Source organism: Anomaloglossus baeobatrachus, chromosome 7 (assembly GCF_048569485.1).
Source record: "Anomaloglossus baeobatrachus isolate aAnoBae1 chromosome 7, aAnoBae1.hap1, whole genome shotgun sequence".
NCBI lineage: Eukaryota > Metazoa > Chordata > Amphibia > Anura > Aromobatidae > Anomaloglossus > Anomaloglossus baeobatrachus.
The window spans coordinates 98,208,997-98,279,848 of record NC_134359.1 but is presented as its reverse complement, the minus strand read 5'-3'; the positions used below and the strand labels follow the sequence as shown (position 1 = coordinate 98,279,848).

Sequence of the window (70,852 nt, the reverse complement as noted above, 5' to 3'; positions counted from 1 at the left end):
TGTGACACATATTGATATCAATTAGAAAAATATGTTTTCCATCTTTTCATATGCAGTTATGTTTATGTTGTTGACAGCATGTTTTATCTGTTTAAAAACTCCTGTTTTGAAGCCAAGGATTGCTGAGAACAGGTTGAGCATATGATTTGATGAAAGCTCATTCTGCCCTCCCTATGATATGGATTTGCTTTTCCAATTTTCTTTGATATTATTTTTCTTATTGTAAAATTTCTTCTGAAGAAGTGTGCCAATAAGGTTAGTTAAATATACAATGGGAAAAATAAGTATTTGATACTCACCATCATCACGTCAATTTTGCAAGTTTTCCCACCTACAAAGAATGGAGAGATCTGTAATTTGTATCCTAGGCACACTTCAACTGTTATAGACAGAATTAAATTAAAATCCAGAAACTCACATTGTATGATTTTTAAATAATGAATTAGGATTCTATTTCTTGAAATAAGTATATGATCACCTACCAACTAGCAAGGATTTTTTTTTCACATATCTGTTATTTTTTTTAAGAAGCCTTTCTAGTCTGCATTCATTACGTGTATTAATTGCACCTGTTTGAACTTGTTACCTGTATAAAAGACACCTGTCCACACACTCAATCACAATCCAACCTCTCTACCATGGCCAAGACCAAAGAACTATCTAAGGACACCAGGGACAAAATTGTAGACCTGCACAAATCTGGGATGTGCTACAGGACAGTAGACAAGCAGCTTGGTGAGAAGGCAACAACTGTTGGCACAATTATTAGAAAATGGAAGACATACAAGATGACAGTTAGTCTTATTCAGTCTAGGGCTCTATGCAAAATCTCGCCTCGTGGGGTAAGGATAATTTTGAGAAAGGTCAGGAATCAGCCCAAAACTACATGGGATGACCTGGTCAATGAGCTGAAGGGAGCTGGGACTACATTCTCAAAGATTACTGTTAGTAACATACTATGCTGCCATGGATTAAAATTTTCAAGGGCCCGCAAGGTGCCCCTGTTCACGCCAGCACATGTCTAGGCCCGTTTGAAGTTCACCAATGACCACCTGGATAATCCAGAGGAAACATGAGGAAGATTATGTAGTCAGATGAGACCAAAATAGAAATATTTGGTATTACTCCACTCGCCGTGTTTGGAGGAAGAAGGATGAGTACAACCCCATGGGGATGTAAATATAATACTTTGGGGGTGCTTTTCTGCAAAAGGGACAAGACGACTGCACCGTATTGTAGGGAGCATGGATGGGGTTATGTATTGTGAGATTTTGACCAATAACATTCTCCTTTCGGTAACAGCATTGAAGATGGGTCGTGGCTAGGTCCCAGTGCTCACCAGGAAAAAAGGTATTCAACTCAGGAGCAAGAATCCTCCTCTCTGCACTGATGAGGGGCAAGTACATAGACACAGTTGTCTGCAGATTGAGGTAATTTTGATTGGAGAAGACTGGTTTGGCTGAAAATCCAGTCATGCAGCAAGGATTATTATAAGGTTACTATTAACTTATAGATTGTTTTCCATAAGTGGTATCAGAGACACAGATTTTTTTTTCCCTAGGAAGAGACTAGTTTGTATATCCTATCTTAGATATAAATTGTTATTACTATCTTAGAACAAATGTACACTACACCATGTGTGGTGTTAAACTGTCGCTGACCAACAACATGTTTTCTGGTTGGCATCTGTTTAATATCTAGTTCTCTGAGGCACACCATGCTTCAGATTCACACAGAAAGATCAGTGATAGATCATTCTGTGCTCGTAGGCTGGCATTATTTTCAGTACTACAAGTCCTAAAGGTGATGTGCTGCTGAGAATAAGGATCTTTTGGTAAAACCACAGGAGCAGATCACATGATGAATGAGCATTTGGAGATTTCATCAGGTGGTTAGCAGCACATTTACAGTGCATGATTTTTGAGAAATGAGCATCTGAGGAATGCTCAATCACCAAAGTCAAGCAATGTAAATGCACTTTTAGTAACGATTCACACCATTGGTCTGTCACGCTCCCCGGGTCCTCGGCTCCCCTCCCCGGGTCCTCTGCCCCGCTCCCCGGGTCCTCAGCCCCGCTCCCCGGGTCACCTGCCACGCTCCCCGCTCTCCAGCCTCCGGTGCCCGTCCTTCCCAGGTTCCCTGGCCTCCGATCCCGGCGTCCGACGGCTTCCCAGGCCCTGGCCGGCTCCCCTGCGTCCTCCTCTCAGCTTCCTTCCCTGGCTTCTGGCACCCGGGCGGCGCGCATGCGCATTAGGGCGCGCGCGCGGTCACTGACCCTTTCTTAAAGGGCCAGCGTCCATTAACAGGAAATGAAGCTAAACAGGTACAGGGTATATAAGGGGTTATTGTCCAAGGGGGCGGGGCCTGATCTTCGTGTTTTCCAAGCTAGGAGTCAGGTCTCCTTGTGTCTCCTTGCCATACTCACGTATCTCTCTTCTAGAGCTGATCCTGCCTCGGCATCCGGTCCTGCTGAATCCTGAACCCAGCACGCTGTCCGTCTGCCATCTGACAGTCCGTACCATCTCGGATCCCTGCGGTGACCCGTCATCTCGCTCCAAAGGTTTCGGACCCCGCCTGACATCATCTCGGCTTCCGAACCTGAGCTACGTCACCCGGACTACCATCTGTGACTCCGTGGTCCCAGGGACTTCTCCGTTACACTCACTTGCACGGACTGCTCGGCTGCCCATAGTGCTTCAGCTACCGGACTCCTTACCACCATCTTAGAGTTCGGCCCAGTGGATCCACCTCCTGGGTCTGCCCGACCGCCTGACCCTGACAGTAAGATCAGGCCATGGATCCCGCTGCAGCACTAGCGGCCTTGCAAGAGGAACTCCAACGCCAGCGTGAAGTCCAGACCCGCATGCTGAACTTTATGACGTCCGTGGACACCCGCCTGTACACGTTACAAGCGGCAGTTACGCCTTCAACATTCCGGGCCTCCACTAGTCAATCCACGGCTCCCGCACCCGTGGCAGCCTCTTCGGATGCTTCCCGACTCCGTTTGGCTTCACCACCTCATTATGCCGGAGATCCCAAGACCTGCAGGGGCTTCATAAACCAATGCTCCCTTCATTTCACGCAGCTGCCACATTTGTTTGCCTCCGACCAAGCCAAGGTCGCCTTCATCATGTCTCACCTAGAGGGCGAGGCACTGGCGTGGATGAATCCCTTGTGGGAGAAGGAGGACCCTATGACCAAGGACCTTCAAGAGTTCCTGCAGGCCTTTCGCAGCACCTTCGACGAGCCGGGACGCGCCTCTGCGTCTGCTTCATCCCTTCTCCGCTTACGTCAAGGAACACTGACGGTAGGCCAATATGCCATCCGTTTCCGCACTTTGGCTTCAGAACTCGGGTGGAATAACGAGGCCCTAACAGCCGCCTTCTGGGAAGGACTCTCGAGTCGCATCAAAGACGAGTTGGCGGGTCGTGACATGCCCTCCACCCTAGATGCCCTGATTGCCCTAGCAACTCGAGTGGACATTCGCTTTCAGGAGCGCTCCAAAGAGCTATCTCGTGAGAGACGTCCGGTACGGCATTCCTCTCCTCCACAGAAGCCCTCCGTATCTCAGTCATCAACAGCTGGGATTCCCATCCACGAGCCCATGCAGGTCGACCGAGTACGGCGGTCTGAACAACGTCGAGCAGAGCGGCTCGCCAAAGGTCTCTGCTTTTACTGCGGAGAGGGTACACATCTCCTACGCTCCTGTCCGGAAAGGCCGGGAAACTCCAAAGCCTAGGGTTGGTAGGAGAGGCCACCCTAGGTGCTGGGACTCTCTCAGACCCGGTTATGTGGACCGTGCAAGTGTCAGCGGGAGAGACGAGCTTCACGGCTGAGGCATACCTCGACTCTGGAGCAGCAGGCAATTTCATCCAGCAGGCCACGGTGGACAAGTACCAGTTGCCTGTTACTCTACTCGATAAGCCCCTAGTGATAGCCTCGGTGGATGGGAGACCCCTCGCTGATACCATCTCCTGGGTCACCAGGCCGGTCGAACTGCGTATCGGTGCCCTGCACACCGAGAACATTGCTCTCTACGTCCTTCCACACATGTCCCATCAAATCCTGCTGGGCCTCCCATGGTTGCGGACACACGAACCATCAGTCAGCTGGGGTACTGGCGAAATCACCCGATGGGGCTCTGCCTGTCATGAGAGGTGTCTGAAGTCCATACAACCCATCCGACGACCTCCGGTTCCAGAGAACCTACCGGAACTGCCCTCGGCCTATTGGTCCTTCGCAGACGTTTTTGACAAGAAGGAGTCTGAGGTACTTCCGCCACACCGTCCCTACGATTGCGCCATCGACCTGCTCCCAGGAACAACACCACCTCGAGGACGGATATATCCGTTGTCTCCAGCCGAAACCAGGGCCATGTCTACCTACATCACAGAAAGCCTGGCAAAGGGATTCATCCGGAGATCCTCCTCTCCTGCGGGAGCAGGCTTCTTCTTCGTTAAGAAGAAAGAGGGTGACCTACGCCCCTGCATTGACTACCGGGGTTTGAATCAGATCACCATAAAAAACAAGTACCCTCTGCCGCTCATCCCCGAATTGTTCGACCGGCTCAGAGGAGCCCGTGTGTTCACCAAACTGGATCTTCGGGGTGCCTACAACCTAGTTCGTATCCGCTCTGGGGACGAATGGAAGACCGCGTTTAATACTCGCGATGGGCACTATGAATACTGCGTAATGCCCTTCGGTCTGTGTAACGCTCCTGCCGTATTCCAAGAATTGGTGAACGACATTTTCCGGGACCTCCTCTACATCTGTGTAGTAGTTTATCTGGATGACATCCTTGTCTTCTCTCCGGACCTCCAGACCCACAGAGAGAACGTACAGCTGGTTCTACAAAGACTGAGAGAGAATCGTCTCTACGCCAAATATGAGAAGTGTGTCTTTGAGCAGTCTTCTCTCCCTTTCCTGGGATACATCATCTCGGGTACAGGGCTGCAGATGGATCCAAAGAAGGTCTCCTCCATTCTCAACTGGCCTCCCCCTTCTGGACTGAAGGCAATCCAACGGTTCCTGGGATTCGCCAACTACTACCGCCAGTTTATCCCTCACTTCTCTGCCCTGACTGCTCCTCTCTCCGCCTTGACCAAGAAGGAGGCTAATCCAAAGGACTGGTTACCTGCGGCCGACGCCGCGTTTTGCGCTCTGAAGCGAGCATTTGCCTCCTCTCCTGTACTTCACCGACCGGAGTTAAACCGCCAGTTCACCTTGGAGGTGGATGCCTCCTCCTCAGGAGCCGGAGCAGTGCTCATGCAGAAGTCCTCCTCCGGGAAGATGGTGACTTGCGGTTTCTTCTCCAAGAGCTTCTCAGCGCCTGAACGTAATTACACCATCGGTGACCGAGAACTATTGGCGGTCAAACTGGCTCTGGAGGAGTGGCGCTACCTCCTGGAAGGAGCAGTGTACCCCGTGATTATCTACACGGACCACAAGAACCTGGAATACCTTCGGTCCGCTCAGCGACTGAACCCACGACAAGCCAGGTGGTCCTTATTCTTTGCCAGGTTTGATTTCCAGCTCCATTTCCGACCCGCGGACAAGAATGTACGCGCTGATGCCCTGTCTAGGTCTCTCATGCCCATGGAGCGGGAGGAGGAGAGTACCCAACCTATCATCCCTCCTAGCAAGATTATTCCGGTGGCTCCTGTCACCCTGGCCCAGATACCGCCCGGGAAGACCTATGTCTCTGAGACCGACAGGCAAAAAGTCTTACACTGGGGTCATGCCTCAAAAACCGCCGGTCATGCAGGTCAGAAGAGAACATGGGGTGCGATTGTACGCCATTACTGGTGGCCATCCCTTCGCACGGACGTCGCTGCTTTTGTCTCTGCCTGCTCCTCTTGTGCCAGGAACAAGACGCCCAAGCACCTGCCATATGGCCGTCTTCTGCCTCTGCCTATACCCTCAGTTCCATGGCAACACATAGCGATGGACTTTATTACGGACTTGCCATTATCCTCCGGGCACACAGTCATATGGGTCGTGGTGGATCGGTTCTCCAAAATGGCTCACTTCGTCCCTATGGCCGGACTGCCCTCTGCTCAGGAACTCGCGGACGCCTATATACAACACATCTTCCGCTTGCATGGCTTTCCATCCCACATCGTGTCCGACAGGGGAACTCAGTTCACCTCCCGCTTCTGGAGGGCGCTCTGCAAACATCTGGGAGTGACTCTGGACTTTTCATCTGCGTACCATCCTCAGTCTAATGGCCAAGTGGAGAGGGTCAATCAAATCTTGACCTCCTTCTTACGTCACTATGTCAACGCCCATCACGACGACTGGTCCACGCTTCTGCCTTGGGCTGAATTCTCCCATAACCACCACATCAGTGAGTCGTCCTCCAAATCTCCCTTCCATGTCGTTTACGGACTTCAGCCCTCCGTCCCGTTGCCTATATCCCCTTCTTCGGATGTCCCTGCCGCTGATACTGTAGCCCGTGACTTCGCTACCATTTGGGATTCTGTCAAGGCGTCCCTTGGGCGCGCTTCCCAGCGGATGAAGAAACACGCCGACAAGAGGCGCCTGGACCCTCCGTGTTTCTCTCCTGGTGACCTGGTCTGGCTTGCTTCCCAATACATCCGTTTGAAGATACCTTCCTACAAGCTGGGTCCTCGCTACATCGGGCCGTTTAAGGTCCTCAGCAAGATCAATGAGGTCTCCTACAAACTGAGGCTTCCGGCCACGATGCGGATTCCCAACTCCTTCCACGTCTCTCTGCTCAAGCCGGTTTTCCTTGGTCCCTTCTCCGCTGCTGCCAGTCCGGCTCCTCCTCCTATTGCTGAGGACGACATCTATGCGGTAAGGGATATCGTGGCCATGAAGACTGTTCGAGGCCGACAGTTCTTCCTGGTGGACTGGGAGGGGTATGGTCCTGAGGATAGGTCCTGGGAGCCCAGGGAGAACGTGGGCACTCCTCTGATCCGTGCCTTCATGTCCCGGTTGCGGGGAGGGGGGCGTGGGGGGGGGTACTGTCACGCTCCCCGGGTCGTCGGCTCCCCTCCCCGGGTCCTCTGCCCCGCTCCCCGGGTCCTCAGCCCCGCTCCCCGGGTCACCTGCCACGCTCCCCGCTCTCCAGCCTCCGGTGCCCGTCCTTCCCAGGTTCCCTGGCCTCCGATCCCGGCGTCCGACGGCTTCCCAGGCCCTTGCCGGCTCCCCTGCGTCCTCCTCTCAGCTTCCTTCCCTGGCTTCTGGCACCCGGGCGGCGCGCATGCGCATTAGGGCGCGCGCGCGGTCACTGACCCTTTCTTAAAGGGCCAGCGTCCATTAACAGGAAATGAAGCTAAACAGGTACAGGGTATATAAGGGGTTATTGTCCAAGGGGGCGGGGCCTGATCTTCGTGTTTTCCAAGCTAGGAGTCAGGTCTCCTTGTGTCTCCTTGCCATACTCACGTATCTCTCTTCTAGAGCTGATCCTGCCTCGGCATCCGGTCCTGCTGAATCCTGAACCCAGCACGCTGTCCGTCTGCCATCTGACAGTCCGTACCATCTCGGATCCCTGCGGTGACCCGTCATCTCGCTCCAAAGGTTCCGGACCCCGCCTGACATCATCTCGGCTTCCGAACCTGAGCTACGTCACCCGGACTACCATCTGTGACTCCGTGGTCCCAGGGACTTCTCCGTTACACTCACTTGCACGGACTGCTCGGCTGCCCATAGTGCTTCAGCTACCGGACTCCTTACCACCATCTTAGAGTTCGGCCCAGTGGATCCACCTCCTGGGTCTGCCCGACCGCCTGACCCTGACATGGTCCCATCGGATCTCCAGCACCTCTGCTGCCCATTAGGTTTTGGAACATCAGTCTGAGCTTCATATCTGCATCAAGTCATGATATCATGAGGTTGTGAAGCCCAGTGGTGGTGCTGGAGGTGTCAAAGAACTGACAAGACCCATTCAGTAAAGAAGATCAGAAGCCTGTGAATGAAGACAAGACTGGAATGACCAAGCAGGGAGGTGAGCAGAGAGTGAAAGACTAGAAGAGTTGAGTATTCATTTTCCTTTTTAACGTCTTCACTGTCCTTTTAAATCCTACAAAATGGCAGCCAGCATATTTCTGAAGTCTCAAATTAAAAGTGAATATGGCTTTGCCTTGAAGCCATTTGCTCATTACTACATTTCAGCATTTTATTGCCTGAGATAGGAATAACTCTGTCCAGAAGACGACCACCGGAAGTTGGATTACAATACCAGATGACAGTGACTGGACTATACTATGCAAAAACAGAGTAGGTCTGTAGGAGGGTAGGGTAGCCAGAGGAAGATACTCAAATTCGGTGCTCCATGGCATTTGTGCACCAACATCGCCATCTGCTGGAGGATCAGGGCCACCAGGAATCTATCTGCAAGGAGTTTGTTTCCTCGAGGGAAGAGTTAGAAGGAGACGTTGAGACAGGTAAAGGCTGTGGTGCAGTTACAATATATAAAAGGCTGGGCCATCAGCAAAAAGGCGGAGCTGACAACAAGGTCATCTGGGGAATGGATGTGTGCATGGTAGAGCAGGCTTATGTCGTCTATAAGGAAATCATCTAAAAGACCACTGAGTCCAAAGAAACACAAAGCTTATTTTCCACTGCCAGAGGAACCTGAAGACTGCATACCATCGCCAGAGGAACCCGAAAACCGAATATCGTCGCCAGAGGAACCTAAAGACCGAATATCATCAACAAAGGAACCCAAAGGCCAAATATCATAACCAGAGCAACCGGAAGATGGAATACTATTGCTAGAGGAACCCAAAGGCCGAACATCGTCACCGGAGAAAAATATCAACCTATGCAGTCAAGCACCAAAGACTGGACAACAAGAACCAGAGACTGAGAAATGGACATTTGTTCCAGAGCAGCATCCAAGTGAGCTGGTCCATTACTTCCCGCCTTGCGTATGGTACTGAGAGATAATTGTTTATTGATAGAAATTAACTGGTGGTATAGTGCATTGCCATGCTACTGTGCCATGTTTAGTGAACCACTGACATAAGTGACTTTATGAAAGTCTAAAGGGTGCTTTACACGTTGCGACATCGCTAGTGATTGCTAGTGATGTCGCGTGCGATAGCACCCGCCCCCGTCCGTGGCACGATATGTGGTGATCGCTGCTGTAGCGAACATTTTCGCTACGGCAGCGTCACACGCACATACCTGTGCAGCGGCGTCGCTGTGACGGCCAAACAATCCCTCCCTCAATCACTAAGCAGCCGGCAAATAGAAGTGGAGGGGCGGAGATGAGCGGAACGTAACATCCCGCCCACCTTCTTCCTTCCGCATTGCTGGTGGAGGCAGGTAAGGAGATGTTCGTCGTTCCTGCGGTGTCACACACAGCGATATGTGGTGCTGCAGGAGCGCCGAACAACATCGTACCCGCTGCAGCAACGATATTAAGGAAATGAGCGTCGTGTCAATGAGCAACGATTTTTCACGTTTTTGTGCTCGTTGATCGTCGCTCATTTGTGTTACACGCTGCGATGTCGGTAACGGAGCCGGATGTGCGTCACTACCGACGTGACCCCGACGATATATCATTACCGATATCGCAGCATAGAAAACCCCCTTAAGTCTAAGTATTTTCTGTTTATTGTATAATTGTGACCTTATTAGGGTGACCCTGACGTTCCCCTGATGTAAGGACTGGGGTCGGCTTATTGCTAATTGAATTTGTTATTAGTAATCTACAGTGATTGCACATACTCACTCAGTCAAGTGTAACTCAATCGTGCTAACGGTCATTTACATTTCTTTTACTTTGTACCACTTACTTGCCTGTTGTGTACTCTACACTCTTCGATCTCCTTGTTCCCATCTAATAACCCATTGAAGTCACCAATGAGTCATCCTTACTGCGTGTTGCGTTCCTGACCTCTGTGTAACAGAACAGTCACTCTCAGATGTTTAATTAGCTCCACCTCTTGTTGTCGTTGACAGGACAGAAGTTCTTCCTATCTTAACCATTATAGATTGAGATGGAAATAACTCTGAAATGCATTTGTTGTTGTAAATGCACAATCTGTCATTTCCCATTTTAGAAGGTGCAGTGGTATGGACACTTTAAAAACAAAAAACCAGCAACAGACAGTAAATATTAGTAATGGGAAGAGAAGAGGGTCTGTTTTAGCCAATAGTCGTGTGGTCAATGTACGTTCTTGTGAAGTTCCGTCAAATCAGGATGTAACAGAGGTCATATATCTCTGTGCCAATAATGAGGTTGCACGGTTCTCTCGATTGGTAAACTTTATTTGGCTTATTTTTTTTTCCATAGATAAAACATTTTATGTTCCTGGATACAAGAGTAATATGTCAGACACTGGCAGCTATTCAGGTAGCGGGGTGGGTGAGTGGGTGTATCCCTGCTCTGGAAAGTGCATTACAAGCTCCTTCATTATGACTGTGGAGAAGTTAGTTTTTCTAAATTAGTTTACTTATTTGATGTGATTTATGAGTTCACAAAGTTCTCAACCTTTTTTATAAATCATTTTCCATAGTAAAATCATTTTACATAGTTACAGCTATGTCAAATATCAGGAGCACAGTACCACACTATGAAAAAATACTCTATAGTCATCCAACACCCGTATTATGCTGGAGTTACCAGTATTGCATTATCATACATAGACCAACATAGATATAAAAATGTAATGAGGAATACATCTCATATTAAATTGTATATAACATTTTTGAGAATGAGGAAATGATCTCAACCAAAATGTGCAATTCCAGGTGAGACAAAAAAGGTATTTTTAGTATGTTCTTTCAAAAATCAACGGGGACATCAGTCAGACAACCACAAACCACCATGTTCAGACCTCCTGCTTCCAGTAAATTCATTCATTCCGAGTGCATGGCTATAGAGATACTGAGCCACTTTACTGGCTGTTAAAGGGAACCTGTCAGGTGCAATATGCACCCAGAACGACCAGCAGTTCTGGGTGCATATTACTAATCCCTGCTTACCCGTCCCTGTATCTAGTAGCATACATAAAGAGATCTTTAGAAAATGATTTTAAAGATCCTTTTGATATGCTAATGAGCACAGGGACTAGTCGGAAGGGCGTTAGTTCCTGCACTCATTCCACCCTCTTATAATGTTAGCACACCCACAGGAGCGTGCTAACATGCTCTTTCATGCCCAGCGTCATCAGGGGTGACGTGTGTACCTGTTTCCATTGTCACCGCATCAGACGCCGAGCACTGCACATAATCAGAATGCCTCGCACTTCCAGTCATGTGCACTATGAAGCTGGGTGCACGCGTTCCGGTTTCAGAGAGGACTAGTACGCTTGACCGGAAGTACTGGGCATTCTGATCATGCACATTGCCTGGTGTCTGATGCGGTTACAACAGACACAGATACATACGTTACCATTGATGACGCTGGGCAATAGGCATTGAATAGCATGCCACAGTGAGCGTGCTAACATGCTAAGAGGACGGAATGAGCACAAGAACTAACACCCTGCAACTAGTCCCTACACTCATTAACATATCATAGAGGATCTTTAGAAATACTTTTTCTAATGATCTCTTTATCTATGCCACTAGATACAGGGATGGTTAGGTTGGGATTAGCAATATACACCCAGAACTGCTCGTGATTCTGAGTACATATTGTATTTGACAGATTCCCTTTAATGATGTATCTTCACTATTAGTGATGAACTTGATATGAGGAAACATTGGGAGATATATTAAGAGTGACCTTTGGAATAAATTTAATTTACAGGCAGCAGTAGTTATAAGCAGGGTGGTTTGTGGATGTCTGACTGATGTCTCTCGTGATTTTTCAAAGATCAATATAAAAAAATAAAACAAATTTCTTCCCCTTCTCTTTTATGATAGTCCATAAAACTGGGCTGCACTCGAGTATGATTTATTAATGAACCCATAGACTTACATTGCTGATTTTGACCCACGGATCAACATCGGACATGTCTCCGCAATTTTCTGCAGACAGGTGAATGACCCCGCAGACCGTCACATGCACGTGTGCTAGCCTTGAAAACCACGGATAAGACTCATATGCAAAAATCGGACTTTGAATGAGTCCTTAGGGAACCATTGTAAAAACATATACTGCAGGCTAAGTACACAGATGTAGTGTGCACCCAGCCTAGTTTATAGAACATGACTGGTGGATTAGTGAATTGCACTCCTGGTAACCTAATAAAATAAGACACCACACACTGCGTGACATGGATTAAAAATTTTGGCCACAGCTGTCCTTTATTTTATAAGAAAAACATCAACAACTAAAACAAGATTATCGGCCCAGAGATGTGGTTGTTATAAGTCCCAGCCCCATATCCCCCTCCGCCGTGTACACCTAGCTCAAAGGGGGAATCTGGGTATACCCCTTGATCAATTTTCCTTGTGTCCGCTGAGCTCCTCCCCAGGGACCCATATTCCACTGTCCACTGAGCTCCGGCCCAGGGACCCCATTAAACACATAATTCTCCAACCAACAAAGAGGGGGTTTAAACAACCACATCCCGCCGCCAACTGCTGCTGTAACATACAATATTAATATGTTGATATAACACTGACAATTTGGATACATTACTGATAATGGTGATAAGTACTGATAATATTGATACAATACTTATAATGTGGATAAAATACTGATGATGTTGAATACCAATAACATTGTTAGAATATTGACAGTGTTGCTAAATCCTTATATTGATACGTTTCCCTTTATTATAGGGTGGGTGGGCGGGACAACTTCTAGTTGAGTCTTGGAGTCCAGAACAAAGAGAAGACCCCTTCACATGGGACCCTTTCTTTATATGACCCCTGCCCCCATCTTTCCTTCTGCTCACTCACCCCCACCACCTTTCTTAGGTAAAAGGCCACCCCTTACTCATTAACCCTTTCCTGGATCTATCACTACCTCAGTCATGTACGTTACGGATATTTGCCTTCACTCTGCTAGATGTTGAATTTCTAATTCCATTCTCTCTAAATCCCTTTCCTTTGGTATCCTGTGTTCTCTTCTACCCATGTAATTCCCCTTGCATTATAGGAGTGATATTTGTGACCAAGAGCGAAGAAGAGTAACGTAATTAGTGAAGGGAGAAGTATGATGGAGTTATACAGGGTTTTTAAAGCAGCGCAGTAGGCTGAACTGACATGGCTTGTGGAGCTCAAGTTGTACTTGACCTAAGAAGTCATCCAAGTCAGTAAGAAGTTCAGCTGCCTAGTGCCAGGAGCGTTGTAAGCTGTTTGTCATGGCAGACAACTTAGTTGGCCTCCTATGATGTTGGGTGGCTAATATACTTGTGAGCATTTGTTTTAATAAAAAGTGATGGTCCATTTTGCCAGAGGGGAAAGCATTGTGTGTGGTCTGCCATGTGCGTTCCTTATGTTTACAATCTTCCATAATTCAGTTATTCGTTCCTCTAGAAATACAATAAATAATTACTATGAAGGAATACAACACTGGCTCAAAAACACCACACTTACAGTAAATGTAATACCAGTAGGAATTGGGAATGGTGGAAATGTGGGAATGTGGCCACTGGGTTGGCTTTATGGACCTTATTTCCCTCAGTCACAAGGAGCTGACACAGGATAAGCGCAGGGCATTCATGACAGGATAGGGCAGGAAGGGGTTAAGTTCTTGGAATGAGGTGTAAGTGAATGGAGGCTTAATTTGAGTGGGAAAAGAGTAAAGGGGAATGGGGGCGTATGAGAGCCTTCGTGGGCGTGGTTTAGAGATAAGGGGTTGATATAGATGTTTTTGGCGTTTGAGACACCATTTTACATTAAGGACTTTTGGTTTCCCGCCCTCCCTATTTTTTTGTTAAACATGTATATTGTTTTGTGAGTAGCTATGAGGTTGTGCAGAGTTTGGTTTCTATGCTATCAAAGGGTTATAATTACGTTTAGTGCTGGCTAGAGCTATCTACCATGGCAGGCCCTTGGTAACAAGAAGGGGGCTCCATTGTAAACCTATTGACAATTACCAACTTGGATGTTGAATTAAAATATGATTATCTCCTCTAAGGGGCAGACCCTGGGGAATGAGGTTTAATGATTTATTGGCCATGTGTCACGGAGTATGTAATGACAGAACAGGGGCCCCTAGGCTGGCCCTCAGACTCAAGACCCTGCTCTTTACCTCAGAGGTAGGCTTGATGGTAGCCAAGTCCGAGCCCCCAGCATGACCCTGACTACTGTCTGGGCCTCGATCTTACTCCCCCTCTCCTCTACCCTTGGGATGGGCCGGAAAACACAATAACAAACCCCACAAAAATGACACCGATAAGGGAGAACGGAAACTTGAACACTCTGCATCAAACACATAGGAGAGACAAAATGTGTACAGGGGAACAATGAAAAAGGGAAGAAAGTAATGCACAATAGGGGAATGTCCACACCACTCAATATCACAAGGTAGATCACCAAAAATAGGATCACCACCAAAACTGGGATCGCTGGAACTAAAGTTGAAGCTATCATTGGCTCATACTAGAAGAAAACCGTGCCTTAAATAGGAAGTGAAAAGGTTTTGGTACCGTGTTAGCCAGTTGAAAAATTATAATTTCAGCCATGTTCAGCCAGAGCTGGGCGTCGGCTGATTCAGGTTTACTAGAATTCAGCTCTGCAGGAGTTAATTCCTGCAGACTGGTGAGCAGGAGCTAGAAGCTCAGATTGCTAATTGCCACAAGTAGCTGTCTTCTTCCTATTTAAATTATTGAATGTTCTCAGTGAGAGGAACAAAATTATAATCTTGTGATACCTTTTAATGGCTAACTAAAATAAAATAAAGTGATGTTACAAAGCAAGCTTTCAAGACATCTCAGGTCCCTTTATCAGGCATGGTATTACAAGAAGGGACCTGAGATGTCTCGAAAGCTTGCTTTGTAACATCACTTTATTTTATTTTAGTTAGCCATTAAAAGGTATCACAAGATTATAATTTTGTTCCTCTCACTGAGAACATTCAATAATTTAAATAGGAAGAAGACAGCTACTTGCGGCAATTAGCAATCTGAGCTTCTAGCTCCTGCTCACCAGTCTGCAGGAATTAACTCCTGCAGGGCTGAATTCTAGTAAACCTGAATCAGCCGACGCCCAGCCCTGGCTGAACAATTCAGAAGCTTCAGATTGCTTGTAAGACTATGTAGTGTTAATAGAGTCTGACGCCACTGTGCCACCAGGCGCATTTAGAGCTGAACATCACATGACACCATGGTAGCGGGAACCGTTGTACACCACTGTAGCTGGTCGGAGGTTTTAGCGGCTAGTCGTGGATTCTAACGCAGCATGTATATGTGTTCATTAGCATATTCGTGAAGACGTATACATAATTCTGTGATTTATTATTTGATGTTGGAGCCAACGTTGCCAAGGACTTGCCTTACAGATTATGCATATATTACAATGTTATGTTATGAATTTGCACTTTATATTTTACAGATATGTGTTCTTCAATAAAAGCTGTGACCAGTCACCTCCCAACTGATAAATTATGTCTGACTGTTTAATTTTGGGGGAAGGTGGTTGGTTGGGTTCCATTAATTAACCACCCCTTTGGGCTCTGCACTTATAATGTCAGGGATTGTCAATGCTTCTATTCACTAGCAGCACACAGTTGTTTTGGATTTATTTTTTATCTAACTTTCATTTATCAAAAAGTAGTCAATACATAGTCAATTAATTATACTTCTCACTTGCCCGACTGTTGTGAATGTCATCCAAGTGGGTGCTGGTGTGGAGTTCCCTCTGGTGGCCAGGAATGGTAATGAAGCTGAGTCTGAATCTGTCACTCAAACAGGTGTTGGTATTAATTGGGAATCCAGGAAGTCCTATTGCTGAGCAGCCTGGTATATATAGGAGAGCAGTTTCTGCTTAGCTGCTGCCGATGATAAATGTTCCTTCTGCCTCTGAAGATGGCTTGCAGTTTGTCCTTCAGTTTCCTCTATTTATGCTGCGCCAGAATTCACTCTAGAAAAACGGGGATGAAAGAAGACGGGTTTTCCAGCCGCGCTATGAACCACACCGTTGAAGATTCCTTAAGATATTTTTATTGAGTCAATTCCAACGCGTTTCAAAGGCATAACTGCCTTCTTCCTCAGGGAATAAAAATATATTTTTATAAATATATATATAAAATATAAGATATTTTTATTCCCTGAGGAAGAAGGCAGTTATGCCTTTGAAACGCGTTGGAATTGACTCAATAAAAATATCTTAAGGAATCTTCAACGGTGTGGTTCATAGCGCGGCTGGAAAACCCGTCTTCTTTCATCCCCGTTTTTACAGCAACCACTTCTGACGGGGCCGCAGCTGGAACCAGCTCAGCACTACCATACGCTGTCATAGGGGTTGTGACTATCACAACCAGACCAGGTGAGTGCATCTCTTCTTTTTTCTTATACCCTAAATATCGGGTAAGACCCTATTGCGCCCTTGTTTCCCCCACCACAGAATTCACTCTAGATAAGTCTGCAGGTTTTCTTTACCTAATTGCTGGTTTTGCACCTATGGGTGTTTGTGTTTTTTTTTCTATTTTATTCTGTCTTTGGCTCTGGCTCTTTGCTATTTTTGAGAGGGCAGTTTCTTCAGCAAGAAAGGGAGTTTCTCCCTGTTCTGATTTTGATTATTTGCACTTTTAATTATTATTTGTTCTGTGATTTTGTTTCTTCCCATTATATCTGCAGTTCTGTTTAAAGTGTCTGGCATAAGACTACCTGATATAGTGGGGGAAGACCATGTGGTCTTAGGTCTTTTTTCTATCATGAGTTTGGTATTTTTTGCTGGCCGCAATCAGTTATCTTTCCTGTCCTGTTGTATCTAGTAAGTTGGGCCTTACCTTTGCTAATCTATATTTTCTATCTGTGTATTGTGTTTTCTTACATCACCATCGTTACATGTTGGGGACTGCTCTGAGGCAAGTTAGGATTCCTCATATCTATCTTTGAGGTGTAGCAAGTTTCTCTGGCAAGTGTCTAGGTGTGTTAGGAACATCCCACTGCTACTTCTAGTGTTGTCCGATAGATAGGGGATTGTGGTCAGCTTAGTTTCCAACTTCTCTTGTGGTTTTTGTTTTTTCCTGATTAATGGGATTTTTTGTGATTGTCCACAGTTACCAGTGCATAACAGTATCACTGGCCACACAAAAAAAAGGTACTCAAAAGAAGGATTTTTTTTTTATTCTGTATATTTTTCCTCTTATTATTTGGGTTCTGTGGAAGATCTTTTGCTGGCATGAATATTAACCAGTTGTCTGATCGTGTTGAGCATCTTGCTTCTGAGGTTCAGTGTATATAAGCTTATCTTAGACAGACTCCTGTTGTAGAACCTAAAATTCCCGTTCCTGAATTGTTTTTGGGGATAGGTCGAAATTCCTGAACTTTAAAAATAATTGTAAAATATTTTTTGCCTTAAGACCTAAGTCCTCAGGGAGTCCCGTGTAGCAGGTTAGGATTGTCATCTCCTTGTTGGGTGATCCGATTCTTGCTGATTTGAATTCCTTCTTTCAGGCCCTGGGATTGTTATAAGATGAACCTACTGTTGTGGATCAATCTTAGAAGGCCTTGTTAGCATTGGTCCTGGGTCAGGATTCTGCTGAAATTTTTTGCCAGAGATTCAGAAGGTGGGCGGTCTTTACCAAATGGAATGATGATGCTTTTGCGGCACTTTTTTGGAAAGGTCTTGCAGATACTGTGAAATAAGTTATGGTGAAATTCACTATCCCTTTGGGTCTCAATGCCTCTATCACGTTAGCCATTCAGATTGATAGACGTGTACGCGAGCGCAAAACGATACGTGCAGATGTATTGCTTGCGGAACAGTCTTCGGAGCCTATGCAGTGTGATAGGTTTCATTCTAATGCTGAATGGCAGAGTTTTAGATGGAGAAACAAATTGTGTTTCTATTGTGGAGACACTTCTCACACTATATCTGTCTGCCCTAAACAAGAAAAGAGATTTGCTCGTTCATTTACATTGGGTACTGTGCAACCTAAATTTCTTTTGTCAGTCTTTTAAATTTGCTCGTTATCCTCGTTTTCTGCTATGGCTTTTCTTGATTCAGGGGCCACCCTGAACTTAATGTATTTTGGGTTTGCTAAAAGTTGTGGCTTTCCCATGGTACCTTTGCAAACTCCTATTCCTTTAAGGGGCATTGATGCTACGCCCTTAGCTGAGAATAAACCCCTATTTTGGACCCAGGTGACTATGAGGGTTGCACCAGCTCATCAGGATAATTGTAAATTTTTGGTATTACACACCTTGCATGATATTTTGGTACTGGTATTCCCTTGGCTGCAGACCCATAATCCAGTTCTAGATTGGAGATCTGCCATGATTTACTCCTGGCTCAGCTGCAGCTGAGCCTTTTTTTTAGTTTCACTTCTGATACAGGTCACGTTAGGGGTTAATCCTTCCTGCTTCTTTCTGGAGGTCACTATGGGGAGATAAGGTATGCACACCAGTGACTATGTAAGGGGAATACATGGAATAGCAGAAACTGCTGTGTGAATACTGACTTGAAAAATCCAATAGCTATATGCAAGAGTGAAAATGTGAAAAATGGAATCTGCATTACTGCCATGAACATATGAATCAAGAGAAATTTAGCTACTGAATTGATCAATGCAATACTACGCCAAAGTATTTGTCTACGTTGGGGTCCCTAGCTTGTGTGTGTCCTCTCATGCAGTTAAAAAACTTACCGTGTATGGGAAGCTGAGACCCAGGCTATTTATGCGTATGATATGGATTGGCAATAGGTGTGGTTGGGGAGGGTTCACAAACGAAAAACAACTAACAAATAAGGAATAACGTTTGGAACACCATTCTAAGTCTAAACTGGGTGCAAAAACCTAAAAAAACATCACTATGGGGAGATAAGGTATGCACACCAGTGACTATGTAAGGGGAATACATGGAATAGCAGAAACTGCTGTGTGAATACTGACTTGAAAAATCCAATAGCTATATGTAAGAGTGAAAATGTGAAAAATGGAATCTGCATTACTGCCATGAACATATGAATCAAGAGAGATTTAGCTACTGAATTGATCAATGCAATAGAGCCCCAACACTACGCCAAAGTATTTCTCTACGTTGGGGTCCCTAGCTTGTGTGTGTCCTCTCATGCAGTTAAAAAACTTACCGTGTATGGGAAGCTGAGACCCAGGCTATTTATGCGTATGATATGGATTGGCAATAGGTGTGGTTGGGGAGGGTTCACAAACGAAAAACAACTAACAAATATATTTTATAAAAAATAAAATATAAAAATTATATAGTTATATGGCATAACTGCCATGAACATATGAATCAAGAGAGCCTGGGTCTCAGCTTCCCATACACGGTAAGTTTTTTAACTGCATGAGAGGACACACACAAGCTAGGGACCCCAACGTAGAGAAATACTTTGGCGTAGTGTTGGGGCTCTATTGCATTGATCAATTCAGTAGCTAAATTTCTCTTGATTCATATGTTCATGGCAGTAATGCAGATTCCATTTTTCACATTTTCACTCTTACATATAGCTATTGGATTTTTCAAGTCAGTATTCACACAGCAGTTTCTGCTATTCCATGTATTCCTCTTACATAGTCACTGGTGTGCATACCTTATCTCCCCATAGTGATGTTTTTTTAGGTTTTTGCACCCAGTTCAGACTTAGAATAGTGTTCCAAACGTTATTCCTTATTCATTCTGGAGGTCAGGCTACTTTATTAGGGCACTGTCTCTCTGGACTACGCCAGTGATATTTCTGGCTCTGCTGTGTTCTGCATGTGAGTGACCTGTTGTCTGCCCTGCCCTCTCCTTACCTCCGTGTTCACCTGACCTGTTGTTAACCTCCCCTGTTCTCTGTTTCCGTTGAGTCTCTCCCACTGTCTTCCTTCAGCTCCCTGCTCGTCTGTCTCCCTGATCGTTCCTCATTTGTTTACTTTGATTCCATTCGTGTCTTTCCCCTTGCTTCTGAGTTGTGATTTCCCGGCTACTGACTGCTTCCCTCTTATTATGTTTAGACTTTGCCCCTGTGTATTTACAAGGCCTCATGTTGTGACACGGCTTTCTGAGGATTCTACTGCCATCTGGTGGGCTTGACTAGTATTACCTCTGCTAGGGAATTCTCTGCTCATACGTTTTCTCCACTCTAATGTCCCCTAGTGGTTTACCAGCTAACTACCTTCTCAGGTAAGGCCCTGTTACACGCGTTGATTTATTGTGCGATATGTCGACGGGGTCACAGATTCCGTGACGCACATCCAGCATCGTTTGTGACGTCATTGCGTGTGACACCTATGAGCGACTCTGAACGATCGCAAATAAGATGAAAATCGTGGATCGTTGACACGTCGTTCATTTTTAAAAAATTGTTCAATTTTGGGGATGCAGCCGACATATTGTTACGTTTGACACCCTGCCAACGTTGAACAACACTCAAATGACCGCCTGGGTCCAACAATATATCGTTGATCGCTGATGCGTCGATATTGAGATCGTAACGTGTGACAGCAAATAAGCGACCTATAAGCGATACCGTCAAATCATAAATACGATCTGGGTGTGTCACATCGCACATGCGATCGTACGATAAATCGACGCGTGTAACGGGGCCTGTAGTTTCAGGAATCCTCTCTGTCCCACATTACTGTGCTGTACTGCTATTGTACATCTTAGAGTACAGCGGGACAAGATCCTTGTCTGTGGTTAGTTGGGGTTGTCAATGTGTGCATATTAACTTTTCTTTGTTGTCTATTTCTGCTGAGACACATGATGTACCTGAATATTTGTCGGACTTCCTTCATGTGTTTAATGAGACTGGATCTGATTCCTTGCCTCCCCATAGGGAGTGTGATTGTGCCATTGACTTAGGCGGGCTTTGCACACTGCGACATCGCAGCCCGATGCTGCGATGCCGAGTGCGATAGTGCCCGCCCCCGTCGCAGCAGCGATATGTGGTGATAGCTGGCGTAGCGAAAGTTATCGCTACGCCAGCTTCACACACACACTCACCTGCCGTGCGACGTCCCTGTGGCCGGCGGCCCGCCTCCTTGTTAAGGGGGCGGGTCGTGCGGCGTCACTGTGACGTCACACGGCAGGCGGCCAATCGGAGAGGAGGGGCGGAGATGAGCAGGATGTAAACATCCTGCCCATCTCTTTCCTTCCGCATATCCTACGGAAGCCGCAGTGAGGCCGGTAGGAGATGTTCCTCGCTCCTGCGACTTCACACACAGTGATGTGTGCTGCCGCAGGAGCGAGGAACAACATCGGACCGTCGCGTCAGCGTAATCATGGATTACGCCGACGCTGCACCGATGATACGATAACGACGCTTTTGCGCTCGTTAATCGTATCATCCAGCCTTTACACACTGCGATGTCGCATGCGATGCCGGAAGTGCGTCATTTTCAATTTGACCCCACCGACATCGCACCTGCGATGTCGCAGTGTGCAAAGCCCGCCTTAGTGCCAGGTTGCAAATTTCCTAAGGGACGGAATTTCAATTTGTCTGTGCCCAAACATTATGCCATGCGAACTCATATTAAGGAGTCATTGGAAAAAGGTCATATTAGACCCTGGGTGCCATTTTTTTTCTTTGTGTCCAAGAAGGATGGGTCATTGAGACCTTGTTTTGACTATTGCCTCTTTAATAAAATCACTGTTAAATATCAGTATCCTTTGCCCCTGATGTCAGATCTGTTTCCAGAGTTAAGGGGGCTAAATGGTTTTCTAAACTTGATCTTAAGGGGGCATACAATTTTATTCGAGTTAAGGAGGGGGAGGAATGGATGACGGATTTTAATACTCCTGAGGGGTATTTTGAGTATCTAGTGATGCCTTTTGGGCTCACTAATGCCCCCTCCGTCTTTCAGTCATTTATGAATGACATTTTCCGGGAACTAATTGGTAAATTTCTGATCGTCTATTTGGATGATATTTTGATTTTTTCTGATAATTGGGACTCTCATATTGAGAAAGTTCGGACTGTTTTTCAGGTTCTTAAGAACAATGCATTGTACGTTAAGGGGTCAAAATGTCTCTTTGGCGTACAAAAAATGTCCTTTTTGGAGGTTTTTTTGCCACCGTCTTCTATTGAAATGGATACGGTCAAGGTTCAGGCCATTTATGACTGGGTTTAACCTACTTCTTTGAAATCCCTTCAGAAATTTTTGGGTTTTGCAAATTTCTACCGTAAATTAATAGCCAATTCCTCTAGTATTGTTAAGCCTTTGACGGATTTGTCCAAAAAGGGAGCTGAAGTTGAAAATTGGACCCCAGAGGCCATTATAGCCTTCTAGGAGCTTAAAAAGAGGTTCACTTCTGAACCAGTCCTGCAGCAACCTGATGTTTCTCTTCCGTTGGTCTCAGATCTTTTTTCCTATCAGGAGATTGGTATTTTGTGCAGGGTTTTTTGCTGGATGCAATCAGTTATCTGTCCTGTCCTGTTCTATCTAGTAAGTCGGGCCTCACCTTTGCTGATCTATATTTTGTATCTGTGTATTGTGTTTTCTTACATCACCGTCGGTTCATCATATCTATCTTTGAAGTGTAGCTAGTTTCTGCGCCAGTGACGAGGTGTCTAGGTGTGTTAGGAACATCCCACAGCTACTTCTAGTGTTTTCCGATAGATAGGGGATTGAGGTCAGCATAGTTTCCAACTACTCTTGTGGTTTTTGTTTTTTCCTGATTAATGGGATTTTTTTGATCGTCCATGATTACCAGTTCATAACACCCGACACTGTCACATCCAATGGCTAAATACATGGGAGAGGAATATTTATGTACAAACAATTAATTTTACTAAAGATATGACTGTTCTGTTTAGAGTTCTGTCATTCCCTATATACACAGAAGTATTCTTGTCACCTTTGATCTTTTGGTTGAATGTTACCAGTAACTGCTGTGTGTAAAGTTATGTTTTCCGGTGACTTCTTTAGTCTCATTCACACATTTTTCTTGTGTCTCCTCAGGCTTTCATCAAAATGTCATCAAAGTTTCATCAACGTTTGGTCAAAGTTCATAGTTTGTTTTTTTTACATTCATGAGAAAAAAAAGTTTCTCTACCTCCTCCCATCAGTCAGTGAAAAATGGGCAGCAAAGTGTCACATTGGTGACCATGATGTGAATGAATAGGGACCCCTAAGCTGCCCCTCAGCCTAGATAGGACCCTGAGCTGACCCTCAACCCAGAGGTACACTCGATAGTAGTGAGGTTTGGGCCCTCAGCGTGTCCCTATCTCCTGTGCAAGACCCTAATGTAACACCCTCCACACCCACCACCCAAGGGTTGCGCCGGGACAGTAGTCACAAAACCCCACCGACAAACAACACAAACAATGGGGACAACAAAACGCACACACCCCAAAAATAAACACAAGGGGAACTACAGGGAGGTCTATGGGGGGGTAAATAAGGTTAGGGGAAGGTAACAAAACAACAGTGTACATCCACACCAAACAACTGAAGATAACAGTAGCAGAAAACACCTCCTTTCAGCTCAAGACCAAGCTCTAGAATGAATTTTGAATAACCGACACCCTCTGCTTGGAGCAGATGGTATTTATCCAGGTTTGGAATGGTAATCAGCAGAATCAACTGAGCAGGGGTAATGAGATTGCTGCTAGCAACAAAACTGACATTAACCCCTGTAACGTCCTGGAGGTGGATCCACAGGACCGAGCACTGGACTCCCCCAGAGAGGCAACCAGGAGTGAACCCCTATACAGGGACTGTCCGATCACGAATCCAGAGGGCCTAGATGCTCGGTAGCCGGAACACGAGGGGTTCGGATTACGGGTCCTTCAGAAGGCTGTACGGGATAGGACTATTAGTCCAACGGGAACCGTATGCAGGACGGGTGACTGGAACCGGGTACGGGTGCCAAGTGGTAACAGCAGACGGGGTCCGGGTCCAGCGAGACGTGCAGACTGAAGTAACCAGGTGGAATCCAGGATCGGTGACGGGTTCAGGCTGCTGGAAGATGGTGAGATCCTCAGCAGATAGTCACCGGGGCAACTCCTGGGGCACCGGTAAGCTGGGCACACTCAGGACGGCAGACGGGCACTGCGGAAAAGACAGGGTTAACCTGGGTACAAAGCACAGAGGGACCTAAATACCTAGCTACAGGAACACGTTGAACAGGCACCGCCCACATGGAAAATGAAGTCTTATATACCCAGTACCTGTAATCAGCCATATCCTGTTCCAGTGACGCTGGCCCTTTAAGAAGAGCTGAGTGAGCGCGTCCGCGCCCTAATGCGCATACGTGAGGCCCGAGTGCCGGAGACCAGAGCAAGAAGCAAAGAGGGAGGTGGAGGAGATGCAAGGGAGCCAGGCACAGAGTCCCGGGTCGCAGCGGGATGCCGGGACCAGCGGACGGGAGGCATGGAGGACGCACAGGAGGGGGAGTGAGAGAAGCAGCCGCGGACAGGGGGACCGGGGACCGGAGCGGTGAGTAACAGGCTTCGCCAGGATCCCGGGAGCATGACAACCCTATGCATGCTAAAAGGAAAAATAACATTTAATGTGAAGAGTCTCAGATGGTAATAAGATGCTCTGAGCCTGAGCTTGTCAAAGGGACATGAACGTGACACAAAGTAATGGCAACTGAGTGGTGTCTGATATTTTCACAGACCCATTAGACTTTCATTGCCAAGTTTGATCTGACATTCAGATTAATATTGGACATGTCTCTACAATTTTGCATTAACCACACAGTCCGCAAAAAATCACGGACATGTGAATAGCTCTACAGATTGTAATAGGTACAAGTGCTATACAGGGAGAAAATGGATAGCACTTGTAAGTGAAAAACTGACATGTGAATGAGGCCTTAAATGTGGCTGTGTGGAGCTGTGACGCCCTGGACTAGCCAGGTAGTCACAGACATAACAACATACACACCCCCTTCCCTAGACAGTCAGAACAGTCAAACAAAAACCCTTGTTGCCTCCCTTCAGGGTCTGATGTCCACACCAGGTGGGGCGGAGCCAGGCGGTTGGCTCCACCCACCGAGGAGTTCACAGGTCTGGAGGCGGGAAAACAGACAGACTAGTTTTGGAGGTGAAAGTGAGGAGACGAAAATTGTCGGTGTCTGGGTAGGGGCCCAGACACAAACAGCAAGGTTGGCAGACGGTGGTGGCCGTCTGCAGGAGTTAGTGAATTTCTGCAGAGCCGTAGGACCGGGGTCGGGCGTTGGCCCGCCGGTACCGAACCGGGGAGCGGAGTGAAGCTAAGCACACAGGCAGGGCCATTGGACCCTGACCAGGCTTGGAGCCACCGACAACAGTCAAATCCGAGTGTGACAGGAACCCCAGGGGTTTCCCAACAACCAAGACCCGACAGAAGGCAACAGTCCACACCGAGAGGATATACAGCCACCGCCACAGGCTAGAGATTCAAGGGCCAGCACCTGCGGGCAAAACGGGCTCCTATGGCACCCATACACCGGGGAGCGGACTACTGGTGGGCAACCACAGGAGTCAGAACATTCTAACAGGTGCAGGGAAAGACAGCCACCATCAGCCGTCCGGGGAGAGCACAACACTGCAGCCGGCTGCGGGACCCGTCCATTCAGCCGTTTGGTTTACCAGAGACTCTGTCATTGACTGCCTAAGTGAGTACACCAGTGCCATCCGGCACCGCGCCGCGCTGCCCCTGCAACCCTGCATCCCAGCCATCCAGCCTCCCCGTTACATCACCGGGCCCCGGGATCACCAACCCCTACCCACGGAGGGGACAACATCCTAGCTGCTCCCTACCATCGCTCCCGGGATCCCCGTCACCAGCAGCGGTGGTGCTAATAATCACCACAACCCATGGGTGGCGTCACGAACTATCTCCCTAAAGATACCACGCCCTTTTCACTCATGGACGAGGAGCACTGCTCGAGTCCCCGGGTCCGGTCCACCGCTCGAGCCACCGAGCAGCAGCAAAAGCCCCGAACCCGAGCATGGCGAGCGCGTCCCCTCCGCCCGTGACAGAGCCACAAACTGAAAGCAGAAGCTTGGATGGGTAAGGTATATAAAACATTTTAAAATTCTGAAAACCTTTGGTGCTGAGGGGAGACATAGACTTTTTAGACACAGGGGACCCAAATCATTATCATGTTTATGAATGTAAAGTTGCACAAACATATTGCGACATTTATCATTTACATGATGGTCTTGCTCAACTGCTTCAATGTGGGTGTAACATGAGTAGAATATTGGTGGAATGTGGGGTGGTTACACCAATCCATCAAATTAATGAAAAGTTATGCCATTTTAGTGGTGTATCTTATTTCAGAAATGTACTGCAGACCCTAACTAGAGTACAGTTCTGGTGGCACCATACATCAGTTAATAGACACACCTAATTTATTAAAAAGGACAAACCACCAGGATTTTCATATATAAACTAAAGCCAGAGCTATACTGGTGCATTCATGCTGACTCTAAACATATCTTTAGTTGTGAGGTCAAAGTTATTCTTTCTGAAATACAGGCAAGTAAAGTTTGAGAAATACAAAGTTATTTGATGAGAGGTGCAACGAAAAATCTAATAGGTGGGTCATATTTTGCTAGTTATTCCCACCCCTGTCTGCCTGCCAGTCCTCCTCCCTTCTACCTCCCCCTGTAATAACAGAGACAGAGGAGGAAGGACAGGCAGGCAGACAGGGTCGGGAATAGAGTTGAGCGCGGTTCGTGGTTCGTGGTTCTCCAGTTCGCGGCTCGAGTGATTTTGGGGCATGTTCTAGATCGAACTAGAACTCGAGCTTTTTGCAAAAGCTCGATAGTTCTAGAAACGTTCGAGAACGGTTCTAGCAGCCAAAAAACAGCAAAATCCTAGCTTGGTTTCTGCTGTAATAGTGTAAGTCACTCTGTGAATCAAACTATTATCACATTTCAGTGTATAGTGTGCGTGAACAGCGCCTTCAGATCACTGCTGTTTCTATAATGGCGATCGCCATTTTTTTTTTTTTTTCTTGTCTTCCTTCCCTAAGCGCGCGCGTCTTGTGGGGCGGGCCAGCATGTCAGCCAATCACAGACACACACACACCTAAGTGGACTTTGAGCCAGAGAAGCAACGGCATGTGTGATAGGATCTGCATGTCACATGTCCCTGCATTATAAAACCGGACATTTTCTTCACGAACGCCATTATCTGCCTTCTGCGTCTTTGGTGTCAGACATCAGTGTCGCAGCTCCGTCCTCCTGAGTCCTATAGCCGATACAGCTGTATGCGCTGCATACACAGCGTTAGACAGCTTAGGTGAGAGCACATTCTAGCAGTCCTTTTAAGGGCTCAAAGCGGCAGGGTCAGAGAGCCATAAGTGACAGGTCCTGCAAACAGCAACAGCGTCTGTGTAGCCCAGGTCAGGGATTTCCTCCCTGCATTTCACCATTAGGAGGGAATAGAAAGGCAGGCTTCCATTCCTCTACCCAGAGCACCACAATCCTGCCACTGTACCCTCTTGTCCTCTGCACACTCCAACTCATTCTAAGTAAGCCATTATACTAGCAAACATTCAGTGTACCTAGTGGCATCCTATACGTGGCTATTGGACTTTGCTATAGTCCCACTAGTGCAAAGACATTAGCAGAGCACATCTGCCTGCATTGCACACTCCAACTTTTTTAAACTAAGCAATTTTACTAGCAAACACTCAGTGTACCTAGTGGCATCCTATACGTGGCTATTGGACTTTGCTATAGTCCCACTAGTGCAAAGACATTTGCAGAGCACGTCTGCCTGCATTGCACACTACAACTTTTTTAAACTAAGCAATTTTACTAGCAAACACTCAGTGTACCTAGTGGCATCCTATACGTGGCTATTGGACTTTGCTATAGTCCCACTAGTGCAAAGACATTTGCAGAGCACGTCTGCCTGCATTGCACACTACAACTTTTTTAAACTAAGAAATTTTACTAGCAAACACTCAGTGTACCTAGTGGCATCCTATACGTGGCTATTGGACTTTGCTATAGTCCCACTAGTGCCAAGACATTTGCAGAGCGCATCTGCCTGCGTTGCACACTCCAACTAATTATAACGAAGCCATTATACTAGCAAACACTCAGTGTACCTAGTGGCATCCTATACGTGGCTATTGGACTTTTGTCAATTCACAGTATTGGAACGTTATTTGCAGGACGTCTGCCTGCATTGCACACTCTAACTTTTTTAAACTCAGCCATTATACTAGCAAACACTCACTGTACCTAGTTGTATCCTAAACGTGGCTATTGTACTTTTGTCAATTCACAGTATTGGAACGTTATTTGCAGGACATCTGCCTGCATTGCACACTCAAACTTTTTTAAACTCAGCCATTATACTAGCAAACACTCACTGTACCTAGTTGTATCCTAAACGTGGCTATTGTACTTTTGTCAATTCACAGTATTGGAACGTTATTTGCAGGACATCTGCCTGCATTGCACACTCAAACTTTTTTAAACTCAGCCATTATACTAGCAAACACTCACTGTACCTAGTTGTATCCTAAACGTGGCTATTGTACTTTTGTCAATTCACAGTATTGGAACGTTATTTGCAGCACGTCTGCCTGCATTGCACACTCAAACTTTTTTAAACTCAGCCATTATACTAGCAAACACTCACTGTACCTAGTTGTATCCTAAACGTGGCTATTGTACTTTTGTCAATTCACAGTATTGGAACGTTATTTGCAGCACGTCTGCCTGCATTGCACACTCAAACTTTTTTAAACTCAGCCATTATACTAGCAAACACTCACTGTACCTAGTTGTATCCTAAACGTGGCTATTGTACTTTTGTCAATTCACAGTATTGGAACGTTATTTGCAGGACATCTGCCTGCATTGCACACTCAAACTTTTTTAAACTCAGCCATTATACTAGCAAACACTCACTGTACCTAGTTGTATCCTAAACGTGGCTATTGTACTTTTGTCAATTCACAGTATTGGAACGTTATTTGCAGGACATCTGCCTGCATTGCACACTCAAACTTTTTTAAACTCAGCCATTATACTAGCAAACACTCACTGTACCTAGTTGTATCCTAAACGTGGCTATTGTACTTTTGTCAACTCACAGTATTGGAACGTTATTTGCAGCACGTCTGCCTGCATTGCACACTCAAACTTTTTTAAACTCAGCCATTATACTAGCAAACACTCACTGTACCTAGTTGTATCCTAAACGTGGCTATTGTACTTTTGTCAATTCACAGTATTAGAACGTTATTTGCAGCACGTCTGCCTGCATTGCACACTCAAACTTTTTTAAACTCAGCCATTATACTAGCAAACACTCACTGTACCTAGTTGTATCCTAAACGTGGCTATTGTACTTTTGTCAATTCACAGTATTGGAACGTTATTTGCAGGACATCTGCCTGCATTGCACACTCAAACTTTTTTAAACTCAGCCATTATACTAGCAAACACTCACTGTACCTAGTTGTATCCTAAACGTGGCTATTGTACTTTTGTCAATTCACAGTATTGGAACGTTATTTGCAGGACATCTGCCTGCATTGCACACTCAAACTTTTTTAAACTCAGCCATTATACTAGCAAACACTCACTGTACCTAGTTGTATCCTAAACGTGGCTATTGTACTTTTGTCAATTCACAGTATTGGAACGTTATTTGCAGCACGTCTGCCTGCATTGCACACTCAAACTTTTTTAAACTCAGCCATTATACTACCAAACAGTCAGTGTACCTAGTTGTATCCTAAACGTGGCTATTGTACTTTTGCCAATTCACAGTATTGGAACGTTATTTGCAGGACATCTGCCTGCATTGCACACTCAAACTTTTTTAAACTCAGCCATTATACTAGCAAACACTCACTGTACCTAGTTGTATCCTAAACGTGGCTATTGTACTTTTGTCAATTCACAGTATTGGAACGTTATTTGCAGGACATCTGCCTGCATTGCACACTCAAACTTTTTTAAACTCAGCCATTATACTAGCAAACACTCACTGTACCTAGTTGCATCCTAAACGTGGCTATTGTACTTTTGTCAATTCACAGTATTGGAACGTTATTTGCAGCACGTCTGCCTGCATTGCACACTCAAACTTTTTTAAACTCAGCCATTATACTAGCAAACACTCACTGTACCTAATTGTATCCTAAACGTGGCTATTGTACTTTTGTCAATTCACAGTATTAGAACGTTATTTGCAGCACGTCTGCCTGCATTGCACACTCAAACTTTTTTAAACTCAGCCATTATACTAGCAAACACTCACTGTACCTAGTTGTATCCTAAACGTGGCTATTGTACTTTTGTCAATTCACAGTATTGGAACGTTATTTGCAGGACGTCTGCCTGCATTGCACACTCAAACTTTTTTAAACTCAGCCATTATACTAGCAAACACTCACTGTACCTAGTTGTATCCTAAACGTGGCTATTGTACTTTTGTCAATTCACAGTATTGGAACGTTATTTGCAGAACATCTGCCTGCATTGCACACTCAAACTTTTTTAAACTCAGCCATTATACTAGCAAACACTCACTGTACCTAGTTGTATCCTAAACGTGGCTATTGGACTTTTGTCAATTCACAGTATTGGAACGTTATTTGCAGCACGTCTGCCTGCATTGCACACTCAAACTTTTTTAAACTCAGCCATTATACTAGCAAACACTCACTGTACCTAGTTGTATCCTAAACGTGGCTATTGTACTTTTGTCAATTCACAGTATTAGAACGTTATTTGCAGCACGTCTGCCTGCATTGCACACTCAAACTTTTTTAAACTCAGCCATTATACTAGCAAACACTCACTGTACCTAGTTGTATCCTAAACGTGGCTATTGTACTTTTGTCAATTCACAGTATTGGAACGTTATTTGCAGGACATCTGCCTGCATTGCACACTCAAACTTTTTTAAACTCAGCCATTATACTAGCAAACACTCACTGTACCTAGTTGTATCCTAAACGTGGCTATTGTACTTTTGTCAATTCACAGTATTGGAACGTTATTTGCAGGACATCTGCCTGCATTGCACACTCAAACTTTTTTAAACTCAGCCATTATACTAGCAAACACTCACTGTACCTAGTTGTATCCTAAACGTGGCTATTGTACTTTTGTCAATTCACAGTATTGGAACGTTATTTGCAGCACGTCTGCCTGCATTGCACACTCAAACTTTTTTAAACTCAGCCATTATACTAGCAAACACTCACTGTACCTAGTTGTATCCTAAACGTGGCTATTGTACTTTTGTCAATTCACAGTATTGGAACGTTATTTGCAGGACATCTGCCTGCATTGCACACTCAAACTTTTTTAAACTCAGCCATTATACTAGCAAACACTCACTGTACCTAGTTGTATCCTAAACGTGGCTATTGTACTTTTGTCAATTCACAGTATTGGAACGTTATTTGCAGCACGTCTGCCTGCATTGCACACTCAAACTTTTTTAAACTCAGCCATTATACTAGCAAACACTCACTGTACCTAGTTGTATCCTAAACGTGGCTATTGTACTTTTGTTAATTCACAGTATTGGAACGTTATTTGCAGGACATCTGCCTGCATTGCACACTCAAACTTTTTTAAACTCAGCCATTATACTAGCAAACACTCACTGTACCTAGTTGTATCCTAAACGTGGCTATTGTACTTTTGTCAATTCACAGTATTGGAACGTTATTTGCAGCACGTCTGCCTGCATTGCACACTCAAACTTTTTTAAACTCAGCCATTATACTCGCAAACACTCACTGTACCTAGTTGTATCCTAAACGTGGCTATTGTACTTTTGTCAATTCACAGTATTAGAACGTTATTTGCAGCACGTCTGCCTGCATTGCACACTCAAACTTTTTTAAACTCAGCCATTATACTAGCAAACACTCACTGTACCTAGTTGTATCCTAAACGTGGCTATTGTACTTTTGTCAATTCACAGTATTGGAACGTTATTTGCAGGACATCTGCCTGCATTGCACACTCAAACTTTTTTAAACTCAGCCATTATACTAGCAAACACTCACTGTACCTAGTTGTATCCTAAACGTGGCTATTGTACTTTTGTCAATTCACAGTATTGGAACGTTATTTGCAGGACATCTGCCTGCATTGCACACTCAAACTTTTTTAAACTCAGCCATTATACTAGCAAACACTCACTGTACCTAGTTGTATCCTAAACGTGGCTATTGTACTTTTGTCAATTCACAGTATTGGAACGTTATTTGCAGCACGTCTGCCTGCATTGCACACTCAAACTTTTTTAAACTCAGCCATTATACTAGCAAACACTCACTGTACCTAGTTGTATCCTAAACGTGGCTATTGTACTTTTGTCAATTCACAGTATTGGAACGTTATTTGCAGGACATCTGCCTGCATTGCACACTCAAACTTTTTTAAACTCAGCCATTATACTAGCAAACACTCACTGTACCTAGTTGTATCCTAAACGTGGCTATTGTACTTTTGTCAATTCACAGTATTGGAACGTTATTTGCAGCACGTCTGCCTGCATTGCACACTCAAACTTTTTTAAACTCAGCCATTATACTAGCAAACACTCACTGTACCTAGTTGTATCCTAAACGTGGCTATTGTACTTTTGTTAATTCACAGTATTGGAACGTTATTTGCAGGACATCTGCCTGCATTGCACACTCAAACTTTTTTAAACTCAGCCATTATACTAGCAAACACTCACTGTACCTAGTTGTATCCTAAACGTGGCTATTGTACTTTTGTCAATTCACAGTATTAGAACGTTATTTGCAGGACATCTGCCTGCATTGCACACTCAAACTTTTTTAAACTCAGCCATTATACTAGCAAACACTCACTGTACCTAGTTGTATCCTAAACGTGGCTATTGTACTTTTGTCAATTCACAGTATTGGAACGTTATTTGCAGCACGTCTGCCTGCATTGCACACTCAAACTTTTTTAAACTCAGCCATTATACTAGCAAACACTCACTGTACCTAGTTGTATCCTAAACGTGGCTATTGTACTTTTGTCAATTCACAGTATTGGAACGTTATTTGCAGGACATCTGCCTGCATTGCACACTCAAACTTTTTTAAACTCAGCCATTATACTAGCAAACACTCACTGTACCTAGTTGTATCCTAAACGTGGCTATTGTACTTTTGTCAATTCACAGTATTGGAACGTTATTTGCAGGACATCTGCCTGCATTGCACACTCAAACTTTTTTAAACTCAGCCATTATACTAGCAAACACTCACTGTACCTAGTTGTATCCTAAACGTGGCTATTGTACTTTTGTCAATTCACAGTATTGGAACGTTATTTGCAGGACATCTGCCTGCATTGCACACTCAAACTTTTTTAAACTCAGCCATTATACTAGCAAACACTCACTGTACCTAGTTGTATCCTAAACGTGGCTATTGTACTTTTGTCAATTCACAGTATTGGAACGTTATTTGCAGCACGTCTGCCTGCATTGCACACTCAAACTTTTTTAAACTCAGCCATTATACTAGCAAACACTCACTGTACCTAGTTGTATCCTAAACGTGGCTATTGTACTTTTGTCAATTCACAGTATTGGAGCGTTATTTGCAGCACGTCTGCCTGCATTGCACACTCAAACTTTTTTAAACTCAGCCATTATACTAGCAAACACTCACTGTACCTAGTTGTATCCTAAACGTGGCTATTGTACTTTTGTCAATTCACAGTATTGGAACGTTATTTGCAGGACATCTGCCTGCATTGCACACTCAAACTTTTTTAAACTCAGCCATTATACTAGCAAACACTCACTGTACCTAGTTGTATCCTAAACGTGGCTATTGTACTTTTGTCAATTCACAGTATTGGAACGTTATTTGCAGCACGTCTGCCTGCATTGCACACTCAGACTTTTTTAAACTCAGCCATTATACTAGCAAACACTCACTGTACCTAGTTGTATCCTAAACGTGGCTATTGTACTTTTGTCAATTCACACTACTGCAAATCTATGTGCAGCACCTCTGCATGACAACCTCGTGCTCTGTTTTTAATAAGCTATAATGATAGCACAAAATACTGCCATTTTATGGCATCATAGAACTGGCTGTTGTATTCCATTAGTGCCCCACTGGTGACAAGCTATTTCTAGCACCTCTACATCACACCCTCATGCACATTTTGCTACGCTAATGTTATAGCAAACTCATGGAATTCATTGCTGCATTTCATAATTCGGAGGGATAGAAAGTCAGGCTTCCTTTAGCTTTTCCTTCTGTTCATAGACAGCATCTCCAAGACAAATTTCCCCTCCACGTCTAAGTGTGGAGAGGCAGCTAGTGCGCATGCGTGTGCCGATGTACCCCAGCTGCAGCATAATTACAGTGTTTCGCCTAGTGAGTATGCTCAGCCTGACTGTGCCATTCCTGACGCTAAGTTTTCATTTCGGGATACAGCGCATGCTCCCACACTAAGTGTGAAAAGCCTCTTTGCACAGGTGCTTGCATTCCGTGCCGGGTATAAGTCCTGTTTTGGGCATAGACACCATGCTAAAGCTGATAGTCTTTTTTCAGAGACTGTATTTCATGATACTGAGCATGCTCAGGCACTTCCTGCATCAGAGACTAGGTCCGGTAATGAACTCTTTGGCCCTGGCCCTGATGTGGGGGTCCCATATAGACCACAGGGCATCAGGTGTCCTCCCAAATGTCTTGCAGAGGCCCACACCTATGACTTGTCACCGCATTATTGATGCTCAGACGATGACTGGTGAGGTGTTTGGGTCATGGCAGCCATGAGGTCATCATTGAAGTTGCGTTTCCAAATAGGACGCTAGTTATGCCACTCATGACGTGTCACTCTACTTTTGTCTCCAGGAGGTGCATTGTGGTTCACCCTGGTTTGGGGCGGACCCAGGTTATAAAAGGGGCTGGAGCCAACCAGGAGGTGCGCAGTCTTCTATTATGCTCCGAAAGAGCACACCTCCATGTGTTGAACCCATTGCGGCTTTAGGCCAGAGGTAGGCAGGGATCGGGTGGTGGATGCAGGCCACCACCACAGTTGGTAACGCAGAACGGTTAAGACCAGCTCCTGTCCTAACAGTCCTGCTTGTGCAGCCCAGTGGCATTAACAGGCCTGCTGCTGCTGATGCGCCTGCTGTCCACAGGTGTGGCCCCTACGCACACGGTCAGCGTACTCAATGGCCCCTGTGTTGTTAACAGGGAGTTCCTGGGCTGGGTGGGCATGTGGACCCTGTGACGCTAACAGGGCTCACAGTCTCCAGATCCGAATGGCGTCTAACTCGGTTCAGGCTACTATTAGTTTCATAGCCACACAGCTCTGTATCCTCCACCAAACCTTCAAGTTGCCAACCTCTCCTTTTCCAACTGGGAGCACGGTGGACACTGACTGCTGATGGGGATATATACCTTTCTCTTTCTTTTCTTATTAATTTTCGTTATATATCGGTCACAGATTATATACCACTTTATCCAAATCTGCCAGTCCCACTGTAACAGATGTTGTTTCTTCAGCAAATGTTACAGTTGCTTAACCACCAAATCCATGGACCAAAACTTTTTTCCCCTTTCCAACACACCTGTTCCCCTTTCCAACAGCATCTGTCCTTTTTCAACTCATTTTGGGATATGACCAAAAGTGCAACTGTGCAGGGACACCGTACTCAACGCCATCTCAGCACAGCAGCCATCCCTCGGTCCCTCCGATGTGGACAAGTAAAAGACCATTTCCTCCTATCCATGACAAAGCGTTGAGATTCACTCTGTGCAGCACTGGTGTTTAGTGGACAAGTAGATCTAAGATTGCGTACCACATTCTGCAGATACTCCTGTATACGTGCGTCTATTTCTATGGCAGGAATTAGTTCGCCAAATTTTGTCTTGTACCGGGGATCTAACAGTGTGGCAACCCAGTATTCAGGATTAGTTCAAATTCATACAATCCGAGGGTCATGTAGGTAGTGCAGCAAGAAGGCGCTCATGTGTCTTGTGCATCCAGGAGGACCAAGTCCTTGGTGTGTTGGTGGCAGAGAGGTGAGAATCGTGCATCCTTCCTCTGCCCTCTCCCCCCAACCTCGCACAACCGAAATGTGAGCAAGCTCTCACTCATCTGCTGAGTCTTCCATGCCCATCGCCAGTTCGTCCTCCATTTCTTCATGGGCTCCTGCACTTTCATCAACACTTTTTGCTGATACTATGCGCCCTTGTTAATCCCTCTCCCTCACCATGACTGCCGCATAGGTGCCGCTGACCATCTGGACCTCGTAGATCTTGTTATCCCTTCCGCATATGACTCCTCCTGTACTTCCTCCTCTTCTTCTTGTCCCAACACCTGACTCCGAATAATAATTACAGTGTGCTCCATCATGTAGATGACCAGAATTGTCACGCTGAGAATGACATTGCCAGTGCTAAACATCTTCGTCGACATTTCAAAACTGTGTAGCAGGGTGCATAGGTCCTTGATCTGACACCACTCCAGCAGCGTGATCTGCACCACCTCTGGATCAAGTTATCCCAGGCTATATGTCTTACCGTATTTCAGCAGGGCTCTGCGGTGCTGCCACACACGCTGCAACATGTGCAGATTCAAATTCCTGCGTGTCGAAACATCGCATTTACGGCGTTTAACTGCCAGACCCTAAGACTTCCGGAGTGATGAAAGTTGTTGAGCTGCTGTGTGCGCACGATGGAAGTGAGCACATAGCGAGCGTGCCCACTGCACAAGGCCATGTAGGCCATGATGGTGTTTTAAAAATTGCTGGCGAATTCGGTTCAACACGTGAGCCCTAAAAGGCACGTGTGTCACATTGCCCTGAGGATGGCCCGCAGCCAGGTTTGCATCATTGCCGCACACGGCTGTTAAGTCACCAACGGAGTCCGCTCCGTCAATTTGTACTCCGGTCGCCAGGTGACAACGTGTTCCTTTCATGAATAGTGCTGATGATGGGAGAGTAGTCGATGCCAGCGGCGCAGGTGGACGCAGGTTATGCTCACCCACTGGGCTGCATTACCTTGACAGATGCAGAATCTCTGGCTGAATGTAGCTGGTGGGTATCTCACAGATGAAATACCATCATTCAGCTACAACCAATGGGAAGACACCACACCCTTTTTTATGCCCATCCTGTCTGCAGACCACTGCCAGACATAGCTATGAACCTCTGGTTAATTTTACCCCCAGTTCAGTTTTATGATTTTGTGTGCTTGTTACCTGACTACTTTTCCTGCTTGCTGTTTATGTACCTTGTTGGCCGATACGCATTTCACCTCTGCTTGTTTTCTGATTCTTTCCTGGCCGTCCCATTCTGTTCCTGTTCCTCAATTAATGTTTTGACCCTGCCTGACTACTATTCTCTGTAATAGCGGTGTGACTCACATTTCCCATACATTTCAAAGTAAAACTTTGACCGCCTGATGGCATTGAGCTCTGCTGCCAGCATAGTAAGGAGGTGTGTGGTAGTCCTTGTGCGCAGTTGCAAGGAAGGGTGGCCTGACCACACAGGGTTTGCGCCAAGGTAGAGGACCCACACGAGGTTGAAGAGGCAGAAGCAGTGTATTAACTTCTACATACAGAACAAGGATTGAAACAACTCGTGGGGACGGCAAGACTTGTACAGCAGACCCTTCTCCATCTCTCACCATAGTTTGCCAGTGCCCAGTCAGTGACATGTAATGACCCTGTCTATGCTTACTGGTCCAAGTATCTGTGTTGAAATGCACCCTGTCGCACACAGATTTTCTCAAGGAAGTGGTGATGTTGTGTGCGACATGCTGGTGTAGCGCGGGCATGCTTTTCTTGGAGAAGCAGTGGTGATTAGGCATCTGGTACTGGGGCACAGCGACAGACATAAGGTCTGTAAAATCCTGTGTGTCCACTACGCGTAAAGGCAGCATTTCGGTAGCCAACAGCTTACAGAGGGATAGAGTCAACCACTTAGCGTTGTCATGGGTCGCAGTAAGTGGCCTTTTATTTGACCACATCTGAGGGACAGAGATCTGGCTGCTGTCTGTAGACGGTGTTGAGTAGGGTGTCCCTGGAAAAATGCAGGTTTGTGAGAAAAGTGCAGGCGGAGACATGATGTTGCCTTCATCTTGCCTTCAGATCTGTTCATCTTGTATCATTTTTAAAAAACACAGCAAGCAAGGGTTACTCCAAGCGGAGTCTACCTTTTTTCCCCAAATTGGGCACACAGACACCCCATCAGTGGCAGGACTTGTGCCCTAGTTGCAAACAGGATGTTTTGATTTGCATCAAGCACATTCCAAATCCACAAGCATTTACTCTCCCCAGGATGACACAGGGGTAGTAAATTCCTTCTGGATCCATGACTTGTTCATTTTGATGAACGTCAGTCTGTCCACATTGTCACTGGACAGACGCGTGCGCTTATCTGTCAGCACACACCCAGCAGCACTGAAGACACGTTCAGAGACAACGCTGGCAGCTGGACACGACAAAATCTTCAAGGCGTAACTGGAGAGCTCTTGACATTTTTCTAGATTTGAAGCACAAAAGGAGCAAGGCTCCATTTGCAAAGTCATTGCATCGATGTTCATTTGGAGATACTCCTGTATCATCCTCTCCATCCGTTGACTATGTGACACACTTGATGTCTCTGGTGGCCTTGCAAAGGAGGGTCTAAAAAAATTATGAAAAGATTCCATAAAATTGCTGTTACCAGCACCAGATACGGTCCTACTGGTACGGGTAGACTGTTGAAGATGACGAGGCCGTCCCATGTTTGTCAAGTTACAACTGGGAGAATCACTCCCTTCACCTGCACGGTTGTTTGGTGGAAAAGCCGAGCTAAGATCGAGTAACAGCTTCTGCTGATACTCCTGCATACGTGCGTCCCTTTCTATGGGTGGAATTATGTCACAAAATTTGGACTTGTCCCGGGGATCTAATAGTGTGGCAAGCCAGTAGTCATCATCACTTCTAATTTTGACAATACGAGGGTCATGTTGGAGGTAGTGCAACAAGAAGGCACTCATGTGTCTTGCGCAGCCATGCGGACCAAGTCCACGCTGTGTTTGTGGCATAGAGGTGCTAACCGTTCTTTCTTCCTCTGTCATCTCCCCCCAACCTCTTTCAACTTAAATTTGACCAAGGTCCCCCTCATCTGCTGAGTCTTCCATGTCCATGGACAGTTCGTCCTCCATATCTTCATGTCCTCCTGCACCTTCCTCAACATCTCGCCTGCTACCATGCGCCCTTGTTGATCCCTGTCCCCCATGGTCCCATGCCTGCCGCGTTGGTGATGATGAACGTCTGGACCTTGGTGATGTTGTTGTGTCTTGCGCATATGAATCCTCCTGTAGTTCCTCCCCTTCCTGTTGTCCCACCCCCTGACTCCGAATAGTGTTTAGCGTGTGCTCCAGCATGTAAATGACTGTAATCGTCATGCTGATAATGGCATTGTCAGCGCTAAACATATTCGTCGCCATGTCGAAACTGTGCAGAAGGGTGCATAGGTCCTTGATCTGAGATCACTCCATCAGGGTGATCTGCCCCACCTCTGCATCTCGTTGGCCCAGGCTATACGTCATGACGTATTGCACCAGGGCTCTGCGGTGCTGCCACAGTCGCTGTAACATGTGGAGAGTTGAATTCCAGCGTGTCGCCACATCGCATTTCAGGCGATGAACCGGCAGGCCGAAAGACTTCTGGAGCGATGCAAGTCGCTCAGCTGCGGCGGTTGAACGGCGGAAGTGAGCACTGCAGACAGTTTCCGTGCCCTGGTCAGAAGGCCATCTAGGCCGGGATAGTGTGTTAAAAATTGCTGGACAACAAGGTTCAACACGTGAGCCATACAAGGCACGTGTGTCACCTTGCCCAGGCGAAGGGCCGCACCCAGGTTTGCAGCATTGTCGCACACGGCCTTACCAGGCTGCAGGTTGAGTGGAGACAACCATTTATTAAACTCGGACCGCAGAGCTGACCACAACTCCTCAACAGGTTGACCCTGATTTCCGGAAAACGTCGCGCCGCGGGCGCCAAATGCGGGTCGGCGCCTCCCCGGGGGATCCCCGCGGGGGCAGCGGGGGCGCGCTTTCGCGCATTTCCGCTCGCCCTCGCCGCGGCGCGTTTTCGGCCCGCCGCGCCCGCCGCGTCGCGCCGCCTCGCTCGGGGCACCCACCGCCGCGTCCGCCGCGACCGGCCGGACGAAACGACGCCTCGCTCGCGTCTCTGCGACGATGCGCGATTTTCCGAAAAAGGTGATCCGTGAGAGCCATTAGCCAGTTCTGCAGTTGTCATTCCGCGACCGGTGGCCAGGTGGCGACGCCGTCCACCCAGTCGGGAAGCTGTCATGCTGCGCACGACCAGCAGATGGCAGTGCCGTTCCACGTCGCCCCTGAACTGGCTAACGGAATACGCCGGGCAGGCGCCGATTAGCCAGTCTTTCCGGCGCCAAAAAAGTGCGCCAAAAAAAAAAAAAAAATTGCCTTTTGACGCCGTAAATCTCCTCGCAGGGCTAAAATCAGGCGCTGCGGTGAACGGGAGCGCGTCCGCACGTACGGTTTTTTCGCCGCGCAACAGTATCGCTCACGGGAGCGACTGGCTCCGTTAGAAGGGGCTAACGGAATATGCTGGGAAGCGTCGATTAGCCAGTCAGTCCAGCGCCAAAAAAGTGCGCCAAAAAAAATAAAAAAATTTCGTTTTCACGCCGTAAATCTCCTAGCAGTTCTAAAATCAGGCGCTGCGGTGAACGGGAGCGCGTCCGCACGTACGGTTTTTTCGCCGCGCGACAGTATCGCTCACGGGAGGCGCTGCGGTGAACGGGAGCGCGTCCGCACGTACGTTTTTTTTCGCCGTGCAACAGTATCGCTCACGGGAGCGACTGGCTCCGTTAGAAGGGGCTAACGGAATATGCTGGGAAGCGTCGATTAGCCAGTCAGTCCAGCGCCAAAAAAGTGCGCCAAAAAAAATAAAAAAATTTCGTTTTCACGCCGTAAATCTCCTAGCAGTTCTAAAATCAGGCGCTGCGGTGAACGGGAGCGCGTCCGCACGTACGTTTTTTTCGCCGCGCAACAGTATCGCTCACGGGAGCGACTGGCTCCGTTAGAAGGGGCTAACGGAATATGCTGGGAAGCGTCGATTAGCCAGTCAGTCCAGCGCCAAAAAAGTGCGCCAAAAAAAATAAAAAAATTTCGTTTTCACGCCGTAAATCTCCTAGCAGTTCTAAAATCAGGCGCTGCGGTGAACGGGAGCGCGTCCGCACGTACGGTTTTTTCGCCGCGCGACAGTATCGCTCACGGGAGGCGCTGCGGTGAACGGGAGCGCGTCCGCACGTACGTTTTTTTTCGCCGTGCAACAGTATCGCTCACGGGAGCGACTGGCTCCGTTAGAAGGGGCTAACGGAATATGCTGGGAAGCGTCGATTAGCCAGTCAGTCCAGCGCCAAAAAAGTGCGCCAAAAAAAAAAAAAAAATGTAGTTTTCACGCCGTAAATCTCCTAACAGCTCTAAAATCAGGCGCTGCGGTGAACGGGAGCGCGTCCGCACGTACGGTTTTTTCGCCGCGCAACAGTATCGCTCACGGGAGCGTAGCCGCACGTACGGTTATTGATCAGGTCCGTGCACACGGATGTCACGTGGATGACGTCAGTGTGCAGGACCTATGGCCGTCATCAAGTCATTACAACCGGTACTGCTGTATGTAATATAGTGTCAGGCACGTGAAGAGTGGGGGAGGGGAGGTCCGGGGAAATCACTGAATTCTTTATTAAGCTCTGTGCCCGCATCTCCACTCCGCCCCCTCCTCCCGTCTAAATGCCAGTCTGCTGTACATAGTATGTCAGGCACTGCGAGGAGGGGGGAGGGGAGATCCGGGGAAATCACTGTATTCTTTATGAAGCCGGGTGCCCTGCATCTCCACTCCGCCCCCTCCTCGTCTGTATACAGGCTCAAGTCCGCTCCTCCACGCCTTTTCCCAGCCCCACTCCGCCCCCTCCTCGTCTGTATACACGCTCGAGTCCGCTCCTCCACGCCTTTTCCCTGCCCCACTCCGCCCCCTCAAGTCTTTTACCCCGGCTCCACTCCACCCCCAGGTCCCACTCCTCCCCTCATCTTCTCCGGGCACCACCCGACGAGGCAGAGGGGCCGGCCGAGTCTGACGTCGTCACTGACGACGTCAGACTACGCTCCCTCCCCTCACGTTAGACGCTGCTCAGCCACAAGTGTTCGGAGAGGTTTGTACTGCGCATGCGCTGCCCTGCGCAGTACAAAACGGAAGTCATCGCAGAGCGCGCCACTTTTCAAAATCGGCGGTGGTGGGGTGAGTATTATGTGTGTATGCTTACGGGGTGCCTGATGCCGGTGCGCGGGGACGGGCTGCTTGCCGCCGGTATATATGTACGGGCTGCCTGCTGCCGGTATATATGTACGGGCACGGGCTGCCTGCTGCCGGTATATATGTACGGGCTGCCTGCCGCCGGTAGATATGTACGGGCTGCCTGCCTGCCGCCGGTATATATGTACGGGCTGCCTGCCGCCGGTATATATGTACGGGCTGCCTGCTGCCGGTATATATGTACGGGCACGGGCTGCCTGCGGCCGGAATATATATACGGGCTGCCTGCCGCCGGTATATATGTACGGGCTGCCTGCTGCCGGTATATATGTACGGGCACGGGCTGCCTGCGGCCGGAATATATATACGGGCTGCCTGCCGCCGGTAGATATGTACGGGCTGCCTGCCTGCCGCCGGTATATATGTACGGGCTGCCTGCCTGCCTGCCACCGGTATATATGTACGGGCACGGGCTGCCTGCCGCCAGACCCCTCTGCCTGTGCGCCGCCAGACCCCTCTGCGCTCTGCGCCGCCAGACCCCTCTGCGCTCTGCGCCGCCAGACCCCTCTGCGCTCTGCGCCGCCAGACCCCTCTGCGCTCTGCGCCGCCAGACCCCTCTGCGCTCTGCGCCGCCAGACCCCTCTGCGCCGCCAGACCCCTCTGCGCTCTGCGCCGCCAGACCCCTCTGCGCTCTGCGCCGCCTGACCCCTCTGCGCTCTGCGCCGCCTGACCCCTCTGCGCTCTGCCTGACCCCTCTGCGCTCTGCCTGACCCCTCTGCGCTCTGCCTGACCCCTCTGCGCTCTGCCTGACCCCTCTGCGCTCTGCCTGACCCCTCTGCGCTCTGCCTGACCCCTCTGCGCTCTGCCTGACCCCTCTGCGCTCTGCCTGACCCCTCTGCGCTCTGCCTGACCCCTCTGCGCTCTGCCTGACCCCTCTGCGCTCTGCCTGACCCCTCTGCGCTCTGCCTGACCCCTCTGCGCTCTGCCTGACCCCTCTGCGCTCTGCCTGACCCCTCTGCGCTCTGCCTGACCCCTCTGCGCTCTGCCTGACCCCTCTGCGCTCTGCCTGACCCCTCTGCGCTCTGCCTGACCCCTCTGCGCTCTGCCTGACCCCTCTGCGCTCTGCCCGACCCCTCTGCGCTCTGCCCGACCCCTCTGCGCTCTGCCCGACCCCTCTGCGCTCTGCCCGACCCCTCTGCGCTCTGCCCGACCCCTCTGCGCTCTGCCCGACCCCTCTGCGCTCTGCCCGACCCCTCTGCGCTCTGCCCGACCCCTCTGCGCTCTGCCCGACCCCTCTGCGCTCTGCCCGACCCCTCTGCGCTCTGCCCGACCCCTCTGCGCTCTGCCCGACCCCTCTGCGCTCTGCCCGACCCCTCTGCGCTCTGCCCGACCCCTCTGCGCTCTGCCCGACCCCTCTGCGCTCTGCCCGACCCCTCTGCGCTCTGCCCGACCCCTCTGCGCTCTGCCCGACCCCTCTGCGCTCTGCCCGACCCCTCTGCGCTCTGCCCGACCCCTCTGCGCTCTGCCCGACCCCTCTGCGCTCTGCCCGACCCCTCTGCGCTCTGCCCGACCCCTCTGCGCTCTGCCCGACCCCTCTGCGCTCTGCCCGACCCCTCTGCGCTCTGCCCGACCCCTCTGCGCTCTGCCCGACCCCTCTGCGCTCTGCCCGACCCCTCTGCGCTCTGCCCGACCCCTCTGCGCTCTGCCCGACCCCTCTGCGCTCTGCCCGACCCCTCTGCGCTCTGCCCGACCCCTCTGCGCTCTGCCCGACCCCTCTGCGCAGCCCTGTCTGAGAGTGGGGCAGTGTGTGTAACCCCCTCCAGTATGTGTATGCCCCTGTATCTTCCCCAATTGTAAAACAGAATGTTTTGACTATTTATTTTTTTTTCAATTAGGTATCCAAGCAATGCAGGTAGTGCTGACATTACGATCGACGGACGCCTTCCATCTTCTGGTACCACTGTGTAGACGAGTAATCTTGAAGATCCCGTACGTATGTTGTCTATGTATATATGTATGTGTCTGTCTTCCAACTGCATCCAGCTCATACACAGCACCATACTGTAATACAGGTCCACTCTATGTCCTGTAATACAGTGTGCTGACAGCCCTCTGTGGGCTCCGCTGGGGGCTGGCAGCCCTCTGTGGGCTCCGCTGGGGGCTGGCAGCCCTCTGTGGGCTCCGCTGGGGGCTGGCAGCCCTCTGTGGGCTCCGCTGGGGGCTGGCAGCCCTCTGTGGGCTCCGCTGGGGGCTGGCAGCCCTCTGTGGGCTCCGCTGGGGGCTGGCAGCCCTCTGTGGGCTCCGCTGGGGGCTGGCAGGCCTCTGTGGGCTCCGCTGGGGGCTGGCAGCCCTCTGTGGGCTCCGCTGGGGGCTGGCAGCCCTCTGGGGGCTCCGCCGGGGGCTGGCAGCCCTCTGGGGGCTCCGCCGGGGGCTGGCAGCCCTCTGGGGGCTCCGCCGGGGGCTGGCAGCCCTCTGGGGGCTCCGCCGGGGGCTGGCAGCCCTCTGGGGGCTCCGCCGGGGGCTGGCAGCCCTCTGGGGGCTCCGCCGGGGGCTGGCAGCCCTCTGTGGGCTCCGCTGGGGGCTGGCAGCCCTCTGTGGGCTCCGCTGGGGGCTGGCAGCCCTCTGTGGGCTCCGCTGGGGGCTGGCAGGCCTCTGTGGGCTCCGCCGGGGGCTGGCAGGCCTCTGTGGGCTCCGCTGGGGGCTGGCAGCCCTCTGGGGGCTCCGCCGGGGGCTGGCAGCCCTCTGGGGGCTCCGCCGGGGGCTGGCAGCCCTCTGGGGGCTCCGCCGGGGGCTGGCAGCCCTCTGGGGGCTCCGCCGGGGGCTGGCAGCCCTCTGGGGGCTCCGCCGGGGGCTGGCAGCCCTCTGGGGGCTCCGCCGGGGGCTGGCAGCCCTCTGGGGGCTCCGCCGGGGGCTGGCAGCCCTCTGGGGGCTCCGCCGGGGGCTGGCAGCCCTCTGGGGGCTCCGCCGGGGGCTGGCAGCCCTCTGGGGGCTCCGCCGGGGGCTGGCAGCCCTCTGGGGGCTCCGCCGGGGGCTGGCAGCCCTCTGGGGGCTCCGCCGGGGGCTGGCAGCCCTGTGTGGGCTCCGCCGGGGGCTGGCAGCCCTGTGTGGGCTCCGGTGGGGGCTGGCAGCCCTGTGTGGGCTCCGGTGGGGGCTGGCAGCCCTCTGTGGGCTCCGGTGGGGGCTGGCAGCCCTGTGTGGGCTCCGGTGGGGGCTGGCAGCCCTGTGTGGGCTCCGGTGGGGGCTGGCAGCCCTGTGTGGGCTCTGGTGGGGGCTGGCAGCCCTGTGTGGGCTCTGGTGGGGGCTGGCAGCCCTGTGTGGGCTCTGGTGGGGGCTGGCAGCCCTGTGTGGGCTCTGGTGGGGGCTGGCAGCCCTGTGTGGGCTCTGGTGGGGGCTGGCAGCCCTGTGTGGGCTCTGGTGGGGGCTGGCAGCCCTGTGTGGGCTCTGGTGGGGGCTGGCAGCCCTGTGTGGGCTCTGGTGGGGGCTGGCAGCCCTGTGTGGGCTCTGGTGGGGGCTGGCAGCCCTGTGTGGGCTCTGGTGGGGGCTGGCAGCCCTGTGTGGGCTCTGGTGGGGGCTGGCAGCCCTGTGTGGGCTCTGGTGGGGGCTGGCAGCCCTGTGTGGGCTCTGGTGGGGGCTGGCAGCCCTGTGTGGGCTCTGGTGGGGGCTGGCAGCCCTGTGTGGGCTCTGGTGGGGGCTGGCAGCCCTGTGTGGGCTCTGGTGGGGGCTGGCAGCCCTGTGTGGGCTCTGGTGGGGGCTGGCAGCCCTGTGTGGGCTCTGGTGGGGGCTGGCAGCCCTGTGTGGGCTCTGGTGGGGGCTGGCAGCCCTGTGTGGGCTCTGGTGGGGGCTGGCAGCCCTGTGTGGGCTCTGCTGGGGGCTGGCAGCCCTGTGTGGGCTCTGCTGGGGGCTGGCAGCCCTGTGTGGGCTCTGCTGGGGGCTGGCAGCCCTGTGTGGGCTCTGCTGGGGGCTGGCAGCCCTGTGTGGGCTCTGCTGGGGGCTGGCAGCCCTGTGTGGGCTCTGCTGGGGGCTGGCAGCCCTGTGTGGGCTCTGCTGGGGGCTGGCAGCCCTGTGTGGGCTCTGCTGGGGGCTGGCAGCCCTGTGTGGGCTCTGCTGGGGGCTGGCAGCCCTGTGTGGGCTCTGCTGGGGGCTGGCAGCCCTGTGTGGGCTCTGCTGGGGGCTGGCAGCCCTGTGTGGGCTCTGCTGGGGGCTGGCAGCCCTGTGTGGGCTCTGCTGGGGGCTGGCAGCCCTGTGTGGGCTCTGCTGGGGGCTGGCAGCCCTGTGTGGGCTCTGCTGGGGGCTGGCAGCCCTGTGTGGGCTCTGCTGGGGGCTGGCAGCCCTGTGTGGGCTCTGCTGGGGGCTGGCAGCCCTGTGTGGGCTCTGCTGGGGGCTGGCAGCCCTGTGTGGGCTCTGCTGGGGGCTGGCAGCCCTGTGTGGGCTCTGCTGGGGGCTGGCAGCCCTGTGTGGGCTCTGCTGGGGGCTGGCAGCCCTGTGTGGGCTCTGCTGGGGGCTGGCAGCCCTGTGTGGGCTCTGCTGGGGGCTGGCAGCCCTGTGTGGGCTCTGCTGGGGGCTGGCAGCCCTGTGGGGGCTCTGCTGGGGGCTGGCAGCCCTGTGGGGGCTCTGCTGGGGGCTGGCAGCCCTGTGTGGGCTCTGCTGGGGGCTGGCAGCCCTCTGGGGGCTCTGCTGGGGGCTGGCAGCCCTCTGGGGGCTCTGCTGGGGGCTGGCAGCCCTCTGGGGGCTCTGCTGGGGGCTGGCAGCCCTCTGGGGGCTCTGCTGGGGGCTGGCAGCCCTCTGGGGGCTCTGCTGGGGGCTGGCAGCCCTCTGGGGGCTCTGCTGGGGGCTGGCAGCCCTCTGGGGGCTCTGCTGGGGGCTGGCAGCCCTCTGGGGGCTCTGCTGGGGGCTGGCAGCCCTCTGGGGGCTCTGCTGGGGGCTGGCAGCCCTCTGGGGGCTCTGCTGGGGGCTGGCAGCCCTCTGGGGGCTCTGCTGGGGGCTGGCAGCCCTCTGGGGGCTCTGCTGGGGGCTGGCAGCCCTCTGGGGGCTCTGCTGGGGGCTGGCAGCCCTCTGGGGGCTCTGCTGGGGGCTGGCAGCCCACTGTGGGCTCCGGTGGGGGCTGGCAGCCCACTGTGGGCTCCGGTGGGGGCTGGCAGCCCTGTGTGGGCTCCGCTGGGGGCTGGCAGCCCTGTGTGGGCTCCGCTGGGGGCTGGCAGCCCTGTGTGGGCTCCGCTGGGGGCTGGCAGCCCTGTGTGGGCTCCGCTGGGGGCTGGCAGCCCTGTGTGGGCTCCGCTGGGGGCTGGCAGCCCTGTGTGGGCTCCGCTGGGGGCTGGCAGCCCTGTGTGGGCTCCGCTGGGGGCTGGCAGCCCTGTGTGGGCTCTGGTGGGGGCTGGCAGCCCTGTGTGGGCTCTGGTGGGGGCTGGCAGCCCTGTGTGGGCTCTGGTGGGGGCTGGCAGCCCTGTGTGGGCTCTGGTGGGGGCTGGCAGCCCTGTGTGGGCTCTGCTGGGGGCTGGCAGCCCTCTGGGGGCTCTGCTGGGGGCTGGCAGCCCTCTGGGGGCTCTGCTGGGGGCTGGCAGCCCTCTGGGGGCTCTGGTGGGGGGCTGGCAGCCCTCTGGGGGCTCTGCTGGGGGCTGGCAGCCCTCTGGGGGCTCTGCTGGGGGCTGGCAGCCCTCTGTGGGCTCTGCTGGGGGCTGGCAGCCCTCTGTGGGCTCTGCTGGGGGCTGGCAGCCCTCTGTGGGCTCTGCTGGGGGCTGGCAGCCCTCTGTGGGCTCTGCTGGGGGCTGGCAGCCCTGTGTGGGCTCTGCTGGGGGCTGGCAGCCCTGTGTGGGCTCTGCTGGGGGCTGGCAGCCCTGTGTGGGCTCTGCTGGGGGCTGGCAGCCCTGTGTGGGCTCTGCTGGGGGCTGGCAGCCCTGTGTGGGCTCTGCTGGGGGCTGGCAGCCCTGTGTGGGCTCTGCTGGGGGCTGGCAGCCCTGTGTGGGCTCTGCTGGGGGCTGGCAGCCCTGTGTGGGCTCTGCTGGGGGCTGGCAGCCCTGTGTGGGGGCTGGCAGCCCTGTGTGGGGGCTGGCAGCCCTGTGTGGGGGCTGGCAGCCCTGTGTGGGGGCTGGCAGCCCTGTGTGGGGGCTGGCAGCCCTGTGTGGGGGCTGGCAGCCCTGTGTGGGGGCTGGCAGCCCTGTGTGGGGGCTGGCAGCCCTGTGTGGGCTCTGCTGGGGGCTGGCAGCCCTGTGTGGGCTCTGCTGGGGGCTGGCAGCCCTGTGTGGGCTCTGCTGGGGGCTGGCAGCCCTGTGTGGGCTCTGCTGGGGGCTGGCAGCCCTGTGTGGGCTCTGCTGGGGGCTGGCAGCCCTCTGTGGGCTCTGCCGGGGGCTGGCAGCCCTCTGTGGGCTCTGCCGGGGGCTGGCAGCCCTCTGTGGGCTCTGCCGGGGGCTGGCAGCCCTCTGTGGGCTCCGCCGGGGGCTGGCAGCCCTCTGTGGGCTCCGCCGGGGGCTGGCAGCCCTCTGTGGGCTCCGCCGGGGGCTGGCAGCCCTCTGTGGGCTCCGCCGGGGGCTGGCAGCCCTCTGTGGGCTCCGCCGGGGGCTGGCAGCCCTCTGTGGGCTCCGCCGGGGGCTGGCAGCCCTCTGTGGGCTCCGCCGGGGGCTGGCAGCCCTCTGTGGGCTCCGCCGGGGGCTGGCAGCCCTCTGTGGGCTCCGCCGGGGGCTGGCAGCCCTCTGTGGGCTCCGCCGGGGGCTGGCAGCCCTCTGTGGGCTCCGCCGGGGGCTGGCAGCCCTCTGTGGGCTCCGCCGGGGGCTGGCAGCCCTCTGTGGGCTCCGCCGGGGGCTGGCAGCCCTCTGTGGGCTCCGCCGGGGGCTGGCAGCCCTCTGTGGGCTCCGCCGGGGGCTGGCAGCCCTCTGTGGGCTCCGGTGGGGGCTGGCAGCCCTCTGTGGGCTCCGGTGGGGGCTGGCAGCCCTCTGTGGGCTCCGGTGGGGGCTGGCAGCCCTCTGTGGGCTCCGGTGGGGGCTGGCAGCCCTCTGTGGGCTCCGGTGGGGGCTGGCAGCCCTCTGTGGGCTCCGGTGGGGGCTGGCAGCCCTCTGTGGGCTCCGGTGGGGGCTGGCAGCCCTCTGTGGGCTCCGGTGGGGGCTGGCAGCCCTCTGTGGGCTCCGGTGGGGGCTGGCAGCCCTCTGTGGGCTCCGCTGGGGGCTGGCAGCCCTGTGTGGGCTCCGCTGGGGGCTGGCAGCCCTGTGTGGGCTCCGCTGGGGGCTGGCAGCCCTGTGTGGGCTCCGCTGGGGGCTGGCAGCCCTGTGTGGGCTCCGCTGGGGGCTGGCAGCCCTGTGTGGGCTCCGCTGTGTCTGTCTTCCAACTGCATCCAGCTCATACACAGCACCATACTGTAATACAGGTCCACTCTATGTCCTGTAATACAGTGTGCTGGCAGCCCTGTGTGGGCTCTGCTGGGGGCTGGCAGCCCTGTGTGGGCTCTGCTGGGGGCTGGCAGCCCTGTGTGGGCTCTGCTGGGGGCTGGCAGCCCTCTGGGGGCTCTGCTGGGGGCTGGCAGCCCTCTGGGGGCTCTGCTGGGGGCTGGCAGCCCTCTGGGGGCTCTGCTGGGGGCTGGCAGCCCTCTGGGGGCTCTGCTGGGGGCTGGCAGCCCTCTGGGGGCTCTGCTGGGGGCTGGCAGCCCTCTGGGGGCTCTGCTGGGGGCTGGCAGCCCTCTGGGGGCTCTGCTGGGGGCTGGCAGCCCTCTGGGGGCTCTGCTGGGGGCTGGCAGCCCTCTGGGGGCTCTGCTGGGGGCTGGCAGCCCTCTGGGGGCTCTGCTGGGGGCTGGCAGCCCTCTGGGGGCTCTGCTGGGGGCTGGCAGCCCTCTGGGGGCTCTGCTGGGGGCTGGCAGCCCTCTGGGGGCTCTGCTGGGGGCTGGCAGCCCTCTGGGGGCTCCGGTGGGGGCTGGCAGCCCTCTGGGGGCTCCGTTGGGGGCTGGCAGCCCTCTGGGGGCTCCGTTGGGGGCTGGCAGCCCTCTGTGGGCTCCGGTGGAGGCTGGCAGCCCTCTGTGGGCTCTGGTGGGGACTGGCAGCCCTCTGTGGGCTCTACTGGGGGCTGGCAGCCCTCTGTGGGCTCCCCCCTGGCCCTTCCACATCTACCACTGTGTAGATGAGTAATCTTGAAGATCCCGTACGTATGTTGTCTATGTATATATGTATGTGTCTGTCTTCCAACTGCATCCAGCTCATACACAGCACCATACTGTAATACAGGTCCACTCTATGTCCTGTAATACAGTGTGCTGGCAGCCCTCTGTGGGCTCTGCTGGGGGCTGGCAGCCCTCTGTGGGCTCTGCTGGGGGCTGGCAGCCCTCTGTGGGCTCTGCTGGGGGCTGGCAGCCCTCTGTGGGCTCTGCTGGGGGCTGGCAGCCCTCTGTGGGCTCTGCTGGGGGCTGGCAGCCCTCTGTGGGCTCTGCTGGGGGCTGGCAGCCCTCTGTGGGCTCTGCTGGGGGCTGGCAGCCCTCTGTGGGCTCTGCTGGGGGCTGGCAGCCCTCTGTGGGCTCTGCTGGGGGCTGGCAGCCCTCTGTGGGCTCTGCTGGGGGCTGGCAGCCCTCTGTGGGCTCTGCTGGGGGCTGGCAGCCCTCTGTGGGCTCTGCTGGGGGCTGGCAGCCCTCTGTGGGCTCTGCTGGGGGCTGGCAGCCCTCTGTGGGCTCTGCTGGGGGCTGGCAGCCCTCTGTGGGCTCTGCTGGGGGCTGGCAGCCCTCTGTGGGCTCTGCTGGGGGCTGGCAGCCCTCTGTGGGCTCTGCTGGGGGCTGGCAGCCCTCTGTGGGCTCTGCTGGGGGCTGGCAGCCCTCTGTGGGCTCTGCTGGGGGCTGGCAGCCCTCTGTGGGCTCTGCTGGGGGCTGGCAGCCCTCTGTGGGCTCTGCTGGGGGCTGGCAGCCCTCTGTGGGCTCTGCTGGGGGCTGGCAGCCCTCTGTGGGCTCTGCTGGGGGCTGGCAGCCCTCTGTGGGCTCTGCTGGGGGCTGGCAGCCCTCTGTGGGCTCTGCTGGGGGCTGGCAGCCCTCTGTGGGCTCTGCTGGGGGCTGGCAGCCCTCTGTGGGCTCCGCTGGGGGCTGGCAGCCCTCTGTGGGCTCCGCTGGGGGCTGGCAGCCCTCTGTGGGCTCCGCTGGGGGCTGGCAGCCCTCTGTGGGCTCCGCTGGGGGCTGGCAGCCCTCTGTGGGCTCCGCTGGGGGCTGGCAGCCCTCTGTGGGCTCCGTTGGGGGCTGGCAGCCCTCTGTGGGCTCCGCTGGGGGCTGGCAGCCCTCTGTGGGCTCCGCTGGGGGCTGGCAGCCCTCTGTGGGCTCCGCTGTGTCTGTCTTCCAACTGCATCCAGCTCATACACAGCACCATACTGTAATACAGGTCCACTCTGTCCTGTAATACAGTGTGCTGGCAGCCCTGTGTGGGCTCTGCTGGGGGCTGGCAGCCCTGTGTGGGCTCTGCTGGGGGCTGGCAGCCCTGTGTGGGCTCTGCTGGGGGCTGGCAGCCCTGTGTGGGCTCTGCTGGGGGCTGGCAGCCCTCTGGGGGCTCTGCTGGGGGCTGGCAGCCCTCTGGGGGCTCTGCTGGGGGCTGGCAGCCCTCTGGGGGCTCTGCTGGGGGCTGGCAGCCCTCTGGGGGCTCTGCTGGGGGCTGGCAGCCCTCTGGGGGCTCTGCTGGGGGCTGGCAGCCCTCTGGGGGCTCTGCTGGGGGCTGGCAGCCCTCTGTGGGCTCTGCTGGGGGCTGGCAGCCCTCTGTGGGCTCTGCTGGGGGCTGGCAGCCCTCTGTGGGCTCTGCTGGGGGCTGGCAGCCCTCTGTGGGCTCTGCTGGGGGCTGGCAGCCCTCTGTGGGCTCCGCTGGGGGCTGGCAGCCCTCTGTGGGCTCCGCTGGGGGCTGGCAGCCCTCTGTGGGCTCCGCTGGGGGCTGGCAGCCCTCTGTGGGCTCCGCTGGGGGCTGGCAGCCCTCTGTGGGCTCCGCTGGGGGCTGGCAGCCCTCTGTGGGCTCCGCTGGGGGCTGGCAGCCCTCTGTGGGCTCCGCTGGGGGCTGGCAGCCCTCTGTGGGCTCCGCTGGGGGCTGGCAGCCCTCTGTGGGCTCTGCCGGGGGCTGGCAGCCCTCTGTGGGCTCTGCCGGGGGCTGGCAGCCCTCTGTGGGCTCTGCCGGGGGCTGGCAGCCCTCTGTGGGCTCTGCCGGGGGCTGGCAGCCCTCTGTGGGCTCTGCCGGGGGCTGGCAGCCCTCTGTGGGCTCTGCCGGGGGCTGGCAGCCCTCTGTGGGCTCTGCCGGGGGCTGGCAGCCCTCTGTGGGCTCTGCCGGGGGCTGGCAGCCCTCTGTGGGCTCTGCCGGGGGCTGGCAGCCCTCTGTGGGCTCTGCCGGGGGCTGGCAGCCCTCTGTGGGCTCTGCCGGGGGCTGGCAGCCCTCTGTGGGCTCTGCCGGGGGCTGGCAGCCCTCTGTGGGCTCTGCCGGGGGCTGGCAGCCCTCTGTGGGCTCTGCCGGGGGCTGGCAGCCCACTGTGGGCTCTGCCGGGGGCTGGCAGCCCTCTGTGGGCTCTGCCGGGGGCTGGCAGCCCTCTGTGGGCTCTGCCGGGGGCTGGCAGCCCTCTGTGGGCTCCGCCGGGGGCTGGCAGCCCTCTGTGGGCTCCGCCGGGGGCTGGCAGCCCTCTGTGGGCTCTGCCGGGGGCTGGCAGCCCTCTGTGGGCTCTGCCGGGGGCTGGCAGCCCTCTGTGGGCTCTGCCGGGGGCTGGCAGCCCTCTGTGGGCTCTGCCGGGGGCTGGCAGCCCTCTGTGGGCTCTGCCGGGGGCTGGCAGCCCTCTGTGGGCTCTGCCGGGGGCTGGCAGCCCTCTGTGGGCTCTGCCGGGGGCTGGCAGCCCTCTGTGGGCTCTGCCGGGGGCTGGCAGCCCTCTGTGGGCTCTGCCGGGGGCTGGCAGCCCTCTGTGGGCTCTGCCGGGGGCTGGCAGCCCTCTGTGGGCTCTGCCGGGGGCTGGCAGCCCTCTGTGGGCTCTGCCGGGGGCTGGCAGCCCTCTGTGGGCTCTGCCGGGGGCTGGCAGCCCTCTGTGGGCTCTGCCGGGGGCTGGCAGCCCTCTGTGGGCTCTGCCGGGGGCTGGCAGCCCTCTGTGGGCTCTGCCGGGGGCTGGCAGCCCTCTGTGGGCTCTGCCGGGGGCTGGCAGCCCTCTGTGGGCTCTGCCGGGGGCTGGCAGCCCTCTGTGGGCTCTGCCGGGGGCTGGCAGCCCTCTGTGGGCTCTGCCGGGGGCTGGCAGCCCTCTGTGGGCTCTGCCGGGGGCTGGCAGCCCTCTGTGGGCTCTGCCGGGGGCTGGCAGCCCTCTGTGGGCTCTGCCGGGGGCTGGCAGCCCTCTGTGGGCTCTGCCGGGGGCTGGCAGCCCTCTGTGGGCTCTGCCGGGGGCTGGCAGCCCTCTGTGGGCTCCGCCGGGGGCTGGCAGCCCTCTGTGGGCTCCGCCGGGGGCTGGCAGCCCTCTGTGGGCTCTGCCGGGGGCTGGCAGCCCTCTGTGGGCTCTGCCGGGGGCTGGCAGCCCTCTGTGGGCTCTGCCGGGGGCTGGCAGCCCTCTGTGGGCTCTGCCGGGGGCTGGCAGCCCTCTGTGGGCTCTGCCGGGGGCTGGCAGCCCTCTGTGGGCTCTGCCGGGGGCTGGCAGCCCTCTGTGGGCTCTGCCGGGGGCTGGCAGCCCTCTGTGGGCTCTGCCGGGGGCTGGCAGCCCTCTGTGGGCTCTGCCGGGGGCTGGCAGCCCTCTGTGGGCTCTGCCGGGGGCTGGCAGCCCTCTGTGGGCTCTGCCGGGGGCTGGCAGCCCTCTGTGGGCTCTGCCGGGGGCTGGCAGCCCTCTGTGGGCTCTGCCGGGGGCTGGCAGCCCTCTGTGGGCTCTGCCGGGGGCTGGCAGCCCTCTGTGGGCTCTGCCGGGGGCTGGCAGCCCTCTGTGGGCTCTGCCGGGGGCTGGCAGCCCTCTGTGGGCTCTGCCGGGGGCTGGCAGCCCTCTGTGGGCTCTGCCGGGGGCTGGCAGCCCTCTGTGGGCTCTGCCGGGGGCTGGCAGCCCTCTGTGGGCTCTGCCGGGGGCTGGCAGCCCTCTGTGGGCTCTGCCGGGGGCTGGCAGCCCTCTGTGGGCTCTGCCGGGGGCTGGCAGCCCTCTGTGGGCTCTGCCGGGGGCTGGCAGCCCTCTGTGGGCTCTGCCGGGGGCTGGCAGCCCTCTGTGGGCTCTGCCGGGGGCTGGCAGCCCTCTGTGGGCTCTGCCGGGGGCTGGCAGCCCTCTGTGGGCTCTGCCGGGGGCTGGCAGCCCTCTGTGGGCTCTGCCGGGGGCTGGCAGCCCTCTGTGGGCTCTGCCGGGGGCTGGCAGCCCTCTGTGGGCTCTGCCGGGGGCTGGCAGCCCTCGGTGGGCTCTGCCGGGGGCTGGCAGCCCTCTGTGGGCTCTGCCGGGGGCTGGCAGCCCTCTGTGGGCTCTGCCGGGGGCTGGCAGCCCTCTGTGGGCTCTGCCGGGGGCTGGCAGCCCTCTGTGGGCTCTGCCGGGGGCTGGCAGCCCTCTGTGGGCTCTGCCGGGGGCTGGCAGCCCTCTGTGGGCTCTGCCGGGGGCTGGCAGCCCTCTGTGGGCTCTGCCGGGGGCTGGCAGCCCTCTGTGGGCTCTGCCGGGGGCTGGCAGCCCTCTGTGGGCTCTGCCGGGGGCTGGCAGCCCTCTGTGGGCTCTGCCGGGGGCTGGCAGCCCTCTGTGGGCTCTGCCGGGGGCTGGCAGCCCTCTGTGGGCTCTGCCGGGGGCTGGCAGCCCTCTGTGGGCTCTGCCGGGGGCTGGCAGCCCTCTGTGGGCTCTGCCGGGGGCTGGCAGCCCTCTGTGGGCTCTGCCGGGGGCTGGCAGCCCTCTGTGGGCTCTGCCGGGGGCTGGCAGCCCTCTGTGGGCTCTGCCGGGGGCTGGCAGCCCTCTGTGGGCTCCGCCGGGGGCTGGCAGCCCTCTGTGGGCTCCGCCGGGGGCTGGCAGCCCTCTGTGGGCTCCCCCCTGGCCCTGCCAGAGTGTGGGGCAGTGTGTGCAGCCCCCTCCAGTATGTGTATGCCCCTGTATCTTCCCCAATTGTAAAACAGAATGTTTTGCCTATTTGTTTCTTTCAATTAGGTATCCAAGCAATGCAGGTAGTGCTGACGTTACCATCGACGGACGCCTTCCATCTTCTGGTACCACTGTGTAGATGAGTAATCTTGAAGATCCCGTACGTATGTTGTCTATGTATATATGTATGTGTCTGTCTTCCAACTGCATCCAGCTCATACACAGCACCATACTGTAATACAGGTCCACTCTATGTCCTGTAATACAGTGTGCTGGCAGCCCTCTGTGGGCTCTGGTGGGGGCTGGCAGCCCTCTGTGGGCTCTGCCGGGGGCTGGCAGCCCTCTGTGGGCTCTGCCGGGGGCTGGCAGCCCTCTGTGGGCTCTGCCGGGGGCTGGCAGCCCTCTGTGGGCTCTGCCGGGGGCTGGCAGCCCTCTGTGGGCTCTGCCGGGGGCTGGCAGCCCTCTGTGGGCTCTGCCGGGGGCTGGCAGCCCTCTGTGGGCTCTGCCGGGGGCTGGCAGCCCTCTGTGGGCTCTGCCGGGGGCTGGCAGCCCTCTGTGGGCTCTGCCGGGGGCTGGCAGCCCTCTGTGGGCTCTGCCGGGGGCTGGCAGCCCTCTGTGGGCTCTGCCGGGGGCTGGCAGCCCTCTGTGGGCTCTGCCGGGGGCTGGCAGCCCTCTGTGGGCTCTGCCGGGGGCTGGCAGCCCTCTGTGGGCTCTGCCGGGGGCTGGCAGCCCTCTGTGGGCTCTGCCGGGGGCTGGCAGCCCTCTGTGGGCTCTGCCGGGGGCTGGCAGCCCTCTGTGGGCTCTGCCGGGGGCTGGCAGCCCTCGGTGGGCTCTGCCGGGGGCTGGCAGCCCTCGGTGGGCTCTGCCGGGGGCTGGCAGCCCTCGGTGGGCTCTGCCGGGGGCTGGCAGCCCTCTGTGGGCTCTGCCGGGGGCTGGCAGCCCTCTGTGGGCTCTGCCGGGGGCTGGCAGCCCTCGGTGGGCTCTGCCGGGGGCTGGCAGCCCTCTGTGGGCTCTGCCGGGGGCTGGCAGCCCTCTGTGGGCTCTGCCGGGGGCTGGCAGCCCTCTGTGGGCTCTGCCGGGGGCTGGCAGCCCTCTGTGGGCTCTGCCGGGGGCTGGCAGCCCTCTGTGGGCTCTGCCGGGGGCTGGCAGCCCTCTGTGGGCTCTGCCGGGGGCTGGCAGCCCTCTGTGGGCTCTGCCGGGGGCTGGCAGCCCTCTGTGGGCTCTGCCGGGGGCTGGCAGCCCTCTGTGGGCTCTGCCGGGGGCTGGCAGCCCTCTGTGGGCTCTGCCGGGGGCTGGCAGCCCTCTGTGGGCTCTGCCGGGGGCTGGCAGCCCTCTGTGGGCTCTGCCGGGGGCTGGCAGCCCTCTGTGGGCTCTGCCGGGGGCTGGCAGCCCTCTGTGGGCTCTGCCGGGGGCTGGCAGCCCTCTGTGGGCTCTGCCGGGGGCTGGCAGCCCTCTGTGGGCTCTGCCGGGGGCTGGCAGCCCTCTGTGGGCTCTGCCGGGGGCTGGCAGCCCTCTGTGGGCTCTGCCGGGGGCTGGCAGCCCTCTGTGGGCTCTGCCGGGGGCTGGCAGCCCTCTGTGGGCTCTGCCGGGGGCTGGCAGCCCTCTGTGGGCTCTGCCGGGGGCTGGCAGCCCTCTGTGGGCTCTGCCGGGGGCTGGCAGCCCTCTGTGGGCTCTGCCGGGGGCTGGCAGCCCTCTGTGGGCTCTGCCGGGGGCTGGCAGCCCTCTGTGGGCTCTGCCGGGGGCTGGCAGCCCTCTGTGGGCTCTGCCGGGGGCTGGCAGCCCTCTGTGGGCTCTGCCGGGGGCTGGCAGCCCTCTGTGGGCTCTGCCGGGGGCTGGCAGCCCTCTGTGGGCTCTGCCGGGGGCTGGCAGCCCTCTGTGGGCTCCCCCCTGGCCCTGCCAGAGTGTGGGGCAGTGTGTGCAGCCCCCTCCAGTATGTGTATGCCCCTGTATCTTCCCCAATTGTAAAACAGAATGTTTTGCCTATTTGTTTCTTTCAATTAGGTATCCAAGCAATGCAGGTAGTGCTGACGTTACCATCGACGGACGCCTTCCATCTTCTGGTACCACTGTGTAGATGAGTAATCTTGAAGATCCCGTACGTATGTTGTCTATGTATATATGTATGTGTCTGTCTTCCAACTGCATCCAGCTCATACACAGCACCATACTGTAATACAGGTCCACTCTATGTCCTGTAATACAGTGTGCTGGCAGCCCTCTGTGGGCTCCGGTGGGGGCTGGCAGCCCTCTGTGGGCTCCGGTGGGGGCTGGCAGCCCACTGTGGGCTCCGGTGGGGGCTGGCAGCCCACTGTGGGCTCCGGTGGGGGCTGGCAGCCCACTGTGGGCTCCGATGGGGGCTGGCAGCCCACTGTGGGCTCCGGTGGGGGCTGGCAGCCCACTGTGGGCTCCGGTGGGGGCTGGCAGCCCACTGTGGGCTCCGGTGGGGGTTGGCAGCCCACTGTGGGCTCTGCTGGGGGCTGGCAGCCCTCTGTGGGCTCTGCTGGGGGCTGGCAGCCCTCTGTGGGCTCTGCTGGGGGCTGGCAGCCCTCTGTGGGCTCTGCTGGGGGCTGGCAGCCCTCTGTGGGCTCTGCTGGGGGCTGGCAGCCCTCTGTGGGCTCTGCTGGGGGCTGGCAGCCCTCTGTGGGCTCTGCTGGGGGCTGGCAGCCCTCTGTGGGCTCTGCTGGGGGCTGGCAGCCCTCTGGGGGCTCTGCTGGGGGCTGGCAGCCCTCTGGGGGCTCTGCTGGGGGCTGGCAGCCCTCTGGGGGCTCTGCTGGGGGCTGGCAGCCCTCTGGGGGCTCTGCTGGGGGCTGGCAGCCCTCTGGGGGCTCTGCTGGGGGCTGGCAGCCCTCTGGGGGCTCTGCTGGGGGCTGGCAGCCCTCTGGGGGCTCTGCTGGGGGCTGGCAGCCCTCTGGGGGCTCTGCTGGGGGCTGGCAGCCCTCTGGGGGCTCTGCTGGGGGCTGGCAGCCCTCTGGGGGCTCTGCTGGGGGCTGGCAGCCCTCTGGGGGCTCTGCTGGGGGCTGGCAGCCCTCTGGGGGCTCTGCTGGGGGCTGGCAGCCCTCTGGGGGCTCCGGTGGGGGCTGGCAGCCCTCTGGGGGCTCCGGTGGGGGCTGGCAGCCCTCTGGGGGCTCCGGTGGGGGCTGGCAGCCCTCTGGGGGCTCCGGTGGGGGCTGGCAGCCCTCTGGGGGCTCCGGTGGGGGCTGGCAGCCCTCTGTGGGCTCCGGTGGGGGCTGGCAGCCCTCTGTGGGCTCTGGTGGGGACTGGCAGCCCTTTGTGGGCTCTACTGGGGGCTGGCAGCCCTCTGTGGGCTCCCCCCTGGCCCTTCCACATCTACCACTGTGTAGATGAGTAATCTTGAAGATCCCGTACGTATGTTGTCTATGTATATATGTATGTGTCTGTCTTCCAACTGCATCCAGCTCATACACAGCACCATACTGTAATACAGGTCCACTCTATGTCCTGTAATACAGTGTGCTGGCAGCCCTCTGTGGGCTCTGCTGGGGGCTGGCAGCCCTCTGTGGGCTCTGCTGGGGGCTGGCAGCCCTCTGTGGGCTCTGCTGGGGGCTGGCAGCCCTCTGTGGGCTCTGCTGGGGGCTGGCAGCCCTCTGTGGGCTCTGCTGGGGGCTGGCAGCCCTCTGTGGGCTCTGCTGGGGGCTGGCAGCCCTCTGTGGGCTCTGCTGGGGGCTGGCAGCCCTCTGTGGGCTCTGCTGGGGGCTGGCAGCCCTCTGTGGGCTCTGCTGGGGGCTGGCAGCCCTCTGTGGGCTCTGCTGGGGGCTGGCAGCCCTCTGTGGGCTCTGCTGGGGGCTGGCAGCCCTCTGTGGGCTCTGCTGGGGGCTGGCAGCCCTCTGTGGGCTCTGCTGGGGGCTGGCAGCCCTCTGTGGGCTCTGGTGGGGGCTGGCAGCCCTCTGTGGGCTCTGGTGGGGGCTGGCAGCCCTCTGTGGGCTCTGGTGGGGGCTGGCAGCCCTCTGTGGGCTCTGGTGGGGGCTGGCAGCCCTCTGTGGGCTCTGGTGGGGGCTGGCAGCCCTCTGTGGGCTCTGGTGGGGGCTGGCAGCCCTCTGTGGGCTCTGGTGGGGGCTGGCAGCCCTCTGTGGGCTCTGGTGGGGGCTGGCAGCCCTCTGTGGGCTCTGGTGGGGGCTGGCAGCCCTCTGTGGGCTCTGCTGGGGGCTGGCAGCCCTCTGTGGGCTCTGCCGGGGGCTGGCAGCCCTCTGTGGGCTCTGCCGGGGGCTGGCAGCCCTCTGTGGGCTCTGCCGGGGGCTGGCAGCCCTCTGTGGGCTCTGCCGGGGGCTGGCAGCCCTCTGTGGGCTCTGCCGGGGGCTGGCAGCCCTCTGTGGGCTCTGGTGGGGGCTGGCAGCCCTCTGTGGGCTCTGGTGGGGGCTGGCAGCCCTCTGTGGGCTCTGGTGGGGGCTGGCAGCCCTCTGTGGGCTCTGGTGGGGGCTGGCAGCCCTCTGTGGGCTCTGGTGGGGGCTGGCAGCCCTCTGTGGGCTCTGGTGGGGGCTGGCAGCCCTCTGTGGGCTCTGGTGGGGGCTGGCAGCCCTCTGTGGGCTCTGGTGGGGGCTGGCAGCCCTCTGTGGGCTCTGGTGGGGGCTGGCAGCCCTCTGTGGGCTCTGCTGGGGGCTGGCAGCCCTCTGTGGGCTCTGGTGGGGGCTGGCAGCCCTCTGTGGGCTCTGGTGGGGGCTGGCAGCCCTCTGTGGGCTCTGGTGGGGGCTGGCAGCCCTCTGTGGGCTCTGGTGGGGGCTGGCAGCCCTCTGTGGGCTCTGGTGGGGGCTGGCAGCCCTCTGTGGGCTCTGGTGGGGGCTGGCAGCCCTCTGTGGGCTCTGCTGGGGGCTGGCAGCCCTCTGTGGGCTCTGCCGGGGGCTGGCAGCCCTCTGTGGGCTCTGCCGGGGGCTGGCAGCCCTCTGTGGGCTCTGCCGGGGGCTGGCAGCCCTCTGTGGGCTCTGCCGGGGGCTGGCAGCCCTCTGTGGGCTCTGCCGGGGGCTGGCAGCCCTCTGTGGGCTCTGCCGGGGGCTGGCAGCCCTCTGTGGGCTCTGCCGGGGGCTGGCAGCCCTCTGTGGGCTCTGCCGGGGGCTGGCAGCCCTCTGTGGGCTCCGCCGGGGGCTGGCAGCCCTCTGTGGGCTCCGCCGGGGGCTGGCAGCCCTCTGTGGGCTCCGCCGGGGGCTGGCAGCCCTCTGTGGGCTCCGCCGGGGGCTGGCAGCCCTCTGTGGGCTCCGCCGGGGGCTGGCAGCCCTCTGTGGGCTCCCCCCTGGCCCTGCCAGAGTGTGGGGCAGTGTGTGCAGCCCCCTCCAGTATGTGTATGCCCCTGTATCTTCCCCAATTGTAAAACAGAATGTTTTGCCTATTTGTTTCTTTCAATTAGGTATCCAAGCAATGCAGGTAGTGCTGACGTTACCATCGACGGACGCCTTCCATCTTCTGGTACCACTGTGTAGATGAGTAATCTTGAAGATCCCGTACGTATGTTGTCTATGTATATATGTATGTGTCTGTCTTCCAACTGCATCCAGCTCATACACAGCACCATACTGTAATACAGGTCCACTCTATGTCCTGTAATACAGTGTGCTGGCAGCCCTCTGTGGGCTCCGGTGGGGGCTGGCAGCCCTCTGTGGGCTCCGGTGGGGGCTGGCAGCCCTCTGTGGGCTCCGGTGGGGGCTGGCAGCCCACTGTGGGCTCCGGTGGGGGCTGGCAGCCCACTGTGGGCTCCGGTGGGGGCTGGCAGCCCACTGTGGGCTCCGATGGGGGCTGGCAGCCCACTGTGGGCTCCGGTGGGGGCTGGCAGCCCACTGTGGGCTCCGGTGGGGGCTGGCAGCCCACTGTGGGCTCCGGTGGGGGCTGGCAGCCCACTGTGGGCTCCGGTGGGGGTTGGCAGCCCACTGTGGGCTCCGGTGGGGGCTGGCAGCCCTCTGTGGGCTCTGCTGGGGGCTGGCAGCCCTCTGTGGGCTCTGCTGGGGGCTGGCAGCCCTCTGTGGGCTCTGCTGGGGGCTGGCAGCCCTCTGTGGGCTCTGGTGGGGGCTGGCAGCCCTCTGTGGGCTCTGGTGGGGGCTGGCAGCCCTCTGTGGGCTCTGGTGGGGGCTGGCAGCCCTCTGTGGGCTCTGGTGGGGGCTGGCAGCCCTCTGTGGGCTCTGGTGGGGGCTGGCAGCCCTCTGTGGGCTCTGCTGGGGGCTGGCAGCCCTCTGGGGGCTCTGCTGGGGGCTGGCAGCCCTCTGGGGGCTCTGCTGGGGGCTGGCAGCCCTCTGGGGGCTCTGCTGGGGGCTGGCAGCCCTCTGGGGGCTCTGCTGGGGGCTGGCAGCCCTCTGGGGGCTCTGCTGGGGGCTGGCAGCCCTCTGGGGGCTCTGCTGGGGGCTGGCAGCCCTCTGGGGGCTCTGCTGGGGGCTGGCAGCCCTCTGGGGGCTCCGGTGGGGGCTGGCAGCCCTCTGGGGGCTCCGGTGGGGGCTGGCAGCCCTCTGGGGGCTCCGGTGGGGGCTGGCAGCCCTCTGGGGGCTCCGGTGGGGGCTGGCAGCCCTCTGGGGGCTCCGGTGGGGGCTGGCAGCCCTCTGGGGGCTCCGGTGGGGGCTGGCAGCCCTCTGGGGGCTCCGGTGGGGGCTGGCAGCCCTCTGGGGGCTCCGGTGGGGGCTGGCAGCCCTCTGTGGGCTCTGGTGGGGACTGGCAGCCCTTTGTGGGCTCTACTGGGGGCTGGCAGCCCTCTGTGGGCTCCCCCCTGGCCCTTCCACATCTACCACTGTGTAGATGAGTAATCTTGAAGACCCCGTACGTATGTTGTCTATGTATATATGTATGTGTCTGTCTTCCAACTGCATCCAGCTCATACACAGCACCATACTGTAATACAGGTCCACTCTATGTCCTGTAATACAGTGTGCTGGCAGCCCTCTGTGGGCTCTGCTGGGGGCTGGCAGCCCTCTGTGGGCTCTGCTGGGGGCTGGCAGCCCTCTGTGGGCTCTGCTGGGGGCTGGCAGCCCTCTGTGGGCTCTGCTGGGGGCTGGCAGCCCTCTGTGGGCTCTGCTGGGGGCTGGCAGCCCTCTGTGGGCTCTGCTGGGGGCTGGCAGCCCTCTGTGGGCTCTGCTGGGGGCTGGCAGCCCTCTGTGGGCTCTGCTGGGGGCTGGCAGCCCTCTGTGGGCTCTGCTGGGGGCTGGCAGCCCTCTGTGGGCTCTGCTGGGGGCTGGCAGCCCTCTGTGGGCTCTGCTGGGGGCTGGCAGCCCTCTGTGGGCTCTGCTGGGGGCTGGCAGCCCTCTGTGGGCTCTGCTGGGGGCTGGCAGCCCTCTGTGGGCTCTGCTGGGGGCTGGCAGCCCTCTGTGGGCTCTGCTGGGGGCTGGCAGCCCTCTGTGGGCTCTGCTGGGGGCTGGCAGCCCTCTGTGGGCTCTGCTGGGGGCTGGCAGCCCTCTGTGGGCTCTGCTGGGGGCTGGCAGCCCTCTGTGGGCTCTGCTGGGGGCTGGCAGCCCTCTGTGGGCTCTGCTGGGGGCTGGCAGCCCTCTGTGGGCTCTGCTGGGGGCTGGCAGCCCTCTGTGGGCTCTGCTGGGGGCTGGCAGCCCTCTGTGGGCTCTGCTGGGGGCTGGCAGCCCTCTGTGGGCTCTGCTGGGGGCTGGCAGCCCTCTGTGGGCTCTGCTGGGGGCTGGCAGCCCTCTGTGGGCTCTGCTGGGGGCTGGCAGCCCTCTGTGGGCTCTGCTGGGGGCTGGCAGCCCTCTGTGGGCTCTGCTGGGGGCTGGCAGCCCTCTGTGGGCTCTGCTGGGGGCTGGCAGCCCTCTGTGGGCTCTGCTGGGGGCTGGCAGCCCTCTGTGGGCTCTGCTGGGGGCTGGCAGCCCTCTGTGGGCTCTGCTGGGGGCTGGCAGCCCTCTGTGGGCTCTGCTGGGGGCTGGCAGCCCTCTGTGGGCTCTGCTGGGGGCTGGCAGCCCTCTGTGGGCTCCGCTGGGGGCTGGCAGCCCTCTGTGGGCTCCGCTGGGGGCTGGCAGCCCTCTGTGGGCTCTGCTGGGGGCTGGCAGCCCTCTGTGGGCTCTGCTGGGGGCTGGCAGCCCTCTGTGGGCTCTGCTGGGGGCTGGCAGCCCTCTGTGGGCTCCGCTGGGGGCTGGCAGCCCTCTGTGGGCTCCGCTGGGGGCTGGCAGCCCTGTGTGGGCTCCTCGTATATATGCTATGAAGCTGCTGAGGTTAGGAGACCCATGGCCAGACCATGCACTGTCCAGGTGTAGACCAGTTTTCACCGACTGCTGAATGAGCCTTAAAGTGAATCTGTCAGCGGGTTTTTTTTTTCTCCCCCATCTGAGAGCAGCATAATGTAGAGACAGAGATCCTGATTCCAGCGATTTCACTTACTGAGCTGTTTGCTGTCATTGTGATTTAAAATCAATGTTTTCACTGCTGCAGATCTAGCAGTTATACAGAGCTCATGAATATGCTGGACTACCTGTAGCATGCCAAGTAGTCCTGTAGTAATCTTTTGCTGATGAACCTGTGATATCAAAACTACACTGAGCAGCTCAATAAGTGACAATCGCTGGAATCAGGATCTCTTCCCCTACGTTATGCTTCACTTAGATTAGGTGTTAAAAACCTGGTGACAGATTCCCTTTAAAGGGGTTGTCAGGTCTAAATCCACAAGTCTGCATTATCAGAATTTGGTTTCAATTAGGTTAAAAACCTGTATGACACATTTCCTTTTAAAGAAAAAAAAACAGATATACCAAAAATAAATATATACCAAAGAAGTTAGTTTTAAAAAGAAAAAAAAAAGTTAGAATAGAGTAGGGCCCTGCCAAAAGAGTCTACCTTGTCGTGGAGCTAGGCTTACAAAAATCATTTGGCCAAAACTAAATCTGATGGCAGCGTGTGTGATACGGTGTTCAGTGTAAAGGGTTAATGTGTGATTGAGGTTGTAGTGCAGAAGTGAATTTTTTCCAAGAGTGGCAGTGAGACTATGGAAGATTTGTGGGGTGCAGGCGGAGCAGGGGTGAAGGCGGAGCTGGGGTGGAGCCTCAAGGGGGCCCTGAAATTTTGCCAGTATGGGGCCCTGAAATTTCTAGTGGCAACCCTGATCACACATCTTTCTATAGGTCTGAGGATATAAACTTTTTTTTATGTGCTTTAATATCTTAAAGATGCCATGGAGGCCCGGGAGAAGATGATGGAACAGTAAGTAAATGCACAAAGCTACATTAAGAATAATTTTACATGGGATCATCTGTCAGGCTTTCACCCACCTGACAAATCATCCCATGCAGTTGGTCGCAAATTGTGGCTGTGTAATTACACAGTGACCATTAACAATAGTGAATTGGGGGTGGGACCTTTTGTAGCTTCAGTTAGTTGGCTTGTGTAAAGATGCCTTTATAGTATACAGCATTGTGCAATATTTTTTAATTTATTTTTTTTCTCCCCACAGAATGCAAGGTGCAAGTACCATATGTTACGGTCCACTGGAATGATGATGCTAAAATGTTTTTGTTTTGTTTTTTTAAACATTAAAATTTTATTGAAATATAAAGTTTGTTTTCTATAATAAAAAAAGTCAAACTGTTTCAAAATTTTGTCTTGTTAGTTTTAGTACGAGGGGCTGCTGATAAGTCTTTGGCTTTACCCAGAAAGAAATGAAATAGGATGATGAAACTTTACATTTATTCCACATACTCTCCACTGATGACAACACACTTCTTACATCGGTATTCCTGGTTCTGTAAGCCTAGCAAAAAGAAAGATTCCAGTTGTGCCTCATACCAGGCATTCGTAGCAGCCATAGCATCAGAAATGGTGTTAAATTTAGTACCTTGATGTGTTTCTTCAGCTTTAGAAACAGATGATAGTTGGAGGGAGCTAGATTTGGTGAATAAGGTGGGTGGTCAACCAACTGGAAGCCCAGCTCAGCCAGTTTTGCCGTGGTCGCTTGTGCAGTGTGAGCAGAGGCGTTGTCTTACAGGAACAAGATTCCTTTGGACAGCTTGTCGCGCCTTTTGGCCTTCAGTCCTGCTTTCAATTGGTTGAAAAGTTCAATGTAATACCTTATATTAACGGTGGAACCTTTTTGAAGGTAGTCCACTAGCAGCACGCCCTCCTTATCCCAGAACACAGACGCCATCACCTTAGTACAAAAAGAGACAGTGCTGCACAGCTATGATTATGAAGGGAATAAGTCAGAAGGTGAGGGTGCAAGGCCTACCAAGTCAATTGCATATAGAGAAAAAGAAGTAGGCAAGAAGCACTCAGCTCACCAAATAGCTACTAATACAAAAACTAACACAAAATGTATTAGTAGCTATTTGGTGAGCTGAGTGCTTCTTGCCTACTTCTTTTTCTCTATATGTCATCACCTTAGTGGCTGAATTTTGCCCCCCTCAACTTCTTTGGATGAGGAGAACCACTGTGCCTCTGCTCTTTTGACTGCTCCTTGTTTTCAGGGTCATACAAATAAATCCAGGTCTCATCCATAGTGACCAGTCGATCATGGAAGTTCTTATCAGTCCTGAAACGCTGACATATGGACCAGGAAGTTTTCACTCGCATGCTACTCTGTCAAACATTTGGGGACCCACTTTGCAGATGGCTTCCTCATGTCCAAATGTTCATGGATAATGGCACGCACGCACGAAATATTCATAATGTCTGTTATTGCTTTATCTGAAATTCGTGGATTCTCCAGTATGAGGTTGTGCACAGCATCGATGATCTCCGGAACAACAACCACTCTGGCGTCCAGGACATTCCTCACCGTTGCTGCTGAATTGACCCCTTTTATATTTGGCAATCTAGTTCTTAACTGTGGAATATGAAGGGCACTGATGCCCCAAAATCTGCGACATATCACCGTGAATATCCTCCACGGATTTTCCTTGCAGAAAGAAGAATTTGATCACTCCTCTGCTCTCAATTGCTGTGACTATCACCTTAGACGCCGCCATTTTGTTTTCTCGTGTGCATAGAACTCATGCCATAAGCTACATACACAAAATTTTGGGGATAAGATGCTCAGGGGGTACAGGGGATGGGAAAAAAGATCGCCACGCCCACCAATGAAGTTGGTCACCCCTACAAACCAAGTCCTTCTAGCTACTGGGATTTCCCCATCTGTTGTGCAGCCCTCCTCTCACCATGTTTCCCTCCATCCTTGGCCAACAAATCCTGTCATCGTGTATCCTTCCATCATTGTACAGCTAATTTTGTCACTGTATCACTCTATTCCTGTATAACACCTGTCATGTGTATTCCTCTATCCCTGTAAAACACCACCTGTCACCGTGTATAACTCTATCCCCATATAACACCACCTATCATCGTGTTTCCGTTCATCCTTGTACAGCTCCTCCTGATACCGTGTATCTCTTTCCCTGTATAACACCTCCTGTCACCATGTATCCCTGCGTCACTTATCCTGTTACCATTTATCCCTCTATCCCTGTAAAACACCTCGTCACCATGTATCCCTGCGTCACATCTGTTAAAGTGTATCCCTCCATCCCTGTACAGCACTTCCTGTCGTGTATCTTCCCATCATTGTACAGCTCCTCCTGTCACTATGTATCCTTCTATTCCTGTATAACACCTGTCATCCCTCCATCGCTTCTCCTGTCACCATGTATCCCTCCATGCCTGTACACCTGTCATCATGTATCCTTTTATCCTTGTGCAGCTCCTGTTACCATGTATCTCTCTCCCTGTATAATACCTGTCATCGTGCATCCCTCTATCCCTGTATAACACCTCCTATCACTGTGTTTCCTTCTATCCCTGTATATCACCTCCTGTGACCGTGTATCCCTCCATCCCTGTACAACACATCCTGTGTATCTTTACATTAGCAAGTTTCCAGTGTCTTCTCTTAAAGCACACAGTAGTTTTCTAAATCTGGCTATCAGAACGTTACTTAATGAAGGACATGAGCCGGTTTCCCAGTCTTTTCCCTGAACTTAGCCAGATTAGGAGAACTACTGGGTAACAGAAGAGGACTTACCGAAGCGTTAGCCCGTTTTCCAGTCTCATCTCCGCCATTCGGATGCGTATCTCCACAACTGGCTATCAAAATATACCTGAGATAAAGCCGTTAGCCGGGTTTACCTTTTGACGTCTAAATTCCCGAAGTGTATTTCCTAATCTGGCTAACGGTACGCTCTAGACAAGTAAATTAGCCAGTTTCACGGTCACTTGTCTGATTGTAGCAAGTGTATCACGGACACAGACTTGATCGCCCGGAACTGTTTTCGTGCCCGCACCACGGTCTAGGTCCCCCCCGATAGGACGTAAAAGTCTGACCGCCGCCAAAATCTTGCGCCATAAAAAAAATAAAATTTACGTTTTGACACCATAAACCACCCAATAAGGGTAAAAACGGGTGCTGCGATGAACGGGAGCGTAACCGCACTCACTTTTTTTACGTGTTTCCAGAAAGGCAACTGACGCCACATTACTGAGAGACAAGCGTATCCAAACTAGCAGTCTTTCACCTATGCAAACATTTTCTCAACATCTGGCTGTCAGAACGTTACTTACGGAAGGGCATTAGCCAGTTTCCCAGTCTATTCCCTGAACTTACCCACTAGCTCTCCTATTCTGGCTAACGGAAGAGGAGTTGTCCGAGCGTTAGCCAGTTTTCCAGTCTCATCTCCGCCATTCGGATGCGTATCGCCAAAACCGGCTATCAAAATATACCTGAGATAAAGCCGTTAGCCGGGTTTACCTTTAGACGTCCAAATTCCCGAAGTATATTTCCTAATCTGGCTAACGGTACGCTCTAGACAAGTAAATTAGCCAGTTTCACGGTCACTTGTCTGATTGTAGCAAGTGTATCACGGACACAGACTTGATCGCCTGGAACTGTTTTCGTGCCCGCACCACGGTCTAGGTCCCCCCCGATAGGACGTAAAAGTCTGACCGCCGCCAAAATCTTGCGCCATAAAAAAAATAAAATTTACGTTTTGACACCATAAACCACCCAATAAGGGTAAAAACGGGTGGTGCGATGAACGGGAGCGTAACCGCACTCACGTTTTTTACGTGTTTCCAGAAAGGCAACTGACGCCACATTACTGAGAGACAAGCGTATCCAAACTAGCAGTCTTTCACCTATGCAAACATTTTCTCAACATCTGGCTGTCAGAACGTTACTTACGGAAGGGCATTAGCCAGTTTCCCAGTCTATTCCCTGAACTTACCCACTAGTTCTCCTATTCTGGCTAACGGAAGAGGAGTTGTCCGAGCGTTAGCCAGTTTTCCAGTCTCATCTCCGCCATTCGGATGCGTATCGCCAAAACTGGCTATCAAAATATACCTGAGATAAAGCCGTTAGCCGGGTTTACCTTTTGACGTCCAAATTCCCGAAGTGTATTTCCTAATCTGGCTAACGGTACGCTCTAGACAAGTAAATTAGCCAGTTTCACGGTCACTTGTCTGATTGTAGCAAGTGTATCACGGACACAGACTTGATCGCCCGGAACTGTTTCCGTGCCCCCACCACGGTCTAGGTCCCCCCCCCCGATAGGACGTAAAAGTCTTACCGCCGCCAAAATCTTGCGCCATAAAAAAAATAAAATTTACGTTTTAACACCGTAAACCACCCAATAAGGGTAAAAACGGGTGGTGCGATGAACGGGAGCGTAACCACACTCACTTTTTTTTACGTGTTTCCCAGAAAGGCAACTGACGCCACATTACTGAGAGACAAGCGTATCCAAACTAGCAGTCTTTCACCTATGCAAACATTTTCTCGACATCTGGCTGTCAGAACGTTACTTACGGAAGGGCATTAGCCAGTTTCCCAGTCTATTCCCTGAACTTACCCACTAGCTCTCCTATTCTGGCTAACGGAAGAGGAGTTGTCCGAGCGTTAGCCAGTTTTCCAGTCTCATCTCCGCCATTCGGATGCGTATCGCCAAAACTGGCTATCAAAATATACCTGAGATAAAGCCGTTAGCCGGGTTTACCTTTTGACGTCCAAATTCCCGAAGTGTATTTCCTAATCTGGCTAACGGTACGCTCTAGACAAGTAAATTAGCCAGTTTCACGGTCACTTGTCTGATTGTAGCAAGTGTATCACGGACACAGACTTGATCGCCCGGAACTGTTTTCGTGCCCGCACCACGGTCTAGGTCCCCCCCGATAGGACGTAAAAGTCTGACCGCCGCCAAAATCTTGCGCCATAAAAAAAATAAAATTTACGTTTTGACACCATAAACCACCCGATAAGGGTAAAAACGGGTGCTGCGATGAACGGGTGCGTAACCGCACTCACGTTTTTTAACGTGTTTCCAGAAAGTCAAATGATGTCACATTACTGAGAGACAAGCGTATCCAAAATAGCAGTCTTTCACCTATACAAACATTTTCTCAACATCTGGCTGTCAGAACGTTACTTACGGAAGGGCATTAGCCAGTTTCCCAGTCTTTTCCCTGAACTTACCCACTAGCTCTCCTATTCTGGCTAACGGAAGAGGAGTTGTCCGAGCGTTAGCCAGTTTTCCAGTCTCATCTCCGCCATTCGGATGCGTATCGCCAAAACTGGCTATCAAAATATACCTGAGATAAAGCCGTTAGCCGGGTTTACCTTTTGACGTCCAAATTCCCGAAGTGTATTTCCTAATCTGGCTAACGGTACGCTCTAGACAAGTAAATTAGCCGGTTTCACGGTCACTTGTCTGATTGTAGCAAGTGTATCACGGACACAGACTTGATCGCCCGGAACTGTTTCCGTGCCCCCACCACGGTCTAGGTCCCCCCCCCCGATAGGACGTAAAAGTCTTACCGCCGCCAAAATCTTGCGCCATAAAAAAAATAAAATTTACGTTTTAACACCGTAAACCACCCAATAAGGGTAAAAACGGGTGGTGCGATGAACGGGAGCGTAACCACACTCACTTTTTTTTACGTGTTTCCCAGAAAGGCAACTGACGCCACATTACTGAGAGACAAGCGTATCCAAACTAGCAGTCTTTCACCTATGCAAACATTTTCTCGACATCTGGCTGTCAGAACGTTACTTACGGAAGGGCATTAGCCAGTTTCCCAGTCTATTCCCTGAACTTACCCACTAGCTCTCCTATTCTGGCTAACGGAAGAGGAGTTGTCCGAGCGTTAGCCAGTTTTCCAGTCTCATCTCCGCCATTCGGATGCGTATCGCCAAAACTGGCTATCAAAATATACCTGAGATAAAGCCGTTAGCCGGGTTTACCTTTTGACGTCCAAATTCCCGAAGTGTATTTCCTAATCTGGCTAACGGTACGCTCTAGACAAGTACATTAGCCAGTTTCACGGTCACTTGTCTGATTGTAGCAAGTGTATCACGGACACAGACTTGATCGCCCGGAACTGTTTTCGTGCCCGCACCACGGTCTAGGTCCCCCCCGATAGGACGTAAAAGTCTGACCGCCGCCAAAATCTTGCGCCATAAAAAAAATAAAATTTACGTTTTGACACCATAAACCACCCGATAAGGGTAAAAACGGGTGCTGCGATGAACGGGTGCGTAACCGCACTCACGTTTTTTAACGTGTTTCCAGAAAGTCAAATGATGTCACATTACTGAGAGACAAGCGTATCCAAAATAGCAGTCTTTCACCTATACAAACATTTTCTCAACATCTGGCTGTCAGAACGTTACTTACGGAAGGGCATTAGCCAGTTTCCCAGTCTTTTCCCTGAACTTACCCACTAGCTCTCCTATTCTGGC

At 54.1% G+C, this 70,852-nt stretch overlaps 2 long non-coding RNA genes across 2 annotated transcripts; both read left to right on the top strand.

The window, feature by feature from the left end:
• The first annotated feature begins 42,129 nt into the window (after positions 1 to 42,129).
• LOC142245938 (uncharacterized) lies at positions 42,130 to 55,456 on the top strand. Its single transcript, XR_012724820.1, has 3 exons — positions 42,130 to 42,237; positions 44,148 to 44,241; positions 55,285 to 55,456. It is a non-coding gene; the product is annotated as an uncharacterized LOC142245938 (long non-coding RNA).
• Positions 55,457 to 57,090: 1,634 nt separating this feature from the next.
• On the top strand, positions 57,091 to 64,727 carry LOC142245937 (uncharacterized). Its single transcript, XR_012724819.1, has 4 exons — positions 57,091 to 57,313; positions 60,572 to 60,665; positions 64,302 to 64,335; positions 64,586 to 64,727. It is a non-coding gene; the product is annotated as an uncharacterized LOC142245937 (long non-coding RNA).
• Positions 64,728 to 70,852: the final 6,125 nt, after the last annotated feature.